The 70,547-nt window shown below is 39.9% G+C and overlaps 11 protein-coding genes across 11 annotated transcripts; 4 read left to right on the plus strand and 7 right to left on the minus strand.

The window, feature by feature from the left end:
* Positions 1-597: 597 nt before the first annotated feature.
* On the minus strand, positions 598-1,309 carry GCK72_009061 (uncharacterized protein; the record flags this gene model as incomplete). Its single annotated transcript, XM_003095867.2, has 3 exons — positions 598-747; positions 790-929; positions 982-1,309. 3 exons carry the CDS (start codon positions 1,307-1,309, stop codon positions 598-600), a joined length of 618 nt encoding a protein of 205 aa, XP_003095915.2.
* A 1,372-nt stretch (positions 1,310-2,681) lies between these two features.
* GCK72_009062 (uncharacterized protein) lies at positions 2,682-3,290 on the plus strand (the record flags this gene model as incomplete). The annotated part of the gene is made up of 1 exon (XM_003092856.2): positions 2,682-3,290. The coding sequence occupies one exon, from the start codon at positions 2,682-2,684 to the stop codon at positions 3,288-3,290; it is 609 nt and encodes a 202-aa protein (XP_003092904.2).
* A 130-nt stretch (positions 3,291-3,420) lies between these two features.
* On the minus strand, positions 3,421-10,409 carry GCK72_009063 (uncharacterized protein; the record flags this gene model as incomplete). Its single annotated transcript, XM_053727190.1, has 8 exons — positions 3,421-3,483; positions 4,011-4,327; positions 4,377-4,491; positions 4,535-4,709; positions 5,980-6,527; positions 7,466-8,674; positions 9,382-9,896; positions 10,310-10,409. The coding sequence occupies 8 exons, from the start codon at positions 10,407-10,409 to the stop codon at positions 3,421-3,423; spliced, it is 3,042 nt and encodes a 1,013-aa protein (XP_053586767.1).
* A 357-nt stretch (positions 10,410-10,766) lies between these two features.
* Positions 10,767-15,031, minus strand: GCK72_009064 (uncharacterized protein; the record flags this gene model as incomplete). Its single annotated transcript, XM_053727191.1, has 9 exons — positions 10,767-10,910; positions 10,955-11,094; positions 11,166-11,481; positions 11,525-11,850; positions 11,902-12,016; positions 12,067-12,241; positions 12,295-12,687; positions 12,734-14,576; positions 14,962-15,031. The coding sequence occupies 9 exons, from the start codon at positions 15,029-15,031 to the stop codon at positions 10,767-10,769; spliced, it is 3,522 nt and encodes a 1,173-aa protein (XP_053586768.1).
* Positions 15,032-15,861: 830 nt separating this feature from the next.
* Positions 15,862-22,527, minus strand: GCK72_009065 (uncharacterized protein; the record flags this gene model as incomplete). Its single annotated transcript, XM_053727192.1, has 7 exons — positions 15,862-16,154; positions 16,353-16,668; positions 16,720-17,054; positions 17,758-18,101; positions 18,844-19,409; positions 20,198-21,816; positions 22,434-22,527. The coding sequence occupies 7 exons, from the start codon at positions 22,525-22,527 to the stop codon at positions 15,862-15,864; spliced, it is 3,567 nt and encodes a 1,188-aa protein (XP_053586769.1).
* A 6,866-nt stretch (positions 22,528-29,393) lies between these two features.
* Positions 29,394-35,859, minus strand: GCK72_009066 (uncharacterized protein; the record flags this gene model as incomplete). The annotated part of the gene is made up of 8 exons (XM_053727193.1): positions 29,394-29,683; positions 29,731-30,046; positions 30,598-30,935; positions 31,149-31,263; positions 31,314-31,488; positions 32,178-32,746; positions 33,121-34,739; positions 35,796-35,859. The coding sequence occupies 8 exons, from the start codon at positions 35,857-35,859 to the stop codon at positions 29,394-29,396; spliced, it is 3,486 nt and encodes a 1,161-aa protein (XP_053586770.1).
* Positions 35,860-36,271: 412 nt separating this feature from the next.
* Positions 36,272-40,693, plus strand: GCK72_009067 (uncharacterized protein; the record flags this gene model as incomplete). Its single annotated transcript, XM_053727194.1, has 9 exons — positions 36,272-36,341; positions 36,825-38,664; positions 38,716-39,117; positions 39,165-39,339; positions 39,388-39,502; positions 39,552-39,877; positions 39,958-40,273; positions 40,360-40,499; positions 40,547-40,693. The coding sequence occupies 9 exons, from the start codon at positions 36,272-36,274 to the stop codon at positions 40,691-40,693; spliced, it is 3,531 nt and encodes a 1,176-aa protein (XP_053586771.1).
* A 1,138-nt stretch (positions 40,694-41,831) lies between these two features.
* Positions 41,832-46,177, plus strand: GCK72_009068 (uncharacterized protein; the record flags this gene model as incomplete). The annotated part of the gene is made up of 9 exons (XM_053727195.1): positions 41,832-41,901; positions 42,174-44,007; positions 44,269-44,646; positions 44,696-44,870; positions 44,919-45,033; positions 45,083-45,408; positions 45,461-45,776; positions 45,847-45,986; positions 46,031-46,177. 9 exons carry the CDS (start codon positions 41,832-41,834, stop codon positions 46,175-46,177), a joined length of 3,501 nt encoding a protein of 1,166 aa, XP_053586772.1.
* Positions 46,178-47,081: 904 nt separating this feature from the next.
* Positions 47,082-47,681, minus strand: GCK72_009069 (uncharacterized protein; the record flags this gene model as incomplete). Its single annotated transcript, XM_003092863.2, has 2 exons — positions 47,082-47,283; positions 47,329-47,681. The coding sequence occupies 2 exons, from the start codon at positions 47,679-47,681 to the stop codon at positions 47,082-47,084; spliced, it is 555 nt and encodes a 184-aa protein (XP_003092911.2).
* A 1,564-nt stretch (positions 47,682-49,245) lies between these two features.
* On the minus strand, positions 49,246-59,724 carry GCK72_009070 (uncharacterized protein; the record flags this gene model as incomplete). Its single annotated transcript, XM_053727196.1, has 17 exons — positions 49,246-49,464; positions 49,535-49,672; positions 49,726-49,824; positions 49,874-50,148; positions 50,199-50,364; positions 50,598-51,584; positions 51,632-51,881; positions 52,334-52,508; positions 52,652-52,705; positions 52,752-53,550; positions 53,638-54,381; positions 54,442-54,999; positions 55,320-56,139; positions 56,187-56,788; positions 57,482-58,184; positions 59,337-59,551; positions 59,641-59,724. 17 exons carry the CDS (start codon positions 59,722-59,724, stop codon positions 49,246-49,248), a joined length of 6,888 nt encoding a protein of 2,295 aa, XP_053586773.1.
* A 4,534-nt stretch (positions 59,725-64,258) lies between these two features.
* On the plus strand, positions 64,259-64,715 carry GCK72_009071 (uncharacterized protein; the record flags this gene model as incomplete). Its single annotated transcript, XM_003092857.2, has 3 exons — positions 64,259-64,353; positions 64,411-64,477; positions 64,527-64,715. The coding sequence occupies 3 exons, from the start codon at positions 64,259-64,261 to the stop codon at positions 64,713-64,715; spliced, it is 351 nt and encodes a 116-aa protein (XP_003092905.2).
* Between the last annotated feature and the right edge of the window lie 5,832 nt (positions 64,716-70,547).

The raw sequence follows: 70,547 nt of genomic DNA on the forward strand, positions 1-70,547 counted from the left end.
GATAATTTACGCCGTAAATCTACACAAAACTAATAGAAGACTTCCGGCTGCCAGCGTGTAGCACACGGCCGAAGAATTCCTGGGCGGCCACGGATTTGGTCATAACTTTCTGTGGAAAAGGAGTTATGAGAGTTTTAGTATGTCAAATTAAAGCTCCTGAAATTTTCTACCAGGATGGCAAATTGGAAACGTAACATTTATTCAGATTTTCTACTCAAATAGCGTTCAAAGGTCAAGCCCGAATTTTGGAAATTTCGGAATACGGAACATTTCCCAATATCTCTACGGAAATTTCGAAAGTTCCGGAAATTTCGGAAACTTGGTTTTTCAAATTTTTCGGGTCAAAATCAATAAATATGCAGTAAAAACTAAAAATTCTGTAAATTTTGACACAGGAGTGACGTTCACGGCGGTTTTGCAGCAATTGCTTTCAATTCTGCAAAACTTCCTTTTTTATCATCACGAAATTATTTGAAATTTCAGAAATTTCAGAAAAAAAGTTTTTTCCGAAAAAAATTATCGGAAATCGAAAATTTCCAAAAGTCCCGCCCCTGATTCTAACTATCTTTATTCTACCCAAAAAACAACTCCAGATCTCTACTCATTCGGTTCAGTCAACACTGGAACTGGTTTTGCTCTTGTGTCCACCGTAACCTCTCGCTTCAACAAAAAGTGCACAAATTCCTCTTCCGTGAACAATGTGTACATCTTATCCGGATCGTTCTTATAGATGTCAAGAGTGGTTTGCTGAAAAAGAATGCAATATTTTGTCTCTAGATACAGTAATACCTGTCCATCATGAAAAATGAAGAGTGGTCCACGATTTGCATGAAGATAAGGGTGGGATCCAACGTTGAAAAATTGTTTTTCAGGAAACTGTTCCAGCATGATACCTCCAAGAGAAGTGATTATCGATTTTAGGGTCATGACTGAAAAACTCAGAAGATTCATGGATTGACTGAATTTCCATTCCAAACTTACACTCCGAATATTCCTTCATCACAACCGCTGCATAAACTCCATACAAATAGGGCATTTCTCCTTTAGCCATAGCCTTCGACCACCGTGTTACTGTCTCGTATACAGTACCCTTGTACCTGACCTTCTCCACCAGATATTCCGAGTCTTTCTCGATGAGTTTCTTCTTTTTCAAACATGCTATCATCCAGGATTCCTTTACTATTATGACACCTTTGAGAATCCACGATAGGAGATGTAAATTGTCGATTTCTAGGATTCCATTTGAATCGGTTTTGACGATGTAGTGAGTGATGGTGGGGAGGAGTTCGGGGGTGCTCTGGAATTTCATTTCATTCAAATTAGTTTTTTATAAAAGTTTTCATGGTAAGAATGGTATTAAAGAAGAACTAAAGTCATATATTTATTGCAGATTCAGATACTTCAGACAATTCGGAGAAAACTTTCATCTAATGAGTACAGTACCGTGCAAAAAGATACGAACTTTGGCTATTTCCAGTTGAAAATGACCAATTTTGAGAATGGGTTCCGGTATCACTGATTGTGCCACCAAGAAATTTTTTAATGAATCACACATATCAAAAGTAGGTCTTCATTTTTGTAGTTGACAACTTTTCTGTACGAACACTTCCTAAAGAATTATGGTAATTTTAAGACAACTGCTCAAAAATCGCACTATTTTTCATTGAAATTGGTCGATTTGAGGAAGAAATTACTTTGTCGATAAGTAACTTGCCAGGGAGAGTCCGTAGAAAAAAGTTGCCAACTACAAAAATGAAGCTCTACTTTTGTTCTGTATGGTTTATACATAATTTACTTTGTGGCATACTTGTCAAATGACGGGCCGGGCCTGAAAAGCTTCGGCCCGGGCCCGGCCCGTCAGGCCCGTCTTGTCAGGGATATGGGATTTTTGAGAAAAATTTTCAATTTTTTTTTCAATTTTCAATTTTTCATGCGGAAAAATTGACAAAAAGACACTCATATTATTCTATGAAAAGTCTGAGTTCATCTTAGTACACCTTAATCAAATTTGAAAAAAAAATTGAAAAAAAATTGAAAAAAAAATTCCCTCCAAAAAGACGGGCCTGACGGGCCGGGCCGGGCCTGGCGTTTTGAAAAAAAAGCCCGGCCCGGCCCGGCCCTTGACAAGTATGCTTTGTGGGGCAATCAGTGATACCATAACATCCTCTCAAGGTTGGACAATTCCAACTGAAAACGGCCAAAGTTCGTATCTTTTTGCACGACACTGACAATTAAAAGCAGAATATGTTGGTTTCTTATTTTGTTGCTCCTAATAAGACAGATTCAGAATTACCATCCTTTTCGTTTATCATTTTGTGCTTTACGGTATCTTATTCTTTCTTTATACTTGCACCCTCAATATTTCCCTCACATTCCCAAAAACCCCTATTTGACTTTTTTCTGATTATTAACTAATTTCTTCACATTTTCCCAGGTCATCAAGTTTACGACTCTTTTCGTGAAAACGCTCAACACATATTGTAAAACAAAACATTCACACAATTAAGTAATCATCGAATTTACACCTCCTTTCTTCTCTCGCTCAATATATATTGAGGGGGCGGAGCTAGTGCGAGTGCCTGTCCTTACGAGAATCTGAGATAGTCATTTACCCATTCAGCCTTCTCACTTGACTAGTCGTCTACTTATTTTCTCTCTCTCTCACCGTTGCTCATCAAAAAATGGCTTTCTTCTCCTTTCCTATTCCATTCTCTGGATCTTCTGCTCCACTCGACGAGAAAGCAGCCGAGAAGAAACAAATCTTCGAATCAGCGAGATTACTCCAGCAAGAAGTATCTCGATTCCTCGAGCAACAAGTTGATATTCAGGACGACAACGAGAATCCAGTCCGCCCACGTCTTCCAATCTTTTTTGCGAAGGGATTCAATGCTCTTAAGGCGAAAGAAGTCGCTCTAAACTACGAGTGTCCATTGCTCAACTTGATTCCATACACTATCCAAATGCAACTTCTAACCGAGTTCGGACCATCTGAAGATTACCCGAAATTGGATAAGAATGGATTTTTCATTGAGACTCCGAGACCAGTTATGGAGGAAATCGAACAATTGGAAGGGGATCTCATCGATTACATCACGTATCATTACATTTGTACAGACAAGATGCCACTTCTCCCATCATCTTTATCGTCAACTATGAAGGATATTGGGAGAAAGTCAGGGACTGATATGGACGAGGAGGCGGTGGATAGAATGTTCTCGCTTGACACCGTAGACCTACTGGAGGATGATTGTCTCATTGGAATGCTCAAAAAATGCTTCAACATTTCCTAACTAGTTGTTTCTTCTTGTTTTTTTCTTGTTTTTTTGTATTCTTGTCTGAATGAAAATATCTTCCTAATAAAGTAAATATCTCAACCCCCGTGTCTCTTCTGTTTCTCAGCCTTCTGAATTCTATCCGCGTCTAGAGATCGTTTGCCAGAATCACAGTTGACACATTCTTATCGGCCGTCCGTCCGTCCTTCGTCTGGATTCGGGATTAGAATTTCCGGGAAATCTTGATTTGGTTCTTGTTGTTCGGCGGAATTGAGCAGAAATATTGTCCGAGAGGACTACCCGGCCGCGTGGAAAAACTTTTCACCTAGGGATCAGTTGAGTTAGAAGAACGGGAATTAGGGCGATTTTTAGCAGTTGCGTCAATAATAAAAACTTCTTAGAATCGTCTGAAGTATCAGAATCTGCAATAAAAATATTATTTCAGTCCTTCTTCAACATGAAATGGAAGTTTAGCTGCCTCGTTTCTCAGAAAATTACCGAAAAACATGCAAGAAAGGTGCACAAAACGTTCAAAGCGCAATATCTTTGTTCCCGCAAGAAATATCAAAAAGTTGTCAATTAACAAAATATAGTTCAATACTTAAAGAATATAATTTCAGTTTAAAAAAAGCTGTATCTTCGATGTGATTTCAGATATTATGCTTTAAACTTTTGCTGGGGTGCATCTCTATTACAAAGGTTATGGTAATTCAGTTTCAGACTCCCATAAAAACTCACAATCGCTTGAAACTGTTCCATAAACTTATTCGTCAACTCATCGTCCGTATTCCTGTCAGCATAAATGTGAAACATAAACGACGGGAAGACTTCAGGTACTTGAATTCGGAACTTCTTGTCTCTATTCTTTGCATAGATTCTCTCTATTTCATCAAACTTCTCTCGTTTCTTTTCATCCGATCGGTAGGTCAACATTTGCTCCGGCGTCTCATTTTGAGCATTGCGAAGAGTTCGGTCGGCTCCATTCTTGATGAGAATTTCAACGATTTCGGGAAATCCTAGTTTTGTTGCACAGTGAAGAGGGGTGTTACCATGTACTGGAATAATGCGGATATCTGTCTGTCTATCCGAATGTCCCCTACTTACAATTATAGACATTTATATAAGCTCCGCCCTTCACAACTTCTGACACATGTGCTGCATTGACTTCTCGGACGGCTTCATGTAGAGCGTTCACACCATCCTGTCTATCCATGAATAGCTGGAAATGAAGAAATTAGGCGCCGCCCACTTTAGAATCTTACCGAATATCTCCATCGTTTCTCAAAAGCTGCTGACTTCCCGAAATAGTAAAGATAGAAATTTTTGATGTGTCGTTTTCCGTTATCAGATAAAGCATAGAGAAGAAAAGCACAACTGAAGAGAAGGAGGAAGAGGGGGACTGCGAAAGCAACAACAGTAAGATACGAGTTCTCGGTTCTAGAAGAATAGTTGTTTATTCATTTGAAAAGTCTCAAAGTTTCTAAAATCCAAAGATTGCGATACCACTTTCAATCGACAGTTGAAAATGAGCTACAGTACCGGACAAAAAGGTATCAATTTTGGCTGTTTTCAGTGCAAAATGACCAACTGTGACCGTGTATTTCGGTGTTAACGGATTGTCCGACAAACTCAATTTTATACGAACTGAACAGAGCAAAAATAGCACATCATTTTTGTAGTTGATCATTTTTTTGTAGGAACACTAACATGACAGTTATAGGCTGTCAAAGTGAAAATCTCCAAAATTTCGCTAATTTGCATTGAAATTAGTCGATTTCAGAGAGTAATCGGTTTCTTTAACTGTAACTTTCATGGTAGTGTCCATACAAATAAAGATCAACTACAAAAATGATGTTCTATTTTTGCTCTATTCAGCCCGTATAAAATTGAGTTTATCGGACAATCAAGTGACACTGAAATACAGTATCAAACTTGGTCATTTTCCATTGAAAACAGTCAAAGTTGATACCTTTTTGCTGTATACGCATGTATCACATTACCACTAATTGGCACATCAGTTCAATTATTAGTTAAACTTGTAGATCAAACCTATATCTATATTTTTGTAGTTGACAACTTTTTTGTACGGACTTTCTCTAGCGAGTTATATTTGATCAGCGTGAAATGACTGAGCCGACGTATACAGTACCGCTCACAACGCTATCAACTTTGCCTGTTTTCAGTTGAAATTGTCCAACTTTGAGAGTGTGGCATGGTAACACTGATTGTCCCATCAAGTAGAATTTTAAGGGATCATACAGAAAAAAAGTAGGTCTTCATTTTTGTAGTTGACAACTTTTCTGTACAAACACTTCCTCAAGAGTTATGGTCATTTTAAAACGACAGCTCAAAAATCGCACTATTTTACAGTGAAATTGGTCGATTTGAGGGATAAGCTACTTTGTCAATACGTAGCTTGCTAGGGAGTGTCCGTTCAAAAAAGTTGTCAACTACAAAAATGAAGCTCTACTCTTGATCTGCATGAGCCATCAAAAAATTACTTTGTGAGACAATCAGTATTATCATGACACCCTCTCAAATTTGGACAATTTCAACTGAAAACGGCCAAAGTTGAAAACTTTTTGAGCGGTACTGTAACTCACTGGAGAAAGTGTATACTAAAAAGAAATGAACTTTAGGCTTAAAGAGTCGTGGAGTCAAAACCGAGTCACAATGCAATTATTGATATTCTCATTCAAGAACTCACATTTTCTTCTTCTTTTCCGCTGTCACTCCCACTTCCTTCAATCCAAAAATCTCATCAAAATAGTCCTTGATCTCCTGAGCACTCAACTTTGCCGCCTGCAAAGTAGCCTCACGATTCGAGAAGTCTAAATCCAGTTGCGATAATTTGATAGCATTTTTTATCGCAAAATCAAAACTCGGGTCCTTCGAACCATAAGAAATCAATTGTTCTTGAACGGACCAAAATGTTCGATAATGTCCCTTGAATCCAGTGACATTCTTCGCGTGATCGAAGAAATCTCGAATTGTCATCAAGTCTTTGTTTTTGACAGATCTACAGTAGTCACTCAACCGGTCGATTTCGTCAAATAGTCGATGGATCGAAGCATTCGGATCGTTTTTCCAGAACTCTCTGATCTCTTCATTCTCGTTGAACATTGCAATGTGCTCTTTGACTTCTTTCGAATATTTCGTTGCATCCATAAAATCTGCTCGTTTCCGGGACACATCCCAAATATAACTGACAGCGCGAATTCCTGATCCGAAGGCATATGAGACTCTTTGAGGATCCTGAAATTAGACGTATCTGCCTAGGTTACTATATTTCTCAATAGAGCGTTGTTGCATCAGAGTCTCTCAACTGAACCAGACAGTTCGATACCATTGTAAAAGTGGGCGGAGCAATGAGAAATGACACCAAGTCACCAAGTTTCGAAACCAGACGCTTTGAAGCCATGACCTTTCGACGTTAACGTGATAAGAATCAATAAAAAATGAGACATTTTCAGTTCAAAATCTCAAAAATGTCAAATATTTTAATATTTTCTAAAAAATGCCATGGTTTCGAAATGTCTTGGATTACAAGCGTCTAGTTGAGACCCCTCAAATTCCGCGAGAGACATTTTCGTGGATTATGGGCGGAGTCTGTTTTGCAATGTCGCCGCGCAGTTTTTCCAGAATTAAGAGTAAAAAAATGAGCACAATTTTTTCACAAAATTTTTCGAAATTTTTTGAAATTTTTATCAAAAATAGTTAAAAATCCTATGTAAACTTGAGTTTTATCGATATGTACTGTCGAAAAAATAAAGTTTCGACAAGGATTTCAAAAAAAATTTCGCGGGCTGGAACAAGCAAGCGCATAAAGTTCTGGGCGGAGCTTAAATCTGCAAGCGGCGCGGTTCTTAATTTGAAAAAAACAACTGAAATTAGAAATGCGGCGATTGCAGATTTAAGCTCCGCCCAGAACTTTATGCGCTTGCGTGTTCCAGCCCGCGAAATTTTTTTTTGAAATCCTTGTCGAAACTTTATTTTTTCGACAGTAGAAACATAGTCGAAAATTCGACTTTTTTGCGAAAAAATCAAAAAAATTTTCAAATTTTTGTACTGTGACCCGGGCGCGGCCCGGCCCGGCCCGTTGCAAGTATGTCTTCCACGGAATTTGCAGAACCTCACGTCTTATTTCTTCCTAGACCAACCGCGCTCCATCGAGAAGACCCCAATTGACCTACTTTGAACTTCAATACTGGATTCCCTGGATCTCCCGTTATATTTCGATGCTTCTTCACATAAACCTCAATTTCCGAAAACGCCTCTCTCATCGCATTATAAAAACTCATCAAATTCTTCATGTGATTAGTCAAATTCTCCGCAGAAGTCCTTCGAATCGACTCCATGAACATCATGAGATCATTCAGTCTCGTTGTATTGAACTGGTTGGTTTTTAGACACCTCAAGTCAGTTGTCATGCTTGAATCTGTCAGATTTTGGATAGTGGAAATGAAGATTTCAGTCATATTGAATGTTTCGAAGGTGGTGGTGTAGTCGGTGTCAAGTGTAGTTTGTAGTTCGGAGAGAGTGGAGAATCTTGAAAGAAAATTGTTGAGGATTTGGAAATTTGGGATTCCAGAAATCGCTTCTTTTGCCTCGTTGAGGTTTTTATCTCCAAAATCCAACTGGTGCAGCTTACCCAACGAAATCTTGACAACTTCCATATCAAAAGTTCCAATTGTCTCATTGACCCAGTTCAAAATATCTGATATTGTATTGTTAAGGTGTATAAATCCTCCAATACTCTCATCGAATTCTTGAAAAACTTCAGAATCTTCTGGTGTCTTGCTCCAACAGTCTTCGAAGACCTTCCTACTCGATCCAATAAACTCTTCGCCTGTCTTCATCTCATCGAACTCCTCATTTATCATCAAATCATCCGGATATTTCTCTAAGAAGTCCTGATTTTTATAAAAGCTCCCGCTAAACATTATGTAAGTCCTCCTCAACTTCTCCACGAGGACTCCAAACTCGAAGAATGCTTCTAGACCATTTTCCAGTGATTTTGTGCTTTTTCCCATTGAGATCTTCTCTTTAAACCATTCACTTTTCACGTCTTCTCTCAATCTATTAAAGTAGCCGAAGCCTACAGTAAGCGTCTGCTCGGGGATGAATTTCTGGTCGTCGAGAGCCAAAAAGAGTGAGTTTGACTTTTTGATCATCTTGTAAGCCTTGTCTTTTGGTGGTTTCCAATTCTTGATTGTCTCGGCGAACATAGTTTTTACAGTAGCCAATGAGGTACTGTAGTTGAACGACTTTGAGTTGTCGGATTTCAATAATCTCGACATTTCCCTTGCAAATATCACTTTTCGGAGTTTGTCGCTTCGCTGGATTATTGGGTTCACTTTCTCAATGTAAGTTTTGAAGGAATCCATGCATTTGAGGACGATCTGGAAATAGAATAGTAAATTGATGGGATTTTGAGGAAAAGCGGGGATAGATTTACAGCGGTCAGATTTACGGGAGCCAAGTGTATATTTACGGAGGCTTAGTGTAGATTTACAGGAGTTTTGTGTAGATTTACGGGAGCTTTGTGTAGATTTACGGGAGCCTAATGTAGATTTACGGGAGCCTAGTGTAGATTTACGGGACCTAGTGTATACTTACGGAGGCTTAGTGTAGGTTTACGGGAGTTTTGTGTAGATTTACCATAGCATGATGTAGATTTACGCAAACTTACCGTAGATTTACTGAGTCTTAGCGTAGATTTACGGGAGTTTCGTGTAGATTTACGTGAGAATAATGTAGATTTACGGGAGGCTTAGTGTAGATGGAGACTGGTGTAGATTTACGAGATTTTTGTGTAGGTTTACAGAAGCCTTGTGAACATTTACGGGGAGCATTGTGCAGATTTACGAATGATTCATTTAGATTTAAGGAACGCCCATTGGTAGTTTAACGGAGCACTGGGGTAGGTTTACAGAATTTAGTGTGAATTTACGGTGTCTCGTTGTGTAGATTTACGAGAGTTACTGAAAAAATATGGATTTACGGGGAAACGAATTGATTTACGCAGGCTACTGTACTGTTCCTCAAATATGTGGGTTTACATAGTTGGTGTAGATTTACCAGGGTTACTGTACTTTTCTAAACTCACCGATGTGTTCAACTTCATCGCCTCTAATGCATCCTTCTTCTGACTTCCAGTCGAGAACGTCACCGATTTCTCATTCATCACTTTCCAGAATTTCAGAATCGTGTTCTTCACCAAATCCTTGTCACATCCCATCACATCTCCATTTATCTTCAGATTCTTCAAATTCTCAAAATACTTTTGTATTACAGTATGTTCAATATCGTAATCCATCTCCATTGCCTCAATCAATTTCTCAGTAAATATTCCAGTCTCCACCATTTCGTTATAATACTGGTCAGTGGCTTTCTTGATATTCTGGTAGGAAGACACCAACTCATCGAATGTTTTATTGAATCCTGATGCATCATGCTCAAAAATATCACTGAAATTCCGTGGATTCGCAAAGATTGTCTCGGCAAGCATGTCGTGAATGCTCAGAGATTTACGGAGAATCGCCGAGTGAAGGGCGATTGCATTGGTCACTCGCGCAAGGAGGGAGAGGTTGTCGAACATGATTTCGAAGTCTGTTTCTTGTTCTGAAAGTAATGGAGATTTGGACATTTGGATGTACAGGACATCCGGACACCGGGATCACAGATGTGCAAACAATTGTTTCGGTTTTTACGATGGCTTTCCGAAAAGTTTTACAACAAAAAATGTTCGGACGAAAACTTTTCCGAGTTTTTTGAAAAAAAACCGTTTGAAATATTTTGGAAAATCGAAAACAGGTTTCTATGGATTTGTAAAATACTTACAATTTTCACACAAATTCAAAATTTTGCCACCAAAAAACTCATTTTTCTAACAGTTTTCTTGAAGTTTTTTCGAATTTTTCGGTTTTTTCAGGCAAAAATTTGAAGTTTTTCTCCAGCTCTGATCCGGACACCGGGTTGCGTATCCCAATAATATCCAGACATCCGGACAAACAGACAGACATATGGACACGTACCTCCTCCCATAACACCTCTCCTACCGATCCGACGAGTCCAGGCTACCTCCACCACCACCACCATCATCATCGACAGAATTATAATTTTATGAATACGCATTATCTGTTGGAATCGAAAGAACTTGAAATAGATATTTATAATTAACTCTGCAAAAATTTATGTTCTTGAGATTTGAGCAGATTATACCCAACTTACAGAAACTGTGTTGAAAAGATCGAGCTGCAGAATTTTAAGAATCAAAATGAATCGGAAATCATATGCAAAAGTTGATAAAATCTTATGAAGGAAAAAAATTGACGATGAGATTTGTTTTTTATTGAAACAATGTGGCGAAAGTGCCACGTAAAAATTGAACCATGTTTCAATTCTCATTCTTCAAAGCAGTCTAGCGGATTCCTTAAAGTACCCCAAGAAACATTAATTAATTTATTCATAATTATCACTTCGAGTAATTAACTAATCATCTTCTTTCGAAACTATAATTGGATTCGGTCTAGCATCCCGATTGATCTCTCGTTTCAGCAAGAAGTGCACAAATTCATCCTCAGTAAAGATTGTGTACATCTTATCCGGATCGTTTGTGTAGAGAGTGAGGTCAGTCTGGAATTAAGAAAATGATATAAGATTAACTACCGTGACAGTACCGATCCATCAGAAATGAGAAATAGCGGTCCGAGATGTGCATGAAGATACGGGTGGGATCCAATGTTATAATGTTGTTTTTCTGGGAAATCTTTACACATTGTACCACCTTGAGCATTGACAATCGAGGTGATGTGGAATACTGAAAAAGATTATATTACTGGATTCATTTAACGTCATCACCCATACTCCATAAAAAACAAAAACACTCACCATTCTTCTGTTCTTTCATCACAAGACAAACATAAACCCCAAACAAATAAGGCATTTCTCCTTTAGCCATTGCCTTCGACCATGCGAGTACTGTCTCGTATACAGTACCCTTGTACCTGACCTTCTCTACCAAGTATTTTGAATCTTTCTCAATGAGTTTCGGATTCTTCAGACAGTCAGTCATCCACGATTCCTTCACTATAATCACTCCATTCATTATCCATGTCAAGTATTCGAAACCGTCAATTTCGAGGATACCTTCTGAATCAGTTTTAACGATAACATGAGTTGTCGCGGCGATTAACGTGGGGCTGGACTGAAAAAAAAGGAAAAATAATGTTACAAACTGATAAACTCACAATGGATTTGAACTTCTCCATGAAATCATTCGATAGTTCGGTATCTGTCTTTTCCTCCACATAAATATGGAAGGAGCTAGACGGGAATACTTCAGGCACTCGTTTTCGGAATTTCTTGTTTCGATACTTGCTATAAATTGCCTCGATTTTTTGATACTTCTCCACTTTCTCTGGGTGTGTCTCCTGATAATTCTCCGGTATCATTCGTTCAGGTGTCCTATTCTGATAATTCAAAAGAGTGCGGTCAGCTCCGTTCTTGATGAGAACTTCAACGATTTCCGGGTAGCCTTGTTTAGAAGACAAGTGGAGGGGTGTGTTGCCGAATTCTGCGGAAAAAAGAATGCGTGGAGTTTTTCAGAATCTGAAATATCCCTCACCAGTAAACACATTGATATATGCTCCACGTTTCGCTTCCTTCTTTACATTCAGTGCATTAATCTCTCTAGTCGCATCCATCAGAGCGTTCTTTCCATTTTTACGATCCATGAATAGCTGCAATAACAAAAAAGAGCTCCTTTCACTTTTCATATCAAACAACTGACCGAGTATCTCCATCGTTTTTCGAAATCTTCTGGTTTTCCAAAATAGAACATGTACAAATTCTTGTAGTGATTCCGTCCCTTTTCTGTCAATCCATAGATCAAAATGACACCTATCACAAGAAGAAGGAAGACACAGACTGAGATGATTATGACTATAAGCCACGCATCTTTGATACTGAAAGGAGCAATTATGTATGTGTATCTGGATGTCCAGATGTCCCAACTCACGTCTTCTCATGCACCGGAGGATTCAACCCAAACATTGTATTAAACTCATCCCGAATGTTATCAAAACTCAAAGAAGCGGCCAGTAAATCTCCCGTGTGAGACGAGAAATCCAGATCCAAGTCAGCCAATTTTCTAGAATTATTAATAGCATACTGAAGACTTTCAAGGTTTAATAAATTATCGGGATCGTGATATTTCAACAATTGATCCATAATATCCCGAAATCCATATTCGAAGTCACGTAAACCAGTCACGTTGACCGCCGCGCTCAGTGCTTGTCGGAGGGTTTCAAAGTCTTTCGATACGAACTTTTTGATGGTTTTATCGAGAACTTCCAAATCTTTGACTAATTTTCCAATCGTTTGTTTTCGATTCGGTTCACCCCAGAACGACCTGAAAAATGTCTTTTTATTGAAAAAATTGGTTTAGATAGACTCACCCTGCATGACTATGTTCATCCTTAATATTACTAATCCATTTATCAACTTCCGGACCGTATGAATTAGACTCCAACAGCTCTTTCTTCAGTTGATAGGAACGAGAAATGTCTCGAAACACGCGAAGTCCTCTGCCAAAAGTGTATGATAGTTTCGTTGAGTTTCGAAATTTGAGGAGAAGTTCCTCATTCTTCGATCCCAGCGACTTCACAAACGTCTCCAATTTGAAGAAGTCGTTTCTCATTTTTTCGAAGACTTCGAAGAAACTCCTCACTTCATTTTTCACATCTTCTTCAGTAAAGTACAACACATTCAGATGAAACGTCACAATGCTGTCGAATACTTCTTTGTCATAATCGGTGTCGCTCAGCTTCTGATTTAACGGCGACTCTTTCAACAACTTGACAATATCTTCCACAGTTGTCGGTAGGTTCACATCTTTTCTCAGTTCAATGTATTGGCTTTCTATATCCGATTGATAAGCAAGGAACGAATCAAATTCTCCAAAAAATGAATTGAGCGTATCAAAATGAGCAATACTCGTAAAAGCCTTCCTATGTCCATCCAAACCGGAAAACGACAAATCCAAGTTGGGAATCTCATTCAAAACATGTTGTGCTGTTATTAAGTCGTAATTCTTCAAGATGCTTCCACACCACTTTTGAATGTTTGCTGCATTATCTACGATGCTCTGTATTGGTTTACTAATCTTCTCAATAGGGGCCATCTCACTATTATCGTATTCTTTTAGACCAGTTTGCCACGTCAAACTGTGTCTGTTTGCAGCATTTTTCAGGAAGTATTCTCCAGAATCCAGATTCTCATAGCCTTCATTGAATCTCAACCGTTCACTGAACGCATTCAAAATCTTCTCTTCAATCCCAACTTTTTCATCGAAACTCGTCCAACTCTTCTGCAGTTTTCCCAGTTTTCTAGCAAACTTTCCGAACGGTTCGAGTGCTTCCTCAAGGTCTTTCGTACTTTTCCCTTTTGAAATCTCCTTCTGAAACCATGGACTCTTGACGTCTTCCAAAACCTTTGTCAGGTCATCATCTCCTGGGAATCCCGCACAAAGATTCGGTTTCGGCTCGTTCTCATGGTCGGATATAGTCTCCAAAAGACGCGCAACATCGAGAATCGTATCGGAGGAATCGGACGTCTTCCAGTACTTTTTGGAATTTGAGGCCAGTCCCTTGAGCAAGTTTATCTCTCGATGAAATTCCTTGGATCTGTCATTTATTTTCTGGTAAAACAGGACCACGTCTTTGAACATGAAAATTTGTAAAATGCCATTGGTTACACTTTCCGTGGAATTCATTGTTTCTCTGAAGTCTTTAATATTCTTCAAACAATCTTGGATTCTTTCCAAATTTCTCTGAACAGCTCGAGTTGTTTCTTCACCAGATTTAGGATCTCCATTCATTACAACGTAGAATTTCGTAATTAGTGTAACAATATCCGAGTCGCAAAGTTTCAACTTCTCTTCGAAACTTCTTCTCATGAACTCTGTTGTCAAATTTTCGGGGTTGTCGGGAAGCTTAATTTTTGCAGTTTTCATGAGACCATCATTGTATTCTTGAATTTTTTCCAGCTGCTCCTTATTTATTCCCATGTTTTCGAAAATTTTCGAGCTCGCATCGAATACACCTTCCATCTCATTCAACAATTTCTTCGGATCGATATTCATCAGTTCATCGAAACTTTCGGCGTGAGTCTTCAGAAGTTCTGTGATGACGTCACGAGCCTTCAGTTCTTTCCGAATGGATCCTGCTTGGAGAGCGATGGCATTAATGATACGGCCGATGATGGAAAGATCGTTGTAGATGAGGGATAGCGAAGATGTAGCTGAAAAAGGGAGGGTTTTAGAATGCATTTATCTAAAAAATAAGAAACGACAGACGTAAAGTATCAATTGAAAAAATAAGGACAATGAAATAGCCCACATTTTATCAATTACCCATTTTTTGATATTTTTAGTTTTAGCGGAGATACTAGCGATTAAAGATTTCAAAAGGAAAAAGAGACGCAGAGAAGTCAGAGTGTCTGCTTCTCTGCGCGCTCTCCCTCTCCCTCTTCCACTTCAAACTACCGCAACTCTTCAACCCAAAGCGCTACAAAAAAATTTTTAACTGATAAAATGTGTGAAATTTCAATAGCTTTATTTTCCTAGTAGACCCCTTTTATCTATCTTGCCCCGATTTTCAGGAAAACTTGAAATTCTATTACCAACCTGGAGTACTGCTTCCATAATGGGATCCGAAGCATACGGAGAGAGCAAAGAACAACTTCAATAGGCGCATTTGATACTGTCGTCTTTTTTGATATTCTGGATTCTGAAACCTTTTTTGGAAATTTCGATTGAAAAATGAACACTTACGAACTCTCGATTCTGTGAGAACGTTGAGGTTGAATAGTTGGCAATGAATGAATCGGAAATGAACTTTTTCTGAAATTAGAACGGGGATGTTACTAAGGTCAGAGGTTGACGTGAACTTCTTTATAGGGCTATTCACGTCCGAAAAAACTTTTTTCCGAAAGTGCCCCATTATTTATGAATAGCTCCATTATATTTGTCAAGCACGTGGGAGATCGTATCATAAACTCAATGGAGCTCTGAATTGAAAAATCAGGACCAAAATTTGTACTGGCAGATGAAAATGGCATTGCGCGCTGTTTTCATTTTCGATAGAAGAAAGAAGAGATGTAAACAACGCTACAATTACCAGAGTTGTCCGGAATCCGGATTCCGGATTCCGAAATTCCGGAATTCCGGTTTTTTGAGTTTAATTTTTCCGGAATCCAGAAGTTGAAATTTTAAAAATTTTTTGAGTTTAAAAAGCAACTATAGCGCTTCTTTTTCGGTTTTTATCCTCAAAAGTAGTTTAAAACTTTATTTATCATTAAAAACACTCGAAAAAATGGCTTGGCCTTGCAAACTTATAAAATCATTCCGAATTCCGGATTCCGAAATTCCGGAATTCCCGGTTTTTTCGTCGTTCCGGTTCCGGATTCCGGATTCCGGAAATCGAAAAATGTCATTTCGTACAACTCTGATAATTACAACGACTTCAAATTCATGTTCTTTATTCTACAATCAATAAATCATTCAAGTTTAATTACACTCAATAAATCAGTTCTCCGTCTCTGTGACAAGTGGGATCGGATCTGGTCTAGTGTCCACATTGATTCCTCTCTTCAACATGAAAGCAGCGAATTCCTCTTCAGTGAACAACGTGTACATCTTATCCGGATCATTTCTATACTTCGCCACATCCGTTGTCTGGTCGTAGAGGACGAAAATAGGTCCCAAGTGAGCGTGGAGGTACGGATGGGCACCAACTTTGAGGAATGATTTGTCGGGGATCTTGTCAGACATACAGAAGATTCCACCATGGGCGGTAGTCATTGTGGTGAGGGCGTCAACTGGAAAACGGGCATTTATTTAGGATAAGTTATACGAAAACTGAGTACAGTACCCCTTGAGAAATTTCTCATTTTCTCTGAATCTCTCAATTTCTCACTCAATTTTCTTTGGTTTTGGTAGAGCGCGGTTGTAAGACGCGCGTCGTGCTAATATATCTACCATAGCTACAGTAATTAGTTCAACAAAAAAAAACTTACGAAATTTATAATCTTCGATAAAAAGACACACATAAACTCCATGCAAATAGGGCATTTCTCCTTTTGCCATCGCCTGTGCCCACGGGATTACTGTATCATAGACGACGTCTTTGTACTTGACCTTCTCTACCAAATAGTCACAATCTCTCTCGATAAGCTTCTCGTTATCCAGACAATCCGTCATCCAAGATTCTTTGACCATTATCACTCCACTATTTATCCAACACACCATATCCATTGTATCAATTTCCAGAATTCCATTGGAATCGGTTTTCACGATGCAGTGAGTTGTAGTTGGAATGGGATCGTTGGTTGTCTGGAACTCACGAATTTCAGCATCTTTTCAATAATTTTCAGTAAAACTCACGATAGCCTGAAACTTCTTGATAAACTTCTCCGCCTGCTCATCATCCACTTTTTCATTGATGAAAATATGGAAAGAACTCGATGGGAATTCCTGGGGCACACGGAGTCGGAACTTCTTATTCCGATACTTTTTATAAATTTTCTCAATCTTCTCAAATCGTTCCAAATGTTCTGTCTGAGTAGTGTGAGAGGTTCTCCAGTTGGCTGGGATCATTTGTTCGGGTGTCTTGTTCATGGAGTTCAGGGCTGAACGGTCGGCTCCATTCTTAATAAGAATCTCCACGATTTCAGGGTAGCAGCGTTTGGTTGCCAAGTGGAGAGGAGTGTTTCCGTGATCTGGAAAATAAAGATTTGAGAATCTGGGCTTCTAAAAACAATTCAAAAGATTCAAAAACCCGAGCATGCATATTCCGGAAGTACCGCTCTGGGGTAGTAATAGAATTTCAAGTGTTTCTCAAAACCTGTTGAAGATAGATAATACCTTTGTACTAGGAAAATGAAGCTATTGAAATTTCACACATATCTAATGTTGAAAACTTTTTTGTACCGTTTTGGGGTAAGGAGTTACGGTAGTTTGAAGTAGGAGAACGGGAGGGAGAGAGCGCAGAGAAGCAGACACTCTAACTCCTCTGCGTCTCTCTTTCTTATTGAAATCTTCACTTGGTCGTATTTTCAATGTTACTGTAACTAAAAATGCATTTCCTAAAAGTGGTCGACTGAAAATCTAATAATAGATATTCCGTGCCGCTCTAGTTATGGAATTTCAAGTTTTTCTCAAAATTTGTGAAAGATCGAAAATACCTTTGTACTAGGAAAATAAAGCTAATGAGATTTCACACATTTCACTAGTTGAAAGCTTTTTTGTAGCGTTTAGGGTTAAGAGTTACGGTAGTTTGAAGTGGGAGATGGAAGAGAGAAAGAGTGTGCAGAGAAACAGACTCTCTAACTTCTCTGCGTCTGTCTTCACATCATGTCTCTGTTATCATTATCACTATCTATTTGTACACTAGTGTCAAATGAAAGCGGTATCCCCACTTACCATTATACACATTAATGTATGCTCCATTCTTCACCGCCTTCAAAACATTCGTCGTGTTGATCTCTCGAACTGCGTCGATCAACGAATTCTTCATGTCTTGACGATCCATGAAGAACTGGTTTGGAATAAATAAATAAAAATTTAATTTCAGACATTGCCAACTCACCGAATACCTCCATCGTTTCTCAAAGTCTGCTGGTTTTGCGAAATAGTAGAGATACCAGTTTTTGAAGAATTTCCGTCCAGTTTTAGTCAACCCGAAAATCGCGACGAAACCGATAAGGAGCAGAAGAAAGATTGTGATGCAAATGAGAATCGGCACCAAGTAGTTTTGCTCTTCGACTCTAAATTGAAATGTTTTCAACTGTCATATTGAACACCCTCCGGCATCTACAGTATTACCCATTCGCCGGTGGCTGACCACTTGCTCAAAATTCGGCCCGGGGACGCGGAGTGGGTCTCGACGCGACTACCGTAGTATAAAATGGTTAAAGTACGGTCAAGAGCCGCCGTAAATCGAAATTCCGCAACGAGACCCACTCTGAGTCCCCGGGCCAAACTTTGAGCGAGTGGTCAGCCCCCGGCGAATCGGGAATACCGGCGGCCAAAAGGTTGCAAACTTTGATCATTTCAGTTGAAATTGTCCAACTTTGAGAGTGTGTCATGGTGATACTGATAGTCCCATCTAGTAGATTTTTAATGAATCATACAGATCAAAGGTAGAGTTTTGTTTTTGTAGTTGACAACTTTTTCGTACGGATTTCCCCCTGGAGGGTTATGGTCATTTAAAAACGACAGCTCAAAAATCACTCTATTTTGAACTGAAATTGGTCGATTTGAGGGAGAAAGTACTTTGTCGATATGTAACTTGCTAGGGAGTGTCCGAAAAACTTGTCTATTACAAAAATGAAGCTCTACCTTTGTTCTGTATGATCTGTAAAAAAATTAACTTGGTGGGACAATCAGTGATACCGTAGTACACTCTCAAAGTTAGGCATTTTTAACTAAAAAAAGGCAAAATATGATATCATTTTGGCCGGTACTGTAACTGTCTTGCTCAACACCCTCGCCATCTACACGACTCACTCTTTTTTCTTATTCAATCCAAAAATCTCATCATAATACATGCGGAGCTCTTCGAAACTCAACGAAGCGGCTTGTAGATACCCTTTGTGAGACACGAAATCCAAGTCCAACTCTGCCAATCTCTTGACTATTTCCATCTCCTTCTCAGCTTGAGTCACGGGAAGCTCATGAGCAATCCGAGGAAACGCTTCTGGAAATCCGACCACCCGATTTGCAGCCTCATCGAAAATTGTGCGCATTGTCATGAGTCCTTTATCTTTGATACCAGACGAAAACTTGTCGATCCCATCGAGCTCTTCCAACAACTTATAGATAATTTTCTTGTTATTATTGAAGAATTTAGCCGACACAAAATTCTTGTATCTATCTGTAAAGTTTTGAGGGAACTGTGTGAAGGCGATAAGGTCGTTTTTCAGAACGAGTGCTTTTGACATATCCCTCAACACGTACATTCCTCTTCCGAGACTTAGCAACAGTTCTTCCGGATGTTTCAGTTTTAGGATCGGGTTGTCCGGGCTGTGATTCTCCTTGTATTTGGATTTGACGTTTTTCACGAAGGATTCAGCCTGGAAAAATTTAATATAAGGGTTGGAACATCACATATTTCATTTCTTCCGCAGGCCGATTACACAAAGTCGAATTCGATTTGAATGTTCCTATTTGCGGAGGATTTGAGAATGCGCTGTGGTCGCGTCGCGTGCGCCACTGATACCTCTATCAATCCACATTTCTATCTGTACACCTACTCATTGTATTCAAGTGAACATTTTATAAGCTTTGATTCGCAACTCGCTTGGCACGGTGCCACACGCCTACCGTAACCCCAACGATAGTGGTAGTCTATTTTCAAACAAAGTTGTTCTGAAATATAGGGTTTACTGCGGATGGAGGTCGGCACAGTGCCAAGGAATAAAGCGCGCTTCTAAAGGGTAAAGAGGCGTGGCCTGTTTTCGATTGGATTATTTCTCTTCCCTCACTAAATTTTCACAGTAATTTTTGAAAAACTTTTTTTCATGGGCCGGAGCGTGACTCGCTTTAAACTCAATATTATGAGCTGAAAAATATACCAAAATGTAGATCCCTGCGATTTCTATGTCACTGACCTACCACGGACTATAGACATTAAAGAGCCGCGTGTCGGGAAAAAGTGCCAAAAAACGCAAAAAAGGCTTTAAAAAAACTATTCTAGTCTGGCCCGCGGCACACTAACGAATAGCTATTCGGCCCGTGGTAGGCCACGGATATAGAACTCGCAGAGATCTACATTTTGGTATATTATTCAGTTCATAATAATACGTTTGAAGTGAGTTACGCGCCGGCTCAGTTTTTTAAATGGATAAAAGTTAGTGCTCACCTTAAAAACGTCCTCTCTCAACTTTGAAAACTTCTCAAGCACACTCATAACTGGATCTCCGTGTTCCCCGGAAAGTAAGCGAACATTCTTCAAAAACGTGATCATCTGAAGCAACTTTTTCGCATCGAAACCATCTGTCGTCAAATTGGTATAACCCGTTTCGAAATCTCCGAGTGTTCTTGCCACTGTCTTCAGTTTTTTCTCAACATCTTCTGCCGTTGGGTATAGTCCAAGAAACGTCTTCCGTAGCTCAATGTATTCATTCAAAGAAATCATCAGACCGTTTAGTTGTCCCAACGTCTGTTTCAGTCCTTGAAATTTGTTGTCGTTCCCGATATCGACAAGAGTAGTCGAGTCCTTTTGCAGATTTTCCAATTCTTCTTGGAGATTTTTGTACTTATTTGTCTTTAGAATTTCCAAAAGAGCTCCTCGAATCTGTTCCAGTTTCTGATTCAGGTCTCTCGCCTTCTCAAAAACCATTTCGTACGGTTTCCATTCGGCTGCGTTCATAGCATCCCGAGAATACGCTTGGAAACTACTTTTGCCATTTTTCAGCAGTCTTTCTCCATCCGGTCCACCCTCGAATGCCTCGATAGCATCCATCTCCTTAGACATCTTATCCGCCACTCCCTCATTCAGGTTGAATTCAGTTGCAAATGCCTCCCAACTATCCTCGACAGTCTTTATCAGTTCTCCAAACTTAAAGAATCCAGCGAGCTCTTTTCTTAGGTGCTCGACACTTTTCCCTCCGATCACTTTCTGCAGGAACCACTCACTCTTCAAGTCATCCGACACTTTTGCGATATCTCTGCTCTCCGGGAACCCAATAGTCAGTTTGACCTCAGGTCTCTTCGTCACCTTCAGCATTTCCTTCAGCTTCGAAACAGCAAATTTAAATGGTTCCCCTACTTTTCCAGTTTTTCGTTTCGGATCGACCCAAATTCCATCAGTTTCTTTGAATATCTTCTCCACCACATCCAACGATTTGCTATGGGATTTTCCAAACGGTTCCTTTGCCATATTGTATGTAAATAGCGAATCATCAAGTTCAAAGAAGATGACTGTGAAATTGATCCAGGTAATTGTTGGTTGAAACTGTGACAGTTCTTGAATGAATTGTGAACAGTTTCTTTTGAGTACGTCCAGTGCACTTTCTGCTTCGGCTTTGGTCTTACTTGATAGTTTTAGCCAGGTGTTTCTAAAACTGGAGAAGAAAGTGATCCACGTCTCGAATTGAATTGTGGCGGTGTCATCATAAACTAATTCAGCAAAAGATGTCATCTCCTTTTCTTCAAATTTTGTATGATTTTTAAACTTCTGGAATCCCTTGTCAAACTCTTCGAGCCATCCTTTCGTTTTCTCCAAACCATCCCAATCATCCCAACGAACTTTTGAACGTAACACTTTCAATTTATCAATCAATCCTGTCAGAGCAGTCTTCAAGCTCTCCGGTTTATAATCTATCAGTGTCGAGAAAACTGTTTGATCGGCTTTGAGTAGCTCAACAATCACGTCTCGAACCTTCACATTTTTTCGGAGTCCTTCGGCTTGAAGGGTGATTGCATTTGTGATGCGGGTGATTGTGGCAAACTTTCCGTAGACTTCTTCAAGATTGGATTCTGAAAGAAGAGATTGTAGAGCGCTGTTGGAGTTTTCAGATATATACTGATACATTTTGATTTCAACAACATAGTATTTACAACTTTTTCATATTGTTAGTTATAGCAAAGCGTTGAAAAATTTGAATGGTGAAGAGAGACGCAGAGAAGCTAGAGTGTATGCTTTTCTGTGCGCTCTCTCTACCCTCTCCAGTTTCAAAGTACCGTAACCCGTTAACCCAAAAAGCTACAAAAAGTTTTCAACTGATAGAATGTGTGAAACTTCAATAGCTTCATTTTTGTAGTTGACAACTTTTATGTAAAAAGACTTCCTAAAAAGTTACAGCTCGATAAAGAAATACGTTCCTACGGTTGGTCTATTCCAGTGTAATTACTCTTCAGAAGGCTCTGGGACGTTTTGAAACCAGACATGTGGAAACCGAGACCTTTCGACACAAAAATTTTAAAATGCACTCAAAAAAAGCATTTGAGGAATTCACGTAAAGTTTAACTGGTTTTGAAAATTTAGGTTTTGAAACGTTACGAACCCTATGAAGAAGTCTACACTCTCAAATTTTTTCACTGAAAAATGCAAAACTTATGGCCTAGACACTACTCCCTAGACCCTTTCAACTCACTTGATCCATTCTTCACTCCACTGGGATCTGCGCCTCCTGCTCCAAAACAAATGAGTGCAATCAGTAGAAGAATGACGATGTAGTGGCAACGCATCTCTTCCTGATGATTTTTACGCTTTGTTTTGTATATTTGTAACAGTCAAACAAAACAATACTGAAAAATTTGTTTTGAATGGTTTTTGAAAGAATAAACAACTCACTGTGTATGCAAGACTGAGGAATGAACAAGATGCTCGAATTGACCTTTAGGAAAAAAGAAAAAGTAACTGGAGTGTCACCACGTGGATTTGAGGTTTGTTTATGTAAATGGGGCAGGTCACTTTATTAAAAGATTTTTGAGTTCACGTTTAATTTATTTTCTAATTTTTGAAGCGCTGCGGTCGCGTCGCGTGCGTGAGATCCACGTGAGCAAAACTTGAACAGAAAACTGGAATAATGGGTGGTCATCACGTAAAAATCGATGAAAGGCCAAATATCCCGAAAATTATTCATTCCCCGTTATCGACTCCATCATTACTGACTTTTCAACGTCGACTCTCCCATAGAATCGAGATTTCGTAAGTTTCCAGTTCTCAGTAGATCAAAATTAGAAAAATGCAGGTATTACAGAATCCAGCATATCAAAACCGACGAATGTATCAAATGCACAAGTTCTTTCTCGTTGTTTTTGTATTCTTGCCGAGGTCTCATATTGGGAGTACTGTAGCAGGTAATTCAGTTTTTGTTTTTTTTTTCAGAACAGAGGAAATATATAGAAAAGGGGTGTACTAGGAAGATAAAGTTTTTGAAATTCCACATATTTTATTAGTTGGAAACTTTTCTGTAGCGTTTTCGGTTCACGGGTTACGGTAGTTTGAAGTGGACAGAGGGGAGGGAGAGTGTGCAGAGAAGCAGATAGTCTAACTTCTCTGCGTCTCTCTTTACCCTTCATATCTTTCAACGCTTGTATCCCCACTATAACTAACAATATAAAAAAGTGGTTACTTTCGATAAAATGTGGGTTATTTCATTGTCATTATCTTCCAGTTGAACTTTTTTGTCTAGCGTTTTTAGTTTTTCAGCTAAATACATTCTAAAAATCTCAATTTTCAGCGGAACCCTCGCTAACTCTCATCTACAACGATCTCTCTATCATTGCTCGTATCACCAATTCCATTGCTCTCCGCGCAGGATCTATTCGAAAAGATCTGAAGCCTCGTGACGTCATCACAGAACTTCTGAAGACTCATTCCAAAAGTTTCGAGGAGTTGATTGAATACGATCCGAAGAAACTGCATGATGATCTACAAAGTGTATTCAACGCCAGCTCAGATGTATTTGACAATCCTATAGAAATTGGGAAGAGGATTAAGGAGATCAAAGATATAAATTTATATTTGGAAGGAGCGTTAAAGGCAGAACTGCCAGTCAACATTGCCGACTTGATGCAAACATTCCAAGACGAGAATTTCAAAAATCATTTGACAATTTGTAATAAGGCGACTGTTGAAACAATCAGGAACTTCTATTCTGCAATGAATAATGAACAGGACCTACAAGACGGTGAACAGAAGACCATAGCGATACAGACTAATTCAGTTGAGGTGAAGGATTGTTTGAAGTCAATACAAGATTATGAAAAAATTGTGGCTACAACAAGAAAAGTAACTGATAAAGTTGGAAATATCCTCTTTTTCAATGGAGCCCTTAATTATTTCAATGGTTTGATAGACAAAATGAAATCCTTCGATCAATCGATATACTATATCAAGAAACTTTTGAGAAGTGTCGGAACCAACTGGAAGAAACCACACCTTTCCGAGAAGATTCTTAAAATTTCACCTCTCCTGGAAACCATCTCCGACCATGAGAATAAACCGACACCGAGTCTTTGTGCAGGATTCCCTGGGGATGATGACTTGGCAAAGGTTTCAGAAGACGTGAAGAGTCCGTGGTTCCAAAAGGAGATTTCAAAGGGGAAGAGTACGAAAGACCTTGAAGAAGCACTCGAACCATTCGGGGAGTTTGCAAAGAAGTTGGGAGATTTGAAGAAGAGTTGGGCGGAGTTTGATGAAAAAGTGGATAAAGATCAGCTTTTTATAAACTTGATTACTGAGTCTCTCAAGAATATTGAAGACTTTTCGATCGTCGATACTAATGAATCTTTTCTAACGAATGCTGCCGCAACACACCAAAACACTTGGAAAAGTTTCGAGACTTTTGACACCTCTAAATTCTCGATAAATGCATCGAGAGCATTTTTAGCAATTTCAACGATCGCCACCAGTGCAAAAGAGATTCGAGAGTGGTGCACGGGAATTGTCGGGTCGTACGATTTTATAACATTGCAACATGTTTTGGATGAGATTGGAGGCTTGCAATTGTCATCTACCAACTTGGATGAGAATAAGAAAGCGATTGGTATGGTTGAGAACTTTCAACTGCTCAACTCGTTATTTGGACAGTTTGAAACGCTGTTCACTTCTCAGGACAAATTTCATTACCATCATGATTTATTGACCCAAATCGACTTGGGGAAGACTATGAACGATGCGGTGACTATAATGAAAAGTTCTTCATTGCACAAAAAGCTTCATTCTACCAACTACGACACGAACAAGCTCGAGCAAATCCTGACGTTCTTGCAACATTTGTTATACTTCACCGATAAGAACGCGGGAGAAAAAGCGATGGATTTCTTCAAAATATTTGAAAAAATGAAGAAGAACTATTTGGAATTGGAGAAATTCGTGTACAATTTAGGTGCGAAGAACTCGGAATTGATTGTCAACTTCAAGAACTCGACAACGTTATCACAGACGTTTGGCAGGGGACTTCGCGTGTTTCGAGACATTTCTCGTGCCTATCAACTGAAGAAAGAGCTTTTGGAGTCAACGAAATATGCTCCGAAAGTTGATGAATGGATTTATGAAAAGAATCCACATGAACATTTGAGGTGGGTTTCAGATCTCAACGTTGAGACATAATTTGGGCTCCGCGACGTTTTGCAACTACGACGTTACGCAACCATAAATTTAGCAATAGTTTAACCAAGTTTTGTCAAAAAACGGGTCACATAACTTCTTCTTGTATTAGATTGTATTCAAACGTGTTCCCTCGCCCTAAATAGTTGCGAAAAGTGCGGTTGCGAAACGTCGTAGTTGCAAAATGGCTAGCTGCAGAATGTCGCAGATTAGGACTTCCAGCCGGGCGGCAATTTATCCGTCATTACCCGCCCAGGGGTAGCGAGTCCCCAAACTTGCCCTGATCGGATGGAAGCCCTATCGCAGATGCGAAACGGCTGGTTTCGAAACGTCCCAGTTTCGAAATGTCGCGGAGCCGTAATTTGAATTGACAATTTTCAGAGACTTTTGGAACGACACCGATCGCCCACAAGAAATCCAGAAACTTATCGACCGGCTGGAAAATCTTGAGAATGTCAGGGTACCGTTTTTGTTTTATTTCTTTTATCTATAACTTTCCGTTTGAGACCGATAAGAGTCCTATAAAAGGTCTCTTACGGGCGCAATCGGGGCTCTCCGTCCAGTTCTCTTATCAGAGAGACTGGTCTTTTCTTATTATTTTTCGAGGTAGAAATAAATGTGTATTTGAATATTGAGAGTCTTACTTACGAACCGCTACACGATGGAAGACTCAAGTACCTAAACCTCAGGGTTTAGCTACCCTATTTAACGCAGTTGTCGGAAACTAGTACAACCAAGTGTTAAATAATAACAAGAAAACCATCAAGAAGTTCGTGTCGAAAGACTTTGAAACACTCCGAGAAGCACTGAACGCGGCGGCCAAAGTTACTGGAATAGATGATTTCCGGGACGGTTTTCAAGATGTGGCTGACCAATTGTCGAAACCATCTACATTGAAACATGAAGAACTTCTATTTGCTCTTGAGAACTCTCGGCAATTGGCTGACTTGGATCTGGATTTCTCGTCTCACACGGGAGATTTAATGGCTGCTTCAATGAGTTTCGATAATATTCGAGAGGAGTTTAACACAATGTTTGGGTTGACAGCGAAGAATGAGAAGACGTGAGTTGAGACATCTTGATATACGGATACACATAATTACTTTTTCAGAGTCAAAAATGCGTGGCTTGTAGTCGTAATCATCTCGATATGTGTCTTCTTTCTGATCGTGATAGGTGTTCTTTTGATCTACGGATTGACCGAAAGGGGACGGAATCAATATAAAAATTTGTATTTGTTCTACATTGGGAAACCAGAAGATTTCGAAAAACGATGGAGGTACTCGGTGAGTTACTACTTAAAGGGAGGAGCCTTCTAAAAATGAGTTTTTCAGCTATTCATGGATCGTAAGGATGGAAAGAATGCTCTGATGGATGCGACTCGAGAAATTCATGCTATCAATGTAAAAAAAGAGGTTAAACGAGGAGCATATATTAATGTGTTTACTGGTTTGTTCAGTTTCTATGTAGTTTTTGAAAAACTTCAAATATTTTTCCCCGCAGAATTCGGCAACACACCTCTCCACTTGTCAACTAAACGAGGATATGCGGAAATCGTGGAAGTTCTCATCAAGAATGGAGCTGATCGGTCTCTTTTGAATTATCAGAATAGGACACCCGAACAGATGATACCGGAGAATTACCAGGAGACACATCCAGAGAAAGTGGAGAAATATAAGAAAATCGAGGCGATTTATAAAAAATATCGAAATAAGAAATTCCGAAAACGAGTGCCACAAGTGTTCCCATCAAGCTCCTTCCACATTTATACAGAAGACAAGGCGGATATTGATTTGACAAATGATTTTATGGACAAGTTTATGTCTATTGTAAGTTTACTTAAAGCTATTCTTCTATAATTTTCGGTTTTCAGGTCACCCCGACTCTTATCCCCGCGACAACTCATGTTATCGTGAAAACTGATTCGGATGGCGTTCTCGAAATTGATGGTTTTGAATACTTGACATGGATAATGAATGGAGTGATCATAGTGAAGGAATCGTGGATGACAGACTGTCTGAAGAATCCGAAACTCATCGAAAAAGATTCAAAATACTTGGTAGAGAAGGTCAGATTCAAAGATGTTGAATATGATACAGTAACCCAATGGTCGAAAGCTATGGCCAAAGGAGAAATGCCCTATTTGTTTGGGGTTTATGTTTGTATTGTGATGAAGGAACAGAAGAATGGTGAGTTTATTTGACAGTCTTCCACAAGCAATAATATATTTTCAGTCTTTTCCATCGCCTCGATTGTCAATGCTCAAGGTGGTACAATGTGCGAAGGTTTCCCCCTCAAAGAAAACTATAACATCGGATCACACCCGTATCTCCATGCGCACCTCGGACCACTATTTGTTATTACTGATGGATCGGTACTGTAGTAGATGTTTTATTAATTTTATTTTGTACTCATTTCCAGACGGACCTCACCCTCTTCAAAAATGATTCGGATAAAATGTACACGTTCTTCACCGAGGACGAATTTGTGCACTTCTTGCTGAAACGAGAGATCAATATAGACACAAAGTTGGATCCAATTCAGGCTACGAAAGAATCCGATGATTAATTGATTGATTACTTGAATGATATCATGTAAATAAATGTATGTTTGGTTTATTATTATTGATGTAAGATGTATCGATACAAATGAAAAACGTAGTACGAAAATGGTTGAAACGAAAACCAAGACCAAACTTTGGTCGGAAAAAATCCAGTTTCCAGTCAGTAATGTAAGTTCTAAATCAAAATGATGCATGAAAATGTACAAGTGTTTCAACAGGCTGTCGACCAAAATATGTACTGCAGTTCCACCATCAAATTGCGGAACTAAAGGCGGAGAGGTGAAATCTGAAGATGGTTAAAAGAAGTGACGGCGGGGAGGGTGGCCGTGCCGGCGGTTAACAGTGAAAGGTGCCATCGGACCGCCCACTGTCCCGCAATAGGCTCCGCCTCATTTATCGGAGGGTATATAAGCCTGCGGATTGAGGATAGTCAGTATTTTTTCTTCAGACCGATATGTGAGTTTTCGGTCGTTGTATTACTGTTATTATAGAAATCTAGTTGTTATTTACTTTTATTTGATTGTCTGGTGATAAAATATGTGAGTGAATTTGAAAATCTGTTTAAAAAATAGGGAGAAATCATTTTCGCATGGAATAACATGATACTTTCGTATCAACTTCATTGTCGTAACTTTTTTCGAAAACTTAAATAGTATTTTTTTGGCATTTTCAATTTTATTTGTAGGCGAAAGTGTCACCAAGTGGTATGAATTGGATGTCCATTGTTCACCTCCGCCGTAGATAGTTTAATATTTTTAGAATGTAACATGTTGTAGACAATTTCCTCAAAGATATTAATTTGTTTTGTTGTTGCCATGCGTAAAGCAGCACGATTTTCTCCCATCATTTTATTCAAGAAGTCAAAGTGAACGATTAACTGAGCAACATGGTACTTTCGGTGGAGAGTCTATAGTTAACACCTTCAGATTGAAGACATTAGAGAGGACGAAAAGCCAAGACCTAAGCGGTCGCTACAGGCACGTGCCGAGGAGATCAACTATCCAATATCGAAATCCGAAACACTCAGCAATTGGACGGCGATGGAGCAAAAGAGTTGTTCTCGATCACCTCCTATTGAGATGAGAGAAAGTAGAAGAGTTGTTCTCGATGACCTCCGCCACGACCAACAAAGATAATGTACTAGCTGAATAAAAAGTGAAAATGGAATTTCAGGTTTTTTTCAAAATCTGTTAGAAATAAAAAAAAGTGCGTGTGCTAGGAAGAGAGATCTATAGAAATTTTACATCATTTGGAAACTTCTTCGCAGCGTTTTGGGTTGAGGAGTTACGGTAATTGTTATTGAGAGAGGTATAGAGAGAGCATGCAGACAACCAGACGCTCTAGCTTCTCTACGTCTCTCACTTCCCTAGAAACGAATTTTCACAAATTACAATCTTTATTCTATAATTATCAAGTAATCTTCTGTTCAAATAACTAGTCTTCCATCTCGGTGACAATTGAAATCGGCTCAGGTCTAGTGTCCACATTGATTCCTCTCTTCAACATAAATGCAGCGAATTCCTCTTCAGTGAACAACGTGTACATCTTATTCGGATCATTTCTATATTTGGCCACATCCGATGTCTGGTCGTAGAGGACGAAAATAGGTCCCAAGTGAGCGTGGAGGTACGGATGGGCACCAACTTTGAGGAATTTGTCAGGTATCTTGTCAGACATACAGAGGATTCCACCATGGGCAGCGACCATTGTGGTGAGGGCGACGACTGGAAAATTATGTAAAGTGCGGCATTCCCAATTGAAAAAAACTCACGACTCGGATAATCCTGAATTAAAACACAAATCAATACTCCATGCAAATAGGGCATTTCTCCTTTTGCCATTGCCTGTGCCCACGGGATTACTGTATCATAGACGACGTCTTTGTACTTGACCTTCTCCACCAAATAGTCACAATCTCTTTCGATAAGCTTCTCGTTATCCAGACAATCCGTCATCCAAGATTCTTTGACCATTATCACGCCACTATTTATCCAACACACCATATCCATTGTATCAATTTCCAGGATTCCATTGGAATCGGTTTTCACGATGCAGTGGGTTGTAGTGGGCAGAGCTTCGTGGGTTGTCTGGAATTTTCAGATTATTTTACGGATTAGGATATTCTCATAGGGTTTTGAATAATTGTAACAGAGGGTCAGTATTTTTTATCGGGGGAAGTCATGGTCATTTAAATGCTGAGTTGATCAGTAATAGATTTTCTAGTTAACTATGGTGGTCCAAAATATAAATAGTACGTATTAGAATTGTACCTGAATCAGAGCCAAAGCTGAGCGAAAGGCGGTTTTTTAAATGGCGGAAAACGGTAAGTGGAATGTGCCAAAAAAAGGAGCGCGGAATAAAATTCACTTTTTTTTGGAAGAGGAGTTTGGTACTTTATCAAGCAGAGGCAAAAACCTTTAAATGGCGGAAGGCGGCAGGAAAAAAGTGACGGAATTCCGCTGAACCCTGAACCATAACCGGCTCAAATACAGTTATACTAACTCTGTTTGAACTACATAGACTAGACGGTTTCCGTTATGATCCGGTACCCGTTATGATCCGGGGCGATTTTGATAACGGGCTGGAACTATTGATTTTTCACGGAAGATCGAAAAACTTTGTATGGTCCGAAACTCACGATAGCCTGAAACTTCTTGATAAACTTCTCCGCCTGCTCATCATCCACATTCTCATTAATATAGATATGGAAAGAACTCGATGGGAACTCTTGTGGCACACGGAGTCGGAACTTCTTGTTTCGATATTTCTTATAAATCTTCTCAACCTCTCCAAATCGTTCCGGATTCTCGGCGGTTTGTGTTGTCTGACTTGTTCTCCAATCCGGCGGAATCATCTGTTCGGGTGTCTTGTTTTTCGCGTTTAGGTAGGTGCGGTCTGCTCCATTCTTAATAAGAATCTCCACAATTTCAGGGAACGCACGTTTGGTCGCCACGTGGAGGGGAGTGTTTCCGTTGGCTGAAAATGGCTGATATGTAAATGTGCTCTATTGACAACGCTCTCTCTTCTCACCAAAAATCTTCAAATGATTATATCTTTGAAAGTGTTTAACGCATTAAAAAGTGGCCAACTAATGAAATGTAGGAAATTTCTAATTCTACATTTTGTTAGTTGAAAGTTTTTTTGTAGCACACCTAGTTTTTGAGATAACTCGATCGAAACAAAACTCACGATTATACACATTAATGTATGCTCCATTTTTCACAGCCTTCAAAACATTTGTTGTGTTAATCTCATGTACGGCATCGACCAACGAGTTCTTCTGGTCTTGTCGATCCATGAAGAACTGATCAAGAATATTTCTTTAATTAACTTCAATCATTCCAACCAACTCACCGAGTATCTCCATCGTTTCTCGAAATCTTTTGGCTTGGCAAAATAGTAAAGATACCGATTTTTGAAGAACTTCCGTCCAGTTTTGGTCAATCCGAATATCAGAACAAGACCGATAAAGATCAGAATGAAGATTGTGATGCAAATGAAAATTGGTAACATGTAATTGGACTCCTCTCTGAAATTATTCATGTTGTCGAGTTTTAACAAGGGAAGTCCTCAACGTGTACTCTTTCAGACAGGGTTGAGAAATTCCGGGCCGGGCCGGGCCGGGCCGACTGAAGAATTATCCTCGGTCCGGCCCTGCCCTGCCCGACCCGACCCAAAAAAGTCGAATTTTCGACTATTTTTTGGAACATCGATAAAAATTGAAGCGTACGAGAATATTGGAGAACTTTGACTATTTTTTTATGAAAATTTCAAAAAAAAAAATGTATAAAAAATTGTGCACATTTTTGAATCCGGGCCTAGCCGGGCAGGAGCTGAAGAGTCGGCCCGGAATTTCCCAACGCTGTTTTCAGACGACTCCAAACATCGGCACCCGGTACTTTCGAATTCGTAGATTCCGAATTTAAAATAAAATTTTGCTAAATCCTGAGCCGAGCTCGTCAAACGTTAGAAAACTGGGATATGTGTTTGGGTAGACATTCCGGCAAACCGTGTGTTATGCGGTAGAAACTCAATAATAGGAAAAGTTTGACGGCTCATAACTCGGTTCACAAAAGGATTTAGCAAAATTTCATTTTAGATTCAGAATCTACGGACTCGAACATATCAGGTCTCAAATTTCTAAGTCGTTTGAAAGAGGACACTTTGAGGAATTCCCATGTAAAAGTTTCAGTTTCAAAACCCTTCCCAAGAACTTACTTCATCTGTTTCTCTTCTAGACCAAAAATCTCGTCATAATACTTCCGAAGTTCCTCGAAACTCAACGAAGCGGCTTGTAGATACCCTTTATGAGATGCAAAATCCATATCAATCTCTGCCAGTTTCTCCACAATTTTCATCTCCACCGTGATGTTACTATTCGTTGGAATGAAATCAACAATTTTGGAATACATTTCTGGGAATCCGTGGACTTTCTTAGCGGCCTCATCGAGAATCTTCCGCATTGTCAACAGGCTTTCGTCCTTGACACCAGCCGAGAACTTGTTGAGACTATCGAGTTCTTCAATCAGATTATCAACCATATTCTTTCGTTCTTTCCAACTTTGCAACTTCTTCAAAATTCTAACATTCAAATAGTCGGGGAATTTCTTAGAAGCAATCAAATCGTCTTTCATTTTCAATGCTTTTGCCATATCCCTCAACACGTACATTCCTCTTCCGAGACTCAGCAATGTTTCCTCTGGATTCTTTAGTTTTAGGACAGGGCTATCTGAGATATTCTTCGTTTTGTCGTAGTTCGATTTGATGTTTTTCACGAATGATTCCGCCTAGAAATATATTAGTTTCTATAAAAATTTTTGGTTCAGGATTTTTGGTTTAGACTCTGGTACACTTCGCAACCAGTCGACCCTTATTCAAAAATGGGCACTCATTTTTTAACAAAATTATTTAACATTTTTCAAAAGGCAAGAGTAAAAGTGCTTAAATTATCGTACATTTTTACATTTTGGTTGTATTTTAAATTTTTTGTATTAAACTTGATTTTTTACAAAAACAAATTTCAAATAATTCAAGTTTTGGTTCAAAACAGGCCGAACCGCGCCGGGCCGGAATCAAAACTATTTTGAGCCCGTGACAAGTCTGTGAAAATTGGATCTTATCCGTTCATACCCATACTATCCCTTTTCCCACCAATACTAACCTTGAAAACGTCTTTTCTCATCTGCCCAAACTTCTGAAGAACATTCGACACGGTCGAAGTGCTTGACAATTGTACCAAAGATTTGACATGCTTCAAGAACCCAACGATCTCCATCAATTCCTGCGGTTTGAGACCACTATTCACCAAATTACGAATACACTTTTTAAACTCCGTGAAGCCAGTGATTCCATTTTTTGTTTCATCCGTAATCGAAGTTTTATGATTGAACTTTTCTGCGAAAGAACTTTGTTCGCCCATGAATGCTGTCAGAGACGTCTCAAGTTTCTTCAATTTGACAATCATTGTACTGACCGTCGAAAACCTCTGACCATCTGTTATCTCCTCTGCAGTAATTGTCGTGTTATCTTTAATTTGAGTCAACTCTTCAAATAGTTTGTTCTTCCATTGCACTTCTAGCGTAATATTGAACATCCCTTGTAGCTCTTTGACTCGAGAGTCAATAACAAGACATTCCTTTATAAGATCTTCGAAAGCGCCCAAATTCATAGGAAGTTTCTTGCCGCAATCGAGTCTTTGATAGTTTTTTAAAGAAGTGTCTAGAAGTTGTTTTCCATTCGGTCCACCCTTGTATGCCTCGATATCTTTCATCACTTCGGACATTTCCCCAGCAATTGCCTCATTCTCCTTGAATCCGGATGCAAATGCCTCCCAACTCTCCGCACAAGTCGTCACGAGTTCTCCAAACTTGAAGAATCCAGCCAGCTCTTGTCGTAGCTCTTCGACACTGCTCCCTCTAGCCACCTTCTGCAGAAACCACTTATTATTCAAGTCATCTGCCACCTTCGTCATATCCTTCCGCTCCGGGAACCCAATTGTCAGCTTGACTTCTGGTCTCTTAAAATTCGGAAGCATCTCTTTCAGTTTCGAAACGACGTGATCAAACGGTTCGCCAGCTTTCTCCGAGGTATCCGTCGGGTATCTCCATATTCCACTCATATGTCCGAAAATTTCTCTCAGTTGAGTAAAATGAGCAGCGTCTGAGGATTTATAGAATTTCGCGTTGCTCAACATTGCGGAAATCGAATAAAATTTTAGACTCAGCGAAGGGAAACCCTGGAGCAGAGTGTTGAGCTTATCTAGTTTTGGGAATAGCTGTTTTGTATTTTCGATCTCGCCTCGCCACGTTGCCATCGCAGTATTATCATTTTTGTCATTCAACTTGTTCCAATTCGTGATAACAGTAGTTGTCTGATCCTTATATTCTTTCACGTCGTCTTGTTTGCCGTAGATCAAATCAAAAAACAATTTAATCTCGCCTTCTCCAGTTACCGTATCGAGACTTTTCGCAGACTCTTGATCATCTTCCAGGGATCCACGCAACCGTTCCACCCATTTTCTTGCGTCTTCCAATTTCTCCCAATCAATATTTTTATCCCTCAATTTCTCAATCTTATCCATCAACTGAGTCATCGCCGAGACCAATTTATCCGGATTGAAGCTGAGAAGGGTCGAGAAAACAGTGGGATCCGTTTTGAGTAGCTCAACAACCACGTCTCGAACCTTCACATTTTTTCGGAGTCCCTCGGCTTGAAGGGTGATTGCATTTGTGATACGGGTGATGGTGGCGAGCTCATCGTAGACCACTTCTAGATCGGATTCTGAAAGAAAGAAAAAATCTGGTTTAGAATTTCATGAAGGATTAGAGCGGCTTGCTCACAATTTGGCAAGCGAGGTTACGCAAAGAAGCCCATTTCTTTCCCAGAGTTATTCGGTGCTGCTCAAAATCAAAACCGCCCAGAAACCGAATCAGAACTGGTACAAATGTGAACCGTTAAAAAATGATTGAACGTTATATTCAGACCATTAGACCTAGGTTTGACGGTTCCTATTCGTACCAGTTCGACTCTATCACAAGACGCCATGAATCCGAGTCACAAGACATGTTCTCGTCCATTCTCCATAGAGCGCGTTTGCTGAGTTTTGGTGATGGAAACATTTAAAGCGCATCTCATACATTCACATGTGAACAGATAATGTGCACAGCTATGGCACAATTATCCGCTAGGAAGAGCGCAATTACAAACACGGAATTGCGCTTGAGCAAGTGCGCTCTGCTGACAAGGGAAGCCTTTGGAGACGCCACTTTCAAACAACCTATAAATTTGATTATAGGTATTTTCGCCTATGAGGAGTTCATTTCTGTAGTCAAAACCGGCTAAATATCTATGAGAGCCGAGTATGTGCTCTGAAACTTTTAATATGGATAAGATTTTTCACGTGGAATTTCAAATCGGCAAGTGGTATACGCAAGATATTCTCATTTTCGCAAAGTATGTACGGCCACAGGTAAACCGCTGAGGAACACAAATGGAACCGCGCGGTAGCGTATATACCGCCAATTTAGATTTCCATGTGAACAGGTCTAACTATATGAAAATTTTGAAAGCTCATAACTCGGCTCCTAGAGACATTTAGCAGATTTTGACTGCAGAAATGGACTCCGCGTGGTCGACGGTCGAAAGTACCTATAACCATATTTATAGGTTGTTTGAAAGTGTCTTCTTAAAGGCTTTCCTTGTTAGTAAAATGACTGTTGGGGTTACGGTACAGATCCGTAGTTTTGCAGATAACATGCCTGGCGTACCTAGAGCGTCACCCAATGTTTGCTCATTTTCTTCGTCTCCGCCCCCTAGCCTTTCAATTCCCAAACTCACTCGGATTCCCGGTTCCTAAACAAGTGGTCAGTGCCAAAAGAGTGATGATGACGTGGCAACGCATTCCTTCTGTTCGATGCTTATGCTGTTTTGTGTTGAATATTTGTAACAGTCAAACAACACAATACTGAAAAAAAACTTGTATTCTTTGAAAAGAGTGAAAGAAAACGGTAACTTACAAAGTATGCAGGACTGAGGAATGAGGAGAAATTTCAAATTTGACCTTTGAAACTATTTTTTTATTGAAAAATAAAAATGAACCAGGACACGTGGGTTATTGATCGCGTCTCAATTAACAAAAAGAAAAATTCATTCCCATTATTGATCGGCGACTTTATTGCCACGTAAATTCGGAGAACAAGATTTCGTGAGTTTTCCTATTCCCTTTTCTGGTGGTCGCCTGGGACCCTGAAGGAAATTTAAATTTTTTGTAATAATTTCAGTGTCCAGCATATCAAAAAAGAAGACAGTATCGAATGCGTTTGCTGAAATTCTTTTCTGTTGTTTTTGTGTGTTTTGGACCACAATTCGGGAGTGCTGGGACAGGTTAGTGATGGGGTTGGGGTAGCGAAACCCATGAGCTATTCTCAACTTTTAGAACGTTATTATCTTGAAAACAGATAACGCTGGGCAAAAACATTAAACTACTGAAATAAAGAGCTTAAAATTTGCTACATTTCATTAATTTGCTGCTTTTCGATAGCGGTAAAACTAACGGAGAAACAGGCGCTTTAAAATTTGAAACGGTGTAGAATAACGCCTATCGAGAGAGCTTGCAAAAAGTGAAAATATTTCGGTATTCTAAAAAAGATAAGAAAAAATGGTAAACGTAAAAGTTAGAGCGCTTGAAATTTCACATATTTTGACTGTTGGAAGTTTTTCAATACATCTTTTCGTTCACGGGATATGGTCGCTTGAACTTCGTGCACTTCGTTCAAGGGAGAGCACAGAGAAGCAGACACTCTAGCTTCTCTGCACCCTCTCTCTCTTCCTCTCACTCTCTATCCTTTCAAAACCAACTTTTTGCAGCCAACTCTTCGCTATCCCTCATCTACAATGATCTCTCCATCATCGCTCGTATCACCAATGCCATCGCTCTCCAAGCAGTATCCAAAGATCTCAAGGCTCGCAAAGTGATCACCGAATTTCTGAAGGTTCACATGAAAAGTTTCGAGCAGTTGATAGCAGTGGACCCGAAAAAGATGCTGAATGATCTGGAACTTTTATCGGATACAAGCTCGCAAGTATTCGAGGGAAATACAATGACTTCGGAGGATTTCAATGACATTCAAGCGTTCAATGATGATCTTAATTTCCGCTTCTACCTGGCTCTGCCAGAAAATGTAGGTGATTTAGTGGACGAATTTATAACTGAAACCTACCGAAACAAACGGTTACTTTGTGACAAGACCACCGTTAATATAATTATGAATTTTGGAAACGCTATGGGCGATAGTAAGGTCGACGACTTAAACACAATTCGAGCCATAAAAAGCAACTCGGCAGCTGTGGGGACATGTATGAAATCGCTTGGTGATTCCGGAGTCATCCTGAACACTACCAAAAAGACTTATTCATCACTGTTGGGCCTCGCTGATTATCGAACAATTCTCGACGATATCAGCCAGGACTCTTCGCTATTTATAAGTTTCCGAAGGAATATAGATGTTGTGAAGAGTTATGTGTTAAGGGCGAAAACGAGCTGGAAGAATCCACGTCTCTATGATAGAGTTAAAACCATTTCATCGCTCATAAAAATGATATCCGATCACGAGAATGAGCCGAAACCTGAGTTATGTACTGGATTCATTGGAGTGGATGACACGGCAAAGGTTTTGGAAGACGTGAGGAGCCCATGGTTCCAGAAGGAGATTTCAAAGGGGAAAAGTACGAAAGACCTAGAGAAAGCATTGGAACCATTCGGCAAGTTCGCGAAAAAACTGCGGGATTTCAAGAAAAGTTGGGATGAATTTTATGGGAGCATTATGAAAGAAAAAAGTTTTCTGGAGAGTGTGCAACAATCGTTGGAGAGCTTAGAAGTGTATACAAGTCTAGACGATCAAGTGACTTTCCTCACAAAGGCATATAAAGATTATGGAAACATTTGGGCTAACAGTGCCAAAAAGTTTAATGTCTCTCACCTTAATGTATTTGACGGTCATGCCTCAATGCTGAGCACTGCTCTAGGGCACGCAGACAAAATTGAGTTCTGGTGTTTTAAAGCTCGCAAGGAATATGACTTTATTACACTGGCACATGTTTTCAAAACTATCGGAAATTTGGATTTGACCGAATCAGAAATGAATGTACTCCGGGAGAAGGTTAACAAAACGAAACATTATGATGTCTTAAGTAAATTCCTTCAAGATTTTCCTACTTTTTCTTACATGCAAGATGGTTTTCAAGACGCTCATGATGAGATCGTAAAGGATGGAAATTTTTCGAAAACTATGGAAGATTATGTGGATGCGATGGTGAATACATCAGCAAATCAGGCTCTCGAATCCACCAAAAAACATTTCGACCCGGATTATTTTTCCATGACTCTGCAGTTTGTGATGTCTTTGTTCCCGTTTTCGGATGAGCAGAAGAAGAAAGAATCGAGAATGTTCTTTGAGGGCTTTGAAAAACTGAAGACTGACTTTTCGAAATTGGAGGAGTTCGTGAAGACATTGGGATCGAAGAACTCGGAGTTGATTCTCAACTTTAAGAATTCTACAAGATTATCACAGACGTATGGTCGTGGAGTCCACGTGTTTCGAGATATTTCAGAAACATACAAACGGAGAAAAGCGTTGCTGGGTTTATTGTCTTATGATGATAGTGTTGCGAATCTTATTGTCGACAATAATAAAAATATTCCTGCAAGGTAGGTCAAGTGGAAATCATTGGGGTCGACTAAATTAATTCTAATTTTCAGAGAATTCCTGATAAAGTCGGATATAAAGAAGGATATTGAGAAGTTGATCAAAGAACTCGAAACTCTTGAGAAATCGGTGAAACCATTTGTCTCAAAAGATTTCGAAACACTCCGACAAGCACTGAACACGGCGGTCAACGTGACTGGCTTACAGGGATTCGAGTATGGATTTCGGGATATTATGGACCAGATGGCGCTATACGGTCAAACAATTTATAATGGACCTCCGTTGCCTGAAGAAAGCGTCAAATTTGCTCTTGAACACTCTCGAAAATTCGCTGATTTGGGTTTGGATTTCTCGTCTCACACTGGAGATTTACTGGCCGCTTCTTTGAGTTTTGATAACATTCGGGAGGAGTTTAATATGATGTTTGGGTTGAATCCTCCGGTGCATGAGAAGACGTGAGTTGGGACATCCGGATATCCGGACACACATTCTTATTTTTCAGTATCAAAGATCCGTGGCTTGTTGTCGTAATCATCTCAGTCGGTGTCTTCCTAATTCTTGTGATAGGTGTTCTTATGATCTACGGATTGACCGAAAAAGGACGGAATCAATATAAAAACTTGTATCTGTTCTACTTTGGGAAACCAGAAGATTTCGAAAAACGATGGAGATATTCGGTGAGTTACTATTTGTGGGCGGAGCCTTCTAAAAATGAGTTTTTTCAGCTATTCATGGACCGTAAGGATGGAAGGAATGCTCTATTGGATGCGACGAGAGAAATCAATGCACTGAATGTAAAGAAGGAAGCGAAACGTGGAGCTTACATCAATGTGTTTACTGGTGAGGGATATTTCAGATTCTGAAAAACTCCACGCATTCTTTTTTGCAGAATTCGGCAACACACCCCTCCACTTGTCTTCTAAACAAGGCTACCCGGAAATCGTTGAAGTTCTTATCAAGAACGGAGCTGATCGGTCTCTTTTGAATTATCAGAATAGGACACCCGAACAAATGATACCGGAGAACTACCAGGAGACACATCCAGAGAAAGTGGAGAAGTATAAGAAAATCGAGGCGATTTATAGCAAATATCGAAACAAGAAATTCCGAAAACGAGTGCCTGAAGTGTTCCCGTCAAGCTCATTCCATATTTATGTTGAGGACAAGGCCGATATTGATTTGACTAACTCTTTTATGGCGAAATTCAAGGCTATTGTGAGTTGATCGGGGTTTATGTGCTCAGCCTTTCTGCGTGTTTCAGTTTTCGATCACATAATTATAACATCCATTTTCAGGTCACCCCCACTCTTATCCCCTCCACAACTCATGTAATCGTGAAAACTGATTCGGATGGCGTTCTCGAAATCGACGGTTTTGAATACTTGACATGGATAATGAATGGGGTAATTATAGTGAAGGAATCCTGGATGACAGACTGTCTGAAGAATCCGAAACTCATTGAGAAAGATTCAAAATACTTAGTTGAGAAGGTCAGATTCAAAGATGTTGAATATGATACAGTAACCCAATGGTCGAAAGCTATGGCCAAAGGAGAAATGCCCTATTTGTTTGGGGTTTATGTTTGTATTGTGATGAAGGAACAGAAGAATGGTGAGGTTTTTTTATTTTTCACAGTGTATGGGTGCTGTCTGCGATTAGACCTTCAAAGGATGCTCGCTGTAATATAATGCTTACAGTATTCCACATCACCTCGATTGTCAATGCTCAAGGTGGTACAATGTGTAAAGATTTCCCAGAAAAACAACACTATAACATTGGATCCCACCCATATCTTCATGCTCACCTCGGACCACTATTTATTATTACTGATGGCTTGGTAATGTAGCAGTTGTTTTATTAATCTAATTTGGAATTCATTTTCAGACTGACCTCACTCTCTATAGAAACGATCCGGATAAGATGTACACGATTTTCACTGAGAAGGAATTCGTGCACTTCTTGTTGAAACGAGAGATCAATACGGATGCAAGACCGAATCCGATTCCGGTGGCAAAAGAAGAAGAGGAATGATTGATTGTTTGAATTATTTTTAAATTGATAAATATGTGTATTGTAATTGCAAAAACATGTCGAAAATAAAAATTGAAAGTAGAAACTGATGCAGCCCTTGATCGGAACTGTCCGGAATAGGAATGGCACGGATCGAAACTGTTCGAATAATAAGCGTCAGAATCAGAACCGACTTTGAGATGGTTGAGTTCTGATACGTACCAGTTTTAATCCGGCCAGGCTCTGAATTGAACAGTTTTGATTAGAGGTAGCATATAGAATCTCTGAAGAACGATGTGCAACAGATGTGAGTAGAGGATGTGAGGCTGTGAGTAAATTACCGTATAACCTGAAACAGACTAACGTAGAAAAAATACACCAACTTAGAAAAGTTTGAAGCTTCATATCTGCTTTCACAGCTATTTGCATTGTTCCAATTAATGAAATATTTAATGAATATCGATTAATGTTTGTCAGTTAACAACTTTTTGATATACCGTAAAAACTGTATTAGAGCGACACCTTTAATAGAACGGCACCTCTAATAGAACGACAGCCATCTATACTCAGAATTCATGAATATGATTATCCCAGAGTATTTTCTCGGTTCTGATTAAAAGCAGCGTGAATAGTAACCTCTAGATCAAAAAATAGAACTTTCAAAAAAGTTTTTTTTTCCGTTCAACTTTAATGAGTTTCTGAAACTACAAAATTTTTCTGAGAGGCAATTGAAAAATAAAGCGACATGTTTGCTCTAATACAGTTTTTACGGTATCTTTTGAAAACCGAGATATAACGCTTTGAACTGACACTTCTGGGTTTCTAGGTTTTACTTTTTTGGTAGGTGTTTTTTTAATGTGAGAATAAAAATATTCATCATTTCACGTGAATAAATTAATAAATTTTAAATTTTAAATTAAATAAACCAGGGCGCTCTCCACGTGTTATCGATCGCTTATCTCAAGGTCAAATCTTCCAAAATCTTCATTCCTCTCATTATCGATCGATTTATTATCGACTTTTCAACGTCTTCAAATACTACATTTCCGCAGAAAACTTGGTGAAAAAGATTTCGTGAGTTTCATTCTCCCCAAGAGGTCTGTCTAAAAAATTCAAATGTTTTCAGTGTCCAGCATATCAAAAAAGAAGACAGTATCGAATGCACATGCTGAAATTCTTTCTTCTCGTTTTTGTGTGTTTTGGACCACAGTTGGGGAGTGCTGGGACAGGTTAGTGATGGGGTTAAGGGAGCTTATAGTGTAAAATGGCAATTATCTAAGTATCCAGAAAAGATAGAAATGTTTAGTTAACTGACAAGATGTAGCGCTTGAATTGTTGCGCATTTCTTGTGTTGAAAGTTTTTCAATACCTCTTTTCGTTCACGGGATACGGTCGCTTGAGCCTCGCGCACTTCGATCAAGAGAGTACAGAGAAGCAGACACTCTAGCTTCTCTGCGCCCTCTCTTCCACTCTCTATCACTTCAAATATAACTTCTTTCAGCCAACTCTTCGCTATCCCTCATCTACAATGACCTTTCCATCATTGCTCGTATAACCAATGCCATTGCTCTCCAGGCAGGATCCATCCAAAAAGATATCAAGGCTCGAAAAGTGATCACAGAACTTCTAAAGGTTCAAACTAAAAGTTTCGATGAGTTGATGGCAATGGACCCGAGGAAATTGATGAATGAGTTGGAAACTGTTTTCAATATAAGCTCGGAAATATCTAAGGGAATTGTGACAACTGGAGACGAATTTAAGAAGATAGAACATTTCAACTTAGATTTGGGATATGCTATGAATACGGTCTTGTCAACTGATGTGCCGGGATTGATGAATAGTCTGAAAAGTGAATCATTCCGAGATGCATTGATGATTTGTAAAATGGGAACAGTCAAAGTAGTAGTTGATTTCTTCAAAGCTATGACCAGTGCTTCGAGCAACGATCTGAATAAGATTCGAGCTCTGAAAGAACATGGAAAAGAGGTCAAGGAATGTCTGAATTCAATTGTTGCCAACAAAACGGAACTGAATACGACGGTGGCGGATATTTATCAATTCAAACTGATCTCAGGAGCTCGCGATTTCTGTAATAATTTTTACAACGATTTTTCGTATTTCACTGGTTTCCATGAGAATATATTGCTCATGAAGAACCTCGCGACAAAGGCCAAAAGGATTTGGAAGATGCCACGCCTTTACGAGAGAGTTTCTAAGATAGGACAGCTTCTGGAGACTATATCCGATCATGATAACGAGCCGAAACCGGATTTGTGTGCTGGATTCATTGGAGTGGATGACACGGCGAAGATTTTGGAAGACGTGAAGAGTCCATGGTTTCAAAAGGAGATTTCAAAGGGGAAAAGTACGAAAGATCTTGAAGAAGCACTCGAACCATTCGGCAAGTTTGCGAAGAAACTCGGAGAATTCAAGAAAATTTGGGTGAAGTTCGATGGAGGCATCCGACAAGAAGGGGTCTTCGCAAGGGAAATGAGCGCCTTGTTGGATGTGGTTGAGAATTATTCTGGTCTAGACAATGCCGAAAAGTTTTTGGAAGAAGCGGCTGCCAGTTATAAGAAGACATGGAACGACTCAAGAAACCAGCCATTTGATGCGAAGCCACTTTACCAGTTTGACAAAAAACTGAAAACGGTAAACGAAATACTAACATTTGCGAGGAAAATTGAAATGCTGTGTAAGCAACTGGTCAAGGAATTCGATTTTATCACACTGGCACACGTACTGAATGAAATCGAGAAGTTGGACTTGTCGAAATCAGAGATAAAAGATTTGCAGGAGGCGATTAATGGTGTGAAGCATTACGATACCTTGCGTGACTTCTTCGAAAACTTTGATTCTTTTTTCGAATATCAAACCAAGTTGAACAACTTGCATGGCAGCCTGGGTGACGATTTTACCACAATTGTAGCCGATGGTACAGCATTTATAAAGAATTCGTCGTTTTCTCAGATGCTGAACGCTCGAAGTTATGATACCTTGACGTTCGATGAAACTCTACAGTTCTTTAGGAAGTTGATGAAATTTGATGATTCGAACAAGAAAGAAGCGAAAAACCACTTTGAAACATTCGAAAACTTGAAAAACGAGTATTTCAAACTAGAGGAGTTTGTGAAAAGTTTGGGATCGACGAGCTCCGCGTTGATAGTCGACTTTCGAAATGCTTCGAATCTAGCGCATACTTATGGCCGAGGAGTTCACGTGTTTCGGGATATATCGGAGGCTTATGAACGAAGGGATGCGATCTTCAAGTCGATGTCTTATGATAAATCAGTGAATGATTTCATCGATCAAATCCAAGGACACGAACATTTGAGGTGAGTTTACTAGGGAATCTTCCAGACCTAACTCGGCCTTTCCAATTGGCTTATACTCTATCTAGTACTTCTCAACACGGAAATAACTTAAAATTCATATATCTCTGTGCAGTGAAGCGGTCTGCAAAAATAGTTTACATATTCGGAATCAGCGTGTTGATAAGTACCTAATGAGATACAAGCCGATTCGAAAGGCCGAGTTACATCTGGAACATTCCCTTGTTAGAAAACTTAGAAAACGAAAGTAAATTTTCTTTTCAGCAAATTCTGGGGATCATACAATAGAGATGAGAAGATGAACAGACTACTCGAAGAACTGAAAACCCTTGAGAAATCGGTGAAACCATTCGTCTCAAAAAATTTCGAAACACTCCGACAAGCACTGAACACGGCGGTCAACGTGACTGGCTTACGTGGATTCGAGTATGGATTTCGGGATATTATGGATCAATTATCGATACCCAATCGATTAAACAAAACCTATCGAGATCCTGCTATCGAGAACTCTCAGAAATTGGCTGATTTGGATCTGGATTTCTCGTCTCACAGGGGAGATTTACTGGCCGCTTCGATGAGTTTTGATAATATCCGAGAGGAGTTTAATACGATGTTTGGGTTGAATCCGAAGAATGAGAAGACGTGAGTTGATACATCTGGGCATCTGGTTACATAAAACTTATATTTTCAGTGTCAAAAATGAGTGGCTTGTAGTCGTAATCATCTCAGTCTGTATCTTCCTTCTCCTTGTGATAGGTGTTCTTTTGATCTACGGATTGACCGAAAAAGGACGGAATCAATATAAAAATTTGTACTTGTTCTACTTTGGGAAACCAGAAGATTTTGAGAAACGATGGAGGTACTCGGTGAGTTACTATTTGTGGGCGGAGCCTTCTAAAAATGAGTTTTTTCAGCTATTCATGGACCGTAAGGATGGAAAGAATGCTCTGATGGATGCGACGAGAGAGATTCATGCGATCAATGTGGAGAAGGAAGCGAAACGTGGAGCATTTATCGATTTTTATAATGGTAAGCGCTAGAAATAAAGACCCACTTATACATAACTATTTTCTCTCAGAATTCGGCAACACTGCTCTCCACTTGTCATCTAAGCGAGGATATGCGGAAATTGTGGAAGTTCTCATCAAGAATGGAGCTGATCGGTCTCTTGTGAATTATCAGAATAGGACACCCGAACAAATGATACCGGAGAATTACCAGGAGACATACCCGGAAAAAGTGGAGAAGTATCAGAAAATTGAGGCAATTTATAGAAAATATCGAAACAAGAAATTCCGAAAACGAGTGCCCGAAGTGTTCCCGTCTAGCTCATTCCATATTTATGTTGAGGACAAGGCCGATATCGATTTGACCAACTCGTTTATGGCGAAATTCAAGGCTATTGTGAGTTGAATGTGGCTTATATCCATCACATAATTGTAACATCCATTTTCAGGTCACACCGACTCTTATCCCCGCGACAACTCATGTTATCGTTAAAACCGATTCGGATGGCGTCCTCGAAATTGATGGTTTCGAATACTTGACATGGATAATGAATGGAGTGATTATAGTGAAGGAATCCTGGATGACAGACTGTCTGAAGAATCCGAAACTCATCGAAAAAGATTCAAAATACTTGGTAGAGAAGGTCAGATTCAAAGATGTTGAATATGATACAGTAACCCAATGGTCGAAAGCTATGGCTAAAGGAGAGATGCCCTATTTGTATGGAGTCTATGTTGCTATAGTTATGAAGGAACAGAAGAACGGTAAGCTTTTTTCAGATGTGTGAAGAAAGACCTTATTTCGCAATTAAAAAAAGCCACAATATATTTTCAGTATTCTACATCGCCTCAATTGTGAATGCCCACGGAGGAACAATGTGTGAAGGTTTCCCTATGAAAGAGGACTATAACATTGGATCCCACCCTTATCTTCATGCAAATCTCGGACCACTATTTCTCATTTCTGATGGATCGGTACTGTCATGGTAGTTAATCTTATATCATTTTCTTATTTTCAGACTGATCTCACCCTCTATAAAAACGATCCGGATAAGATGTACACGATCCTCACTGAGGACGAATTTGTGCATTTGTTGCTGAAACGAGAGATCAATAGAGACACGAAGTTGGATCCGATTCAGGCTACGAAAGAATCCGATGATTGATGAACTACTTGATTGGAATTGAACGAATAAATTTGTGACTATCTTTGTCTTTGAGTCGGTATTCTCTCTACATGATATCGGTACAACTCAAAACCTAGAAAATTGGAAAGGTGCCGAACCATACTTTCATAAATTGGTGCCTGCCCCGCATCTAAACCGCCTGAAATAGAACCGGCCGTATTAGAACCATCCGGATCAGAACTGGTACGTATAATCAAACTCGATCGAAAGATGGTTCTATGTACGTTATGTGTAAATCAAAGTCCTAGATTTGATTCTGTTTCGTACTAATTTGATCTGTTCTATTTGATTCTGTTTCGTACTAATTTGATCTGTTCTATTTCAGGCGGTTCTGATTCAGTGCAGCAACTGTAAATGTACATCGAAACATGGGAATAAACGACAATACACCACAAGCTTATCCCTCCGACTTTGAAAACTTTGCATACAGCATCCTTACTCGAGTTCGGTGAGCATAGACTCCAAGTGTCTTGCCAAAAGTTCACATACGGAAATTACTTTTAAGGAATATTCACCTTCTAAAACTCAACAAAATACGCGCACCATATGTTCTAACCTTTCCGAAATCTCACTAAACGCGAACACCTTGTGTTCTAAGGGAGTAGATATTAATACAGATTAGCCCCCTTTTAGATTCCCTAATTGTCGGTGAGGTGGGAGGAGGGAAGTGTCAATCATTGACATGTGCGTAGCGTTCTTTTGCGCACTAATGAGGGCGCCTGTAATGATATCTATAGATCTGATCTGAGATATGTGAAACATTTATTCAAATAATTCAAACAAGTGGAATTATGCTGTCAGCTTCAATCTTCAATTCTTGTTGTTCAAGTACTTTGCTGTTGTACTTGATATTTCTTGGGGTTGGGCCTACAATGTGTAGGCCTTAAGCCGCTCGAACTCTGCTGCTGCCCACATAAAACATTCCATCCATCATTGTGTGGTGCGTGTCGATGAACACGTGTCTAAGTGTCATACCCTGCACCTTGTGGAATGTTGTTGCATAGGACGGACGGAATGGCCAATACAGAGCCCCGCGCCCGTTCGTCCGAATCTGCCGAAATTTGTATTCGTTGCCGTTCTCCACTCTGAATATGTTATTTATTTATTTTTTAAACTGAACAAGAACTTACCTGACGGAAATGGAGGCCACTGGTCCAGACGGAGGGGAAATGGCGAAAACAACTCCTATCGTACCATTCAATACTCTGGGGTCTGACCCGTTGATCTCGTCCGAATTTGATGTCGGTGCAGCCTCCAGAACTTTCAACAATGGTTCCTTTATTCCGAGTTTCTCGTTATGGGTATTGATTAGATACCAAATCTCACGTCCCTTTTCTTGTGAGAATCCGTAGCGTCCTCCGAAATACAGGAGATCGCAGATGGTTGCTGGGGAATAGATAGTTTCCTTTTTTGGCAACTTGTTTTTCAGTAGTCCATAGACGAATCGTTGTCGGTCCCTTTTATTCATTGGAGTTTGGTTCATTTTTCTGGAACATTTTATTTTGAAAGTTCAAGTCAAATGATTTTAGGATCATGAATTAGAAAAAGGAAAAAAAAAGGACAAAATGAGAAGAAGAAGGAGAAGACTGGTGGAAACATAGAAGAATCGTTTTTTGGCGCATTGAAGATTTGCGATATAATCTCTTCAAGATATCTGAGGCGGTTTTTCACCGCCCATGAAAGTGCACTTTTTTTTTGGAGTGTGAGATTTTTTACACCTAGAACTCCGCCCACTTTTTTGATGTCAGCAATTTTTTCTGGAAAATTATGATGAAAAGCTTCATTCTTGCTTTTTTCCTCGATACAAACCGGTGACTGTTTTTATTGCTCTCATGGATTTCCTGAACCCAAGTCCTACTGTTTTCCCGACGGTTCAGTTTTTAAAAATCTGCAACTACTGAAATACTCAGCTTGAAATTTTCTAAATTTTGTCACCAGACCAGAGATGTTGGGAAGTGAAAATTTTCTTATCCGGAAGTCGGAAGTCGGAAGTTGGAAGTGATTTTTCTTATCAGGAAGTCGGAAGTAGGAAGTCGGAAGTAAAATTTCTTATCCGGAAGTCGGAAGTCGGAAGTCGGAAGTAAAAAAAACACCCGGAAGTCGGAAGTCGGAAGTAGATTTTTTCGCAAAGATTCAAAAAATCCTTGAAAAAGTTCATAAAATTCGAGAAAATCAGTGGAAAATTATAGTTTTTGGCTGAAGAAAAGCCTATTTTCTATCCTTTTAGACAATTTTTCCATGTATTTCTGCGACATTTACTTTTCCGAAATTTCACCGTTATGTAATGACAAAAGTAGGAAGTAAAATTCCTTATCCGGAAGTCGGAAGTCGGAAGTCGGAAGTGAAATTTCTTATCCGGAAGTCGGAAGTCGGAAGTTGGAAGTGAAAAAAACCCGGAAGTCGGAAGTCGGAAGTCGGAATTCCCAACAACACTGCACCAGACTATTTTCCAATAGCTCTTACTATGAGAAGGTTGAGATCATTTGGAATATTTCCTCTTTTCGCTGAGCATCGACTGCTAATAGTTACCTAGAAAACGATACGCAGCTAAATAAAGAACTTTCAGATCCTTTGCGAGATCCTTTTTTCAAAATTTATTCGAGACAATTCGAGACCTTTCAGCAGCCGACATCTCCCGGGTTCCGCGCGCCACTACGTTCTACGTGAAAAGGGGCGGAGCTCTCTCAATAAACCACTTTTTATTCAAATTTAACCCGAATTTACTTAGCAGAAAGAAAAGAAACAAAAGATGAATAATAAAATGACAATAAGAGCAGGGGGATTGAGGAATAATTTCAATGAGAATGAGTAAGACACTTGGAAACGACGGGGATATTGGGGTTTCAACGAAGAAATGAAAGAAAAACTATAAAAAATTGCAAAGGAAAACCAGTGAAAATTACCTAAAGAGGATGGAGAACGTGGCTATTTATGTCAGGAGAAAAAGGGAAATTTGGAGAATTTTAACCCGAATAATGAACGTTCTTGGTTTGAACTATGATTATCGTTATTATAAAATAATGAAACAAGGGGACATCAATTATTTATCAGTCAATTGTGTATACTTCAGCTTCTCCATTCGTGGGTCGGGAGGACTCTCCGAGAGCTGCAGCAACGTTCACAGAGCCACCAGCTCCAGATGTTGATGGACGAAGTCTCCCAGCGGCTTTCGATATTTTCAGTCCAGTGTAGTTATCGTATTCATCTCCTGTGGAGACAACGAGCTCACCGCGTGTTGAATGGGAGGATTTCACAAGGATGTTGAACTGAAATAAGGGAAAATAAATCAACTGCGCGGTAAAATTGCAAAAAAAAGGGGCGGCGCCTGAAACTCACCAAGTGACTCTTGCGACAATGATCCGCAAACTGCTCATCCGTCATTCCGGTTTGTCCACACAACTTGCAAACCACTTGCTTCGACTCATTGTTTACGAAACAGTGTTCTTCACGAATGTGATCAATTCCTAAGGTTTGCTGGAAACGGGGCGAAGGTTTAGTAGATCAAAACATTAGATGAGAAAACTCACATAAATATCAGCAGGGAACTGTTTTAAACAACATCTGCACGACGAGCGATAGTCAAGTCCGTGACGAATCATATGCGACTGGAGGCATTCGGTTGTTTGCTGAAAATGGAGAAGGGGGTTGTCAATAGAGCGCACTTTCGAAACTTACATCTTTCGGCAGTGACCACATATCAAGTGATCCACAAATCGGGCAACACATCGCGTCGGTTCCATTCGATTCGAGGAATTCCGTATGCTTCTTATCGTGTAGATCACAGAGTTGTTTTACCGCGAAACGCGCATCACAGCACGACGCTTCAAACGGAAATTCCGCCGCGTGCTCGGTCCGAATGTGCTTCTCGAACGCTTTCGGCGACTGGAACTCGAGTTTCGTACACAATGGACAGCGAAGTTTGAACACGTTTGATTTGAATCCGGTGACTTCTGAAATCAATACAGTACATAATGTTGCCAAATGATTTTTTTTAACTCACGTTGCTTGGCGTGGGCCGGTGTCAAATGCTCGCGAACGTAGTGGAGGAACAGGTCGATTTCCGATTTTTGCGAATTTCCGCATTGACGGCAGAACCACATAGTTTCCGATTCGTGCATGGTGTGAAGTTGACGATCGAATTCCGAGTAGAGCATTTTGTCGCATCCCTGGAAAGAAAAGAAAAGTTAGGGGTAAGATGAAAGTGTGCTCTAACGAAGAGCTATGAGGTGGAGCTTCTCTCTGCTATTAGCACGGCACGTTTCTTACAACCGCGCTCTAACGAAACCAAAGAAAATTGTGTCCGAAATCAAGAGTCTCAGAGAAAAAGAGACATTTTCAAAGGCATTTCGGTGGAGCGCAGTTGTAAGAACAGTGTCGAGCTAACTTAAAAAATTCTTACCGAATATTTACACTTTGTCGACGTCGCAATATGATTTCTGATCACTGGCGCAGTTTGAGCTACCGGAGGTGTCGCCGGATTTCCACGATTATTCACAACAAATCGACGAGTCGGTTGAGTGGCTGGTGATGGTCGCTGCGCTGCCATATTCGATTGTGCTGGATGTATGACTCTCGCCCCGTTCGATGTCATGGATACCACGGGAGCTCCTCCGTTGATTCCAATCGGCGCGTTCGCTTGAATATTCGGATTGCGTTGAGTGACATTCGGATTCTCGAGTTGTGGTGCTAGTGGTCGTAGGACGTTATTGAATCTCTGTGGTTGTTGTGGTTGATGTGGCGGTATACCCGGAATAGCCTTCACATTGCCGAAGCGTAGCATACTTGCACGATTCTTATCACTAAGATATCGAATCAATGGGAAATCTTTCCGTTGATCGGCGTACGGCTCCATGTTGACAAAAGTTGGAAAACCGGTCTCTTCGCTATGCTTATTGTAAGCCATATAGCTGAACCATTGTTGGAAACAGTGGCAAGTCTTACAAGTAACCAGAGTGTCACATTGTACCAACATCGATCGATGCGTACAATCCGATGGTGTGTGGAGTTGAATGGCCTTCTGAAGCACCTTCATCGCGAATTCCTTCTCGTTCGCCGGTTCATAATTCAATAGTTGAACCGGGACAGCTCCCATTCTCTGTGCGTGCGTGAAGTGATGTCCAGTGTGAGTCGATATGTGTTGGTAGACGTAATCGGGATTCGTCGATCCGAGCGCGCAAATTTTGCAGAAATAGAAGAGTTCCGTCTCGTGAGTCAACTTCAAATGCTCCATAAGAGCGAGATCATTCGGGAATCGGACGAGACATCTTCCACAAGCGAAGAACACTTTCTTGTCGCGATGCGCTTGGAGGTGATTGTTGAGTGCGGTGTGGTTGAAGGCGATTCCACAGCAATCGGCACACGCAAGCGTCGTTTCACCGTGTTGTTGCTGAAAATCAAGGGAAAATTAGCAATTTTTCGAATTCCAGTACTCACCATATGTCTCATATGCTTCACCTGATCCTCAAACACAATCGAACAATTTCTACACAAGTATGCGGCTCTCGTAGTCTTCGGAATCCCGTAAGACTCAAGACTGCACACCGTCCCACCGGCATCCTGTTTGTGATCTTTTTCAGCGTGATGTTTGAGTGAGGAATTCGTATAGAATGACGATGAGCATTTCGTGCATTTGAACTTCTTCTCACGTCCAGCAGACACATTGGAGGGAAGGGTTCCGGCGGAGCTGAAAAAGTTCAATTAATTATTGAGTCCTACCAAATTTTATCAAGAAACGATACAGTGCCGTCTAAAAGGTTGTAAGCTTTGGCCGTTTTCAGTTGAAATTAGCCAACTTTGAGAAGAGCAATTTTTTTCTAAAATCGACCAATTTCAGTGTAAAATAGTACGATTTTTGAGCTGTCGTCTTAAAATAACCATACATCACTAGGGAGTGCTCGTACAAAAAAGTTGCGAACTACTAAAATGGAGCTCTACCTTTGATCTGTATGATTCATAAAAATCTATTTGATATGACAACAAGTATTACCATGACACACTCTCAAAGTTGGCCAATTTCAACTGAAAACGGTCAACGTTTACAACCTTTTGGACGGTACTGTACACTGCTAGAATATAACAGATTTTCAGCTCTTCTTCTTTCTAAGTTTTCGCACTAGAATCCCTCTTCAAACTCACTTCTCCACCTCGGCCACCACCGCCAACTCGTCATCCCCATTCTCGTCGATAACCTCCTTCACCACTGGCTCTCCTCCGCTCGGCGATTTTCTCACTTCCAACTCCGCGTCGTCTTCGTCAATGTATCCTGGCGCTTTGACTGCTCCGTATCCATCGGACGATTGTTCGACTCGGACTGAAAATTTAAAATTGGGGGTTAGCATATTTTCTATGACGGAGACTTGTAGACTGTCTATTGCTTAAAATTTTCTTGAAAAGTTCTCGAGTCGCTTGGAATTTTTTGTTATTAGTGGTCATTTTTAAACGAGAAATGATTACCTGTTCGGTCTATTTCGCTAGTGGAAGATGAGGTTGCCACGTTGTTGGTATTTTCTGGAAAATCAATTTTGTAATATGTTTAAAAAGCGCTCCAACTCACTGTCTACAGTAACCGGATCAAACGCCACACAATCCTCATCATCACTCAACATGACAACATCGTTATTCGACGTTGGATTTTTAGGCTTAACAGGGAACACTCTCGGAGCTCCTCCTCCTACTGATGTACCTGCAGCGTTTCGATTTCTCGCCGCCGGTCCCTCCAATGCATCGAACAACGTTCTCGGTGGTGAATGTGGCCGATAAGGCGGGATGTTTTCCATGTTAACCGGTCCCAACCTTCCCATCATGTAGGTCTTGCCCGTTCGATCGACATTTATAAAAGAAGTCGGTGGATCTCCTCCTCTAACCCATCGCATGTATCCACTATCGTCTTTCGGATAAAGGCTCTTCATGAGAAGGTGTAGCTTCCTCTGCATTTCCCGAGCAGGTGCAGTTTTCATATGACTCGGTCGATGTCTGACCATCGCCTCCTGAGTTGGCGCCTGGATTCCACAAAGTTTACAGTGATTCCGCAGAATATGAACCGAATCGAAATGATCGCAGTACTCGCTGGGCGTGTTGAAGAACTTAATCGGTTGACATTCGCACGCGTAGATATGTCTGTGTGGATTCAGACACTTGTGCTCATAGTACTCTCCGACACTTGTGAACACTTTGGGACAGTATGTGCATTGGAATCTTCTGAGCGCCTGTATGTGAGATCGTTGCATGTGGACACGATTTGCTGTCGCGTCCGGTGATTTTTGACCGCATATTGAGCACTTGGAGATCTTTTTGCATCGATATATCAGGTGGGACGACATGAAGCGATGGCTTTCTTGACAGTGGGCGCAGCACTGAAAACAGAGGATTAGGGGGTGGTTTTGTGGTATTTGTTGGAATTAGAAAACATTTTCAAATTTCGTGAAACCTTCTCCACTTACCAGGGCTCCAGAAATCTTGACAACATGTTTCGTCATGAAATGCTTCTGCAATTCGTAGTGTCCATCCACCGGCACCGGATCCTCACACAAGGGACAATGCGCCCATCGTTCGGGATGCTCATCCAAGTGAGTGGTGAGCTCATTGATATTATCGTAAGTCAATTCACAGATATAACACATCAATCTCATATCGACATTTCTGTAATCCGCTGGGCAAATCGCAATCGAATTGAATGGAATGTCTCGAGGTGGTAGTCGTTGGATATCCACTCCATACACCGGTGCGAGACCGACAGCGATCTGACTCAGTCGTGGATCCGCACTTCCATTAGCGGATGTTCCTGGAGCTGAGCCAGATGAAACATCTCGAATCGATTGGGGGAAGTTTCGTTGAACTGATGGCACTGGAATCGGTCTCACTGTCATGTCTCGAATCTGTGGCAGCATTTCTCCAGTCGCTTGAATGAACTCAATCGTCGAAAAGTGTCGACGTAGCATATGAGTGTAGACAATATCGATTGGGAAAATCTCTCGACACGTCGGACAAGTTCCAGACGACGTCATGCCTGGCGGACGGTTTTCGGCGATTGCGTTCGTGCAGACGTGAACTCGCTTCGTGTTGGAAGTCGCGTAGCCTTTTCCACAATTCGAGCATACGTGAACGTGGTATTTGACGATATGATCGACGAATACATCGAGATTTTCATAGTCCTTTTCACACCAAGAGCATTTATACCAGCGGGTCTGAAAATGTATTCATTATTTATTAGTTTTTGATAGAAAATGCAAAATTTCTCAACTTACACTTCTCGGAAGATAAAACGGTTTGCATCTCGTAGCGAGCTTTGGATTCGGAGCATTCGGAAAATATGGTGTTCTAAACTCGGGAATTTTCATCGGTACATGCAATCTCGGATCGAAAGTACTTCCGGCAAGTTGTGGCCGTCCTGGAGCAAGCTGTATAGCTGGCGCTTGTCTCTGTGTTGCCGGATTCGAAGCCGGTTCTTGGCGTTGCAAAACGGGAGGCTGTTGATGACGTGGCTGAATTTTCGAATCGAGTAATCCAGTGAACGGAAGGAGACAATCGATATCGGTCATTCGTGCCAAATGAGTTCTCTGATCTTTCTGTAGGCCGTGGAAATGTTTCGCCAGTTGCATCATTGATCGATCGTAGCGAGTTTGTTGGAACGCATCGGGCACTTCATCATTTGCAGACGGTATCGACATTTTCAGATTGTGAACGGTGCTTGCGTGTGAGCGAAGAGCAATGACAGAGCACAGATGGGCATCGCATCCTGGTACAATACAATGGACACCGGCATGTGGTCCTGATGCTCCATGGTAGATTTCGATGAGGGAATCCTGAAAAAATAAAATAAAATGTAATTAGAGAATAATGACATGAAAGCCTTTTAAAAGTGTGCGGCGAAAATGCTATAGGCTCCGCCCATTTTGCTTTTTTACTGAAGTTTAGTATGTCTATTAGCACGCCGCGCTCTACCGAAATCGAAGAAAATTGTATATTTTAAGGGAATTTCGATGGAGCGCAATTGTAAGAACTGTGGCGAGCTTATAGAAAGCTGAAAGCATGCCCGATCTATTTTGGGTTACAGTACAGGGGCGGAGACTATTACAATTTCACAGCACATTCTGTTTTCCTAGATGCGCCTCCAAAACCGTACCTCCGGCACATCACACTTTGCACTATGCGTTGCAATGTCCGAATTCACGACATGATTGCATTTTCCGCAGTACACGTAGATCTTGTTAACCAACAGAATATCCTTTAAGGGGTCTATACAATTCGTGAGTGGCATCGTGATAGTCTTCATCGCCGCCGCTGCAATCTCATCAGCAATCGGACAGACAAGTGCGGGGAGCTTCACTGTTTCAGCATGTTTCAGAATCTCCAAAGCCTCCTCTGGCTCCAGAAGACGTTCCCGAGTCATGAACACGTTGGCGCCAAGCATTTTTTCGATCCGCTTTCTCGCTTCCTTCTCAGCCTCCGATCGTTCAAACATCGCATTTCGATCGATATGCTCATATCCCAAGTCTCCACGTGCTCGTTTCACCAGCTTCTTTCCATTTTTATTTCCAGAACCGACTTCAGGAGATTCTTCAGAATCAGATGAGGACGCTTCCTGTTCCTGCTCTTTCAACCGTTTCTGGAATTCCTCCTCTCCAGAAGACTCTCCAGGCTCCAAAGTGAATTCTCCAGTATTCTCTCGATTCTCCTTCTTATCACTTTTCTTCCTCTTCCATCTGAACACTTTTTTTCGGATCGTATTCTCATCGGGTCCCACGAATTCACTGTTCATCGACTTCTCCATCGTCTCCATCGCTTGAATCTCGTTGGCAGTGAATCCACCGACGGCGGCGATGTTCGATTTGAATCCGACATGAGGGGGACGACCAGAAGCGGGTGGCGGATGATATGTGGCAGTGTTGACGAGATGATTGGCGAGTTGGAGCGATTGTGAGTAATGAGTTAGGCTGTGAAGTCTGAAAATGGAATTTTTTAAAAAGAATTCGAGGGTCCAGCAACAAACCTCAAAGTATATTCCGTTCCAAACTGCTTCTGACACTTTGTACACGTCTTGGGACCATGTTTTTCTCTAAAGTGATCCTCAATCTCTTTCAACGACTTGAACTCTTCGATTCCACACTCTGCACAACTCAAAGGAATCCCAATATCGAATGAGGTTATAATCTGGAATTGCATTCGCACATTCTTTCCCTCTTCTGGAACTCCTTTCCGGAAGTAGACAAGGATCGGAATCAACGCTTTGCACGAGTGATTCTTAACAGCTGTGGCGAAGTAGGTCCATCCTTTCTGACCGGCTACAGAAGCTTTCACGGAGAGCCAGAGACCACACTGGGAGCAAGTGAGATACATGTAGGCGGCGGATAGCGAGAGGGTCTGTTGTTTGCAGATAAGGTCGTACATATGATCTCCGAACTCTTTGCATTCGTGTTTCGTCAGATCGTAGCGAGATGAGAACACTTTCAGACAGAAATCACATCCGAAGAAGTGTACGATGTCGTGGAATTGGAGATAATGCTCAATGACTTGACACATGTCAGAGACGATTGGTCGGAGGGAGCAACAGTTGACACGGACTTCGTTCTCGCGCAGCATTCGTGGTGGCGGCTGAAATTTATTGACTTAATTTTTTTAGTTTCGAAATTAAAAAGCTAGCAAGCGTGCTCCATTGTGTATTTCTCAATTTGAATTTCAATTGTCCGAGTGTCTAAGACCAGAAATCCTATTTTTCAGAAAAGATTTCTGGAAAGTAACACTCTGCTTTTTTCGCTTCGCGTTTATATTCCACTTTCTTTAAAAATTCCAGAACAGACTGAATATGGATTCAAAATGTTACTGGGTAGTGGTTGCCGTAACCAGAGATGTGGGGAATTGAAAATTTTGGAGATTTCGGAATTCGGAACTTTTCCGAATTATTATTTTCGGAAATTCCGGAAGTTTAGAAAACTCGGTTTTTCAAATTTTTCATCACCAAAGTCCATGAATATATGCAGTAAAAACTAAACATTTTGTAAATTTTGACTCAGGTGTGACGTTTTGGTACCGTTCACGTTTTGTTTTGTACCTTTTTTCATTACGAAAATCTCTGAATCTCGGAAATTTCGGAAAAAAACGTTCTTCCGAAAAAAATTATCGGAAATTGGAAATTTCCGAAAGTTTCGAAGAAGAAAATTCGGAAACATTCCGACGGAAAACGGTTTCGAAAAAAGTCGGAAATTTCAGAATTTCCTATTTCCGTTCCGCACATCTCTGGTGGTAACGGTGCGCCAGACACTATTTTAACCAGTTTTCTGCTCTCACCCTATTCGGATCGGTGACCAAAATCTCCGACAACGGCATACTCAAATGCGGCACAAACATTCTTGACGCATGAAAATCCATTCTCGCCTGATACTCGAAATTTCGTCGATAAGACATGGGCATCGAATTATAGATGTGTCGAAGACTTCTCAATAACATGTGATCATCCGCTTCGACAACACATCGTCTTTGCACAATTCCAGCCAAATCCAGCACACTTTTATCGCCGATTTTGCTTATAAACTTTCGAAAACCGCCGGAACTTCGCTTGATTGCCGGCAGTTGTTCGAGCATTGTTCCAAATTTTCTCGCTTCTCTAGCAGGTTGTTCATCTGTCGGTCTGGGCACGAATTGCATATATTCATCAATTGCAGTTTTATTTTCAAAAAGAGCTCTCCCTGTGGCCAATGTTGAATTCGCTTGGGATCCAGGTGGTTGGTATTGAGTATTATTCTTCTGACCTCCACCGCCCGTTTTCCTTTTTCTTCCCGCCGGCCGCCCGTTTTCTGATTCTTCCACATAGTTCTCATCCAGCTCATCTCTTGTCCTTTTTTGTCGTTTATTTGTGGAACTACGGAATTCTGTGACAAGCGATTGAGCTTGTGCTTCATCGCCTCGTTCGATACTCGCATAGTTGACGGATCGACGTGGACGAGCCGAGTGACCGAAGGTGGTTAGTGGCGCTTTTGGCTCCTCGAATTGTCTGAAATAAGGAAAATTTTAGAATGGATTTTTATTAACATTGGGTGAGTTCTATTTGAAAAAAGTTAACAAAAATATATCTTACTACTGATAGAAAGCGAAAAAATATAATTTTCGGCTCAAAATTTATCAAGAATCCATCAAAATATCACTGAACTTTTTGCGAATTTCGGGCGTTTTTCACTTTGAAAAGATTAGGGTGAAGTGGTGAAAATCGATATTCTGCCACTAAAAATAAAATGGAAATATTCTGGAACCAAATATAGGAAATTTCTAGATTAATACGAAAAATTTTGTTTTAAAAAACAGCAGAAGGTTTCATAAATTATATTTTTCTGAAAAGTTAAAAACTGTAGTCAAAATTGTTTGAAACTAACAATTTTAGCAAAAAAAAATCAATGTGTTTCATCAGAAATTCGATTCAAAATATAAAAATTGGGGAACTTTTCTCATTTACAGCTGAAATTTCCAGTCTTGCGAAATTTTGGGTCGGCCCGGATTTGAATTTTAAACTTTTCTCACTAAATTTTTTTAACAAAAAAATTCCTGAAAAATTTCCATATTTTTTCTCAAGCATATTACTCAAAAACCGTAGAAATCTACAGAAAAAATGCAACTTTGGAAATTTCATGGAAAAATTGAAAATTGAGAAGAAAATTCATGAGAAAAATCCGGCTGACGCATCTTGTTCAACTTTATTTGACGCGAAAACGGATTATAGCGTACTCCCAAAATAAGTAACGGCTGAAAATGTAATATTTTTCGCCAAAAAATAATGAACTGCAAAGCTTTTTAAAAACGATAGTTCAAATGTTTTTATCGGCGAAAAATATCAATTTCAGTCGTTTAATATTTTCGGAATACGTTAATCCGTTTTCGCGTCAACTAAAGTTGAACAAGATGCGTCAGCCGGATTTTGCTCATGAAGTTTCGTCTCAATTTTCAATTTTTCGACGAAATTTCCAAACTTGTATTTTTTCTGTAGATTTCTAAGGTTTTTTGAAAAACCGTAGTAAAATACTTTTTTTTCACACTTTTCAACTGCGAGACCCATTTAAACAAATTTCATGCGCCTTTAACACCACAACCAATATTATAAACTAACACAATATCCCACCCATGTGCATTCACAACTCCGCCCCCTACGACTCACTTTCTATCATCCTCTTTGCTCTCCCTGCTACCACCTCCTCCATTTCTTCGCCTCTTCGGTTCTTTTTCCACCAACATGTGATTCCACTTCTCCACTTCATCGTCCTCTTTTTCTGTGACCGCATCAAGTGTCTCCAGAAGGTCTGCTATTCCAGATGGACCTTCCGAAGAGCCCGCTTCATCTGGTGACGCCTCTTTGGAATTTGCTTGCTTAAACTATGAAAGCGGTTAACTTTTTGAAATTTTCGATAAAAATTAAACTTTGTGATTAAAAGTTTTCAAAACAAAACAAAAACAATTTTTACCTCGCCCTCCTGATCCGGTTCCTCTTGTTTCACCTCTGGCTGATTGATCTGCTTCATGAACTCCAACTCATCGTCGGACTCCATGTTTGGAAATCTGCAACAACAAAAAAAGTTGTTTGGGTGAACAATTCCGAAGAGACTTGAAAGCGAATACAAAATTTGAAAGTTCTGTGGAAAAAAAACAAAAAGTTTCGACAAGGATTTTCAAAAAAAAATTTCGCGGGCTGCTGAAAGGCGCAAGGGAGTTGTGGGCGGAGTTTAAACTGCAAGCGGCGCGGTTCTAATTATAGTTTTTTTTTAAGTTAAGAACCGCTCCACTTGCAGTTTAAGCTCCGCCCATAACTCCCTGCGTTTGCGCTTTTGAGCCTGCGAAAATTTTTTTCTGAAAATCCTAGGCGAAACTTCTTTTTTTCATAGTATTATGAAAAGCATACTTGCGACGAATCGGGCCGGGCCAATTTGAAAGTATTCACAGGCCCGGTCATCCCGGGGTTCAGTACAAAAATTGAAATTTTTGCATTTTTTTTTTAATTTTTGCGAAAAAGTCGAAATTGTTTCAAATTTCGAGAATGAAACTTTCAGAAAGTGTCAAAAAAGCTTGTGATATCTAGTTTTTTAGATAAAGTTTTTTAAAGTTTCATGAGATAGAATTCTTTAGAATTTTCCATATTTTTCAATCCCCTTAACCAAATTATCACGCTGATAACCATAAAGCGTCTAAAGAACGACAGCCGAAGGAGTCTTTCTATCACAGAGTTTGAGTCAGTAGGAGTCACCAAAACGCGTCTGTGGCACGCCAGACAGCTCTGATGCTAAAAGACCAAACAATGAGTACTTGTGATCGAGACTACAAAAATTACTTATTAATTTTTTTTTAAATTTAATATAATTTCAAATAAAATTCCAACTGATTATACTCGAACTGACCGACTTCAAAGAGTAATTCATGAACTACTGGGGAAAACCTATAAGAATAATGCAAACGCGCTCTAATCGAACTACTTGGGCGGCGCAATTGATTACACGAAAAACATATGTTTCCCACGCCACCCTCCTGCAAACTGACCAACCTACAAAACTATGTGAAAATCGGAAAAACTATCGATGAAACTATTTTAATTATTTTAAAATAAAATTTCTACTGAAAATTTTCAAAAACTCTGTGAAAAATCAATGAAACGCTTCGCGCGCCAAGCAAGACAGAATTTGAAGGGCGCAAATGCCGGTGTGTGCGACGGAGCGAGGTTGCTTGTCTGCGTCTCTTGACCACTACGCCGACCAGGGCACACATTTATAAGAAACTGCGCGCCGCAGTCGGAGGCGCAGAGAAGCGAGACACACACTCTCTCTGCTGCATTGTTTAGAGGCGACTGCAGCAGCTGGCAGTAAACGAGGACAGCGAATCGATGGAAAATTCTAGAGTAGTAAAGTGGCCTAAAAAGTGTTTGCGGACCGCAATACACTAGATCTGACGACACATTGCACTTCTTGTAAAATGAGTTCAAATCGGCTACGGAATCAAAGAGTTGACTTCTGGGAAAGTTGCAAGTATAATGGGTTGTGGGAAGACTGCTAATGCAGAGAATTACGGTATCCCGGATTGTGTACACCATCACAGAGCAATTGCAGTTTGCTTTTGGGAAAGTTGTGGATGAAATGTGAACATTATGACAACAGTTGTTGTTGTAACAACTCTGCCTTGTCAGTTTGCAACTATTTACAACTTCGATTTCGTGTTTGCTAACATAAGCTGAGAAGTCGGAAAGACGATATCTTGAAAGTTTTCAAACTCCTGAACGGGTTGAAACTGACATGTTCGAACCATGATACTTCGACACCTAACGTCAAAAATAAGAAATAATTCGTTCAATTTTTCATGGAACGGAAGAATTTTCTTATTTCTCAGTTTTCATGTCGTAATTCGGGTTTCGGTTTATAAGTGTCTAGTGAACACTTGTCACCAGGGTTGGGAAATTCCGGGCTGACAAAAAATTCTTCCGGCCCGGCCCGCCCCGGTCGGCCCGGATTCAAAAAATGTGCACCATTTTTTCACAAATTTCTGCAAAATTTTCATTTAAAAAAAGTCAAAATTCTCAAAATTTCTCGTACGCTATTGTTTTTACCGATATTCTAAAACACAGTCGAAAAATCCACTTTTTTGCAAAAAAAATCAAAAAAAAATTCAAGATTTTTTCAAAAAATTTCAAATTTCTACAGGAGCCGGGCCGAGGAAAATTTCTCAGTCGGCCCGGCCCGGCCCGGAATTTCCCAACCCTGCTTGTCACATTTGCGAAGCGACTCTGTTTCAGAATGGTCTCGAAGCCATTTCTATCAAAACTTCTTATTCACAGGCTTATCAGCCCAAACGTGTTGGTATCGATTTACAGTGTTTGACATTTACGCCCGTAAATCGACAAACAAACAGAAATTTCTCAGAGAAGAATTTCAGTTGTTTTGCTGCACAGCGGTTGCTGACTATGCTGACAAAGTTCCAAAAAATTTGAATTTTTTCAAATTTCAAAATGTAAAAATTCAAAATTTCTGAAAATTGTATTGCACATTGAGATATCTGACAACAGGACTCAACGCGCACAACAAATGAAATGTCGACGCGACCGGGGAAAATGTCGGCCACAACACAGATGAGTGTGCGGAGAGAACCCGACGGGCGGCGCGCTTGCAAAAAAAATTGAATGAATAGAGACCGGAGACGCAGAGATTGACCGCAACGCGGACCGCGTCGCAGTTATTCATTCTGTGTGCGAATTGCGGACAATGCGCAGGAAATGACGACAAATAATGTCGACCGTAATCCTTTGTCAAGTTTTCGAAACAAATATCGATTTTATCGATTTTTCGAAATTTGACACTGAAAAGGAGAAGTTGAGTTTCGGCTGAGAGCGAAAATCACAAGTTTGATATTTTCAGATTCCAACCGCGATGTAGCTGCAACGCGGAACAAATAGAAAACTTCTGCAAGAGAAATTTCAGAGAACAACAAAGACTGCAGTTGTGGCAACAGTATTTGTTGAAAAATTGCTATTTTGTAAAAAAAAAATTTCAAATTGTCACATTTAATTTTTTAATTTTAAAAAATTCAACTTTTTGTGAAAAAATGTTTCAAAAACAAGGTAAACAATTGTTTTACTGGATTACAGAAAATTGCAAATATTTTTTGCGCTCATTTTTTTTTAAAGTTTGAAAATTTAAACTGAAAATCGGAAAAATGCGAAATCCTGAAGCTGTCGCCCTAAAATTTCCATCAGAGCGAGGTTGCCACGTTCAGCGACCGCGACGCGCACGCAACGCTCTCAAACGTCTACACGACCGCATCGTCAAATTTGTGCACATAGAGCGCAAATGCAACATTGTCACTAGTTTTGCGAAAATTTTCGAAAATTGTTGATTTCGCAATATTTCGGAAATGTACAACTTGCGAATACAACTGCAAGAACTCGATAAGGCTCCCTAAAGTAACAGAATTGGCGCCCTCGAAATAATATTACCTGCGTAGCGGCCCCTCTAGGCGCAAACACTGGCGACGTAAATTTGCGTACAAAACATCAAACCTGACGCGCAATTGGTGTGGTGTGCGCCCTTTTCGTGTCAGGACCCGGGCGGGGTACGGTAGATTTGAAGATTTTCGAAAATTCTCGAAACTTGAAAAAGAGAGGGAGAGAGAGGGTGCAGACATTTAGAGTACTGGAAAAAATTTCAGCAAAAAAAGTTGTTTTCAGAAATTTGTTGTAAATACAATAAAATTGTAATTACGCGTAATATTACGTGGATATACGTGTAGATTTTTTGAATTTTTTTATAAAAAAATTCATTTCTCATCTTTACGCCCTGAACAGAATGAATCGGTAAGTGGCAAAATTCAAATTTTCGAAATTTCAAATTCCCGCTGAAAACATGTATTCAGATCAATAGCAAAAATGTTATCAAGCCAACAGATTCGTGATTTTTCGCGTGCCCCCAACAATTTCCGTCGGCGTGTTAAAGCGGGAATTGTCAAAGTGAAAGTGGAGAAGTAGGTCATCATGAAAATGCGCTCTATTGAGAGTCTGAAATTTAGGCTCCGCCCCTTTTTCAACTCGCACACACCATTGCCACACGGGATTCAGACTGATGCGGATGCGAAGGTTTTCTCCAAAGAGTTACAGCCAGGAGAGAGAAAATTATTGTTTGATGCGTTGAGAAAAATCAGTTGGTTTTTTGGGGTTACTGTAGCCTTCTGGGTTACTATAGAGAAATTTCAGCCGCCGATCAGTACAACGAACACAAAAAAGTGGTAGATGTGACCATACATCATGAAGATTTGGTAAAAATCTGGTACCTAAATTTCGTTCCAATGTTTATCTATGGTTGTCTAGATGAAGCGCTGATTATAATTGGTGGAGAAAGTATCAATAAGTGAGTCTGAACATCTGAAAATCTGAAAATCAGTCGGAAAAACAATGCAAAAAAGTTTCGACCACGGCAGGATTCGAACCTACAATCTTCTGCTCCGTAGGCAGACGCGTTATCCATTGCGCCACGCGGCCACACATTTGCCCTCTCTCCTCACGCCGTACATATGCACGCAACATATTGCAGTCTCTTCTCGGTGTACAACGGCATGTCAATGTTGGCCTCGGCCGCTGTTGCCAACATTATTGTCAACCTTTTTTTACAATTGCCAGCCGATAGATGGACGGATATTTTGGGATTTAAGTGAGTGAATTTGAATACAGTAGGATCTACAAGATACAGTAACCAATTTCTTTCCAGGAAACCAGTTCTTTCAAATGATCAAATGAACACTCCAGAGTATCATTACGCATCCTTTGCAGCCAAGGTTTGTATCTATCTGTTTTTCTGTGTATCCAAATGTCAATTTATTCCAGCTCTGCGGTCTCTGGCTCGGTCTAACTCTCGGAATGCTTCCACTATTCTTCATTGATGATAATTTGGATAATCGGGCGCATGATAGTCAGGAATTCCTGTCCGGAACAAAAAGTGAATGGTTCGTAATGGACGATCAGAATCGGAAAGTGAATGCTGATGAGTATTGTGAAGTTTTCAGTGGAGAATGAACAGAAAATTTTTTATTAAAGTTTTGGAAATAAATAAATTTCTGAAACTTTTTGTCAAATGTTACATTTTTTACATTAGCCTGTGTTATATCACCTCATTCTTCAAGGAAGACGCCTCAGACGCCAATTATCATTGTTTGATTCAAATCTCGACGCCTCCCTCTCTTATATGGCTTTATCCCTCAAGTTGTTTTCCGCACGCATGGCTCAGCGGTTAACGCCGCCGCCTGCCGCGCGCCACACCCCGAGTTCAATCCCGGGCGGCGCCAATTCATTTTTGTTTTTGTTTTCGATTGTTGCTTTTCAAGTTTCCTTTCTTTCCCATGATCATCGATCTTCTCCCAATACATCGGAAAAAAAGAGTGACCGCCCGTCGTCTTCCCGCACACCGCCCATCCCTTTACCCATTTCTCTCACGTACTCTCTCATTTCCCAACACTCTCTCGTCTTGTTGTTTGTGGCACTGTGGATGGGAGGAGGGGAATGTGACGGGAAAGAGAGGCAAATTGTGTGTATTTTTTCCCCCGGCGTCTCTTCTTCTACGTTTTTTTTTGGTGAAATGATAACCTCTACCTATTTTTTTCTATTTAGTTTCCAGTTTTTATTTTATTTTTTTAGTTCCGGTTTCTCAAATTCCTCTTTTTTTTGGTTTCGATAGCGATTTGAATCAAAAACTGATGCGGAACAAAATTTTTGGCGCGAAAAAACGAAAAAAACCTAAACATTTCGAAATCGTGCGAATGTGGACATCTGGATATTTGGATACACAGATAGACAAACGGACAGACACACAGACAGACAAGCAGTTTGAAGTGCTAATTGCTATGTATTTGAAATCGCGCTCTATCGTGTACGGGTGATCGGAGCGTCGTTGTTTTTTCTGGGCCCAAAAAGTTCGGAGATGCGGACATCCGGACGAACTGACACACAGACATACAGACAGCAAAATAACAAACTTCATCAATTTTTAAGACTGAGCAATCATGCTCTACCGTAACTTATCGCCCTGTCATCCATTTTTAAGCGTGAAAATTACAAAATCGGACATCCGTACAAATCGACACACAGACAGACAGGTTACAAATTTCAAAATTTTTCCAGAAATTACGCTCTGCCGTACAGAGAAATTAAGGCCCGGTTAATTGGCGCCAAAATTCAAAATTTCCGAATTTTTTCCAGTTTTTGGAATTTTTTTCGCGAAAAAGTCAAATTTTTGACGATCACTCAGAATTCGGACACATTTTCGATGAAAAATTAGTTAATTTTTAAAGCCCGGCCTGGAAAAGGATGAATTCCTAAGACTGTGCATCTGCGCTCTATCGCACTATCATATTTTCCAGAACGGGGTGATCGGAGCTTCGTAATAGCTCTCTTTTTCTCTGAGTCTCTCAATTTCGCACACAATTTTCTTCGGTTTTGTTAGAGCGCAGTTGTAAGCAGCGTGCCATGCTAATAACTCTCTTTTCAGATTTTGCTTATAAAAAAAAAACAAACAAATAGACCGAACCAATTATTCAAATCCTTCGACTATGCAATCGCGCTCTACCGTACTGTTTCCAGAGTGATACCGGAGCATCGTTGTAACCGCCTGAAAAGAATCAAGAGAATCAAAGTTCTTCCTTCCTCCACTATATTTGCACACACACACACAGTTTTTCATTTCTATATATTTTTTCTCTCTGCATCTTTTCCGCTCTCCACCTGCCTACTACCTTCCATTCGTGTGTGTGTCACTTGACTTTTGTGAATGTGACACACTTTTTTTTCCCATCTCCCTCTACTCGCTTCGTGGAAACTTTTTTTTTCGAAAATTCATTTGAATGCAAAAAAAAAATTCTGAATCCTTTTTCTAAAAAATCGACGATTTTCAGAAGCCTGCTCTTGACCTACATTCCCCGTAGGACACCACACATACCAACCGACACAATGATTCCGTACCTCGAGATTTGCAGGTGAGTCTTAATTTTGATGACATTTTTTGATCTACCATGAAAACTACAGTACACCCCCCCCCCCCCCCCCCTCTACCCATTTACCACAGATCTTGTTTATTTACACTCCTCGAGATCAGTCTTGTTTTTTTTTCAGAAAAACAAAAATTCTGGAAAAAAAATTTTGGCTGAAAATCAGAAAATCATCAATTGATGAAATTAGTCATGTGATTTTTAGAAAATGTGAAATCTTGAAATCTGAAAGTTACTTACTCACTGTCAACAAGTTTAACAACTCCGAATATCGAGAGAAGAGGGGAAGAGAGTGCAGAGAAGCTAGAGTGTCTGCTTGTCTGCGTCTCTCTCAAACTTCTAACCGATATATCTCACGATCCTGAATAGCTACAAAAAAGTGGTCAACTACAAAAATACACTCCTTAAAATTTTATACATTATTGTAGTTGACCACTTTTTGATAGCTCTTATAGGAAAAAAGTTATGAACTTTTGAAGATAGCCGTTATAGAGGGATAGAGACGAAGAGAAGCTAGACAGTCTGACTTCTCTGCGTTTTGCTCAAATTCATTTGATGACATAGAAATCTTCTCTAGTGTGGCCTAAAATTCCCATCTCGCATTTTCTAGGCCACCATGACAAGTCGCCACTCTGGCTACAGTATTCCCTCTTTTTTCGCCTTTAGTCTTTCTCGAAACTCAGTTGGAAATTGATGATAACGAACGGTTTTTATCACTTCTCGATCCTCTCAATTTCTTTCGTTTCGACAAAAATATTTTGATAAGAAAGTAGTCCTCCTCCCCTCTCAATAGAGATAGATTTTGATTGTCAGTTCCTTTTTCGTTGACATATTTTGAGAGAGAGAGAGAGAATTGTTTGTGAGTGTGTGGGTGCTTGTGTGTACCTCGTCGCATTGATTTCTTCTCTCTCCAACAAATAATAGAGCTGTACGGGCGGTCTGAAAAGTAAATCGAAGTTTGGGTGGTCGATTTTTAGGATGTTACGATTAGTGTTCGCTCCAGTGACTTCCAACAACCAAAATTTTTGTAATCAGCACGTCGAAACGCCTCGAATAAGTATAATCATGCCTTGGTTTGAAGCATGTTGGGTCCCGCTACGAAAAGTGGTTTAAAGGCGCATACCGTAGTTTCGTGGCGAGACCCAACTCGCTTCGAACCGAGCCTTGATTATACTCATTCAAACCGTTTTCATGCGTTGAATTGGAAAATTATAATTTCAGTTAGTTTGAAACTAATCCTAATGAGATACAACTCATTTTCATTTTAAGGATATTTAGTGTAACTAAAACAAATCGTTGTATCTCACTAGGTTTTGCTCTTAAACTCATGAGACTTATATTTTTGGATTCAGCTGGTTGAGAGTGTTTGATTGAGTATAACCATGTCATATTTTGCTGCAAGTTGGGTCTCACAACGAAAAATGGTTTTTAAAGGCACATACCGTAGTTTCGTGGCGAGACCCAACTTGCTCCAAACCAGGGGGTACTCGATTTTAGAACTCGGAAAGATAGAACTGCGACAAAATAAAACTGTTACAATATAGAACAGGAAAAAATAGAACTGAACAAAATGGAATTGCAACGAAATGAAACTGTTACAAATTAGAACTGACTAAAATAGAACTGAACGAAATGGAACTGCTACAAAATGGAACTGCTACAAAATAGAACTCCAGCTCGAATAGAGCGCGTTTGCATTTTTTTTTTGAATTTTTGCATTATTTGAAAATTTTAACCAGTTTTCGAGGAAAATATCGACTTTAAAAATTCATTCATAGAGAAAAAAACAGATGTATTCATGAAAAACCGTCAAAAATCATGAAAATTTATAATAATCGTGAAAAGCCCATACAAATTCTGAAAAACCGTCAAAAATCCCCAGGAAACGTTAGAAATTCATAATTTTGCTCAACAATCATAATTAAACCGGATAAAAACAACAGGGAAAATTTCATATTGATTCACATTTTGATTCTAAGTCAACGAAAGGACTGAGTTTTTTAAATCTATCAGAACAACAAACGAAAATCAATAGAAAAATATTTTTTCGCATAAAAAATTGCTTTTAAATACGCGATCCCCATGAGTGGAGGTCTTGGAAGTGGAGGTCTTGGAGTTTCGGTTCCGAACCCAGCTCTTACACCGTCGATGACGTCACGGGGGCTTCCAGAATTTGCGTGTTTTTTTATACTTTGTCGGGCAAGGTTGACCTAAAATTATAGCACAATTTAGAGTTTCCGCTTGTTCATCTTACTGAATTTGACAGTTTGTCCATTTTGTGATTGATGTGCGGCTGGATGATTCAAATAGTTTTCGTCAAATCATTAACTCCGAATTCGGCCGGACATTTATACTTCGTATTTCTGCAATGGAATGAGATTGAAAAAGCATTACAGTTCTCGGTATTACCTCTCGATACAATGATTTATTGTCTCATTCACAGATGAAATACTCTTTTTTTCTTCATGAAAAAACCGTTAATTAATTCTCCATCGATTTTCCGATTTTTCGGCATTTTTCTGCTGAAAATTGATAAATCTTGTAGAAAAACAATAAAAACAATACAAATTATGCAAATTACATTTTTAAAAATCCAAAAAAGACTGAAAAGACTGAAAAAATCCTGAAAAAACCAAAAAAATCCAAAAAAATTCAAAAAAAAATGCAAACGCGCTCTATTCGAGCTGGAGTTCTATTTTGTAGCAGTTCCATTTTGAAACAGATTTATTTCGTTCAGTTCTATTTTGTGAAGTTCTATTTTGTAACAGTTCCATTTTGTTCAGTTCCACTTTGTAGCAGTTCTATTTTTTCCTGTTCTATATTGTAACAGTTTTATTTTGTCGCAGTTCTATCTTTCCGAGTTCTAAAATCGAGTACCCCCCCAAACCAAGGCACGATTATACTCATTCAAACCGCCTTGTTCGCCTGAATTCAAAAATCAAGGTTGCGTATAATTTGGAGCTGCACGGATTGATTCATCTTTAAGTTTGACGAACATTTTGAATCGTTACCGTAACTCACTCAGTAAAGCCTGTAATCGCATAAAATTTATATTTTAAATTTAAACGTGGTAAAACCATTAAAATGAGGATAGTAATTTTGGGTCTCGCCACGAAAAGTGAACAATTTTTCTGTCTTTTTGTAGTTTGACCGGTTCACGTGAATCTCATCTCCCCCTCTCCCACCTCAAACACCACCAAAAAACGGGGAATGAGGAAAGAAAAAAGGACCAAAAGAGAAGACTTTTTCTCTTTCTCTCTCGGTCAGTCACATGACTTCCTTCGAGCTCTTCGAGCCCAAAGGGTCACTTCTTTTTTTGCGCCTCCCTTTCTCGTTTTCTCCACCATCTCGCGTGCATGCCCACACTTTTTCTTTTGTGTCTTTTCTCCATGACTCTTTCATCCACTCCCTTGTGACCGAGAAGAGCACCATGCTCCAACTACTGACCTCTGTACGTTTGATTGGAATCGGAAAACAAGAAAATATTGATAGAGTCTAGTTTGGTTTCTGAGATATTTTTGATTTGGGTGGTTTTTTTCTGGAAAAATAGCTGCAAATTCTAAAATTTTCAAAATCTTTAGTGGTGTAAGGTGTGAAAATAAATTTCTGGGATAGCTAACGTTGTTCTGAATTAAATTCATCAAAAACCACTAAAAAACATTAAAAAACAAAAAAGTTACGGAATTTCGAAAATTTTCGAAATGACTGCGTCACATTTCTCATCGCAACTCTCTGAAATCTGATCCAATTCACCTGAAACCCACATTTTCAAGTTTCCCTTGTTGAGACCTTTCGAATGAGTATAATCATGCCATGGTTTGGATCAAGTTGGGTCTCGCCACGAAACTACGGTATGTGCCTTTAAACC

Source organism: Caenorhabditis remanei, chromosome III, assembly GCF_010183535.1.
Source record: "Caenorhabditis remanei strain PX506 chromosome III, whole genome shotgun sequence".
Taxonomy (NCBI): Eukaryota; Metazoa; Nematoda; class Chromadorea; order Rhabditida; family Rhabditidae; genus Caenorhabditis; species Caenorhabditis remanei.